Genomic DNA, 72,089 nt, shown 5'->3' on the forward strand with positions numbered 1-72,089 from the left:
AGTCATACGTGCACAAGTAGGGCCAAGATCATATAACGATTCATGAATCCTTCCAATTCGAATATCAAAATGAAGTTCAAGTAGACTTGCAAGAAGAACGCTCATGAAAGCCGGGAATCAAGGAATTGAGCATCGAACCCTCACTGGAAGTGTTTGCACTCTAGTCGCTCAAGTGTGTAGGGTCAATTCTCTCAATTCTCCCCTAATCATGCCTTCCAAGATTTGTTTTTCATCTAACAATCAACAATTATTCAATGCATGCATACATGTATCATGAGGTCTTTTCTTTAGGTTGTAATGGGGCTAGGGTCAAGGTAGGATCATATATGGCTAGTGGACTTAGGATTTGAATCTTTGATTAACTTAAACTTTCCCACCTAACCTATATAATGACCTATACAATTAAGTACTAATCTAACTACCCATTCCTCACTTTTTCACATACTCATGCATTTTCTTTTCATTTCACAACACTTATGCATTGATTCTTATTGAGCTTCACTTTGGGACATTTTGTTCCCTTTATTGCTCTTCTTTTTTTTTCTTTCTTTTTCTATATATATTTTTTTCTTTTCTTTTCTTTTTTTTTTCTTTTTCACTTTTATTTCTTTTTTTTCTTTTCATTTTCTTTCTTTTTTCTTTCAAGCTATACACAAGAACATCAATGCATAAGGTCTATACATTTAATCAATACATGAGTATGTACCAATTCCCCAATATAAAAATACAAAACACAAACACCCTTTTATCCCAACCAATGTCCCAAAGTTTTCCCACTCTTGGATGACACTCACACTCACTAGCCTAAGCTAATCAAAGATCCAAATAAAGGACATTCATTGTTTTCCGCTTTAAGGCTTGTAATGTGCTAAAATAAGAACAAGTGGGTTAAGCGTAGGCTCGAAATCGGCTAACAAAGGAGAGTAAAAGGTAAGGCTATTTGGATAAGTGAGCTAATGAAATGATGGCCTCAATCATATAAATGCATGAATACAAGGAATAATGGGACATATAGATTCAAACAAATCAAAGATTACAATCATAGAAAGAGAACAATTACACGCAAGAAGGAAAATAAGTGGTTATAAGATGTAACCACACCATTAGGCTCAAATCTCACAAGCTTGTGTTCTTAGCTCAAAACCATGTTCCAAAATAAATTCTTTCAAGCAAGTTCAACAAAAATTTTCAAATTGGTAGGTTGCCCTAAAATAGTTTCTTGGAAAGAAAATCATCACCCTAACCAAGTAGTCCTAATAACAAAGAAGTGGTAAAAATATGTACAAATTCTAACTAACATGCAACCTATCATGCAATGCAATAGCTAATCTAATTAAAGAAAATAAAAAATTTGGTGTTGAAAAGGAAATTTTTACCCATGGAGATCGGTCAGACGACCTCCCCACACTTGAAGATTGCACCGTCCTCGGTGCATGCAAAGAAGAGCAAGGTGGACGGGTTGCTACAATTGATGAGCTTCTTCACAAGGCTGCACGGAGGATTTGTTTGGTGCCCCATTTAAAAGCTTTTCCTTTCTCCCTTCTTGGTGGCCAACCTAAAAGGAAAGAAAAGGAAAGAAAATTAAGCCTATAACAAAGATATCAAGGCCATTAGAACATAGGCGGGGCTAATGCCAAATAAGAGTATGATTTCCTACTACATGTTAGCTAAGCATGTGAGTGAGAAAACAATGTAAGCTAAGGCATATCATTAAGCTCGATGCAAGAGTAAAGTTAAAGTATGAAGAGTGTGTTGAGCATCAAGTTCAAATGAGAAGAAGTGGGTCATGAAAGACAATATGAGGTCATATCAATGCACAAAGACACAAAAGTCATACAAGATGAAGCATTGATTTAAAAGTTTCATCACCCAACAATATCAAACAAGTCAAGACGCACCAAAATAATGTAAGAAAGTCTCAACAATTGAGTAGGAAAGTTCAACACCATTATTAAAATGGAAAACTTAGAAAATAAAATGAGAACAAGGTAAAAAAACAAAATGAAAATGCAATGAATGAAAATAAGCAAATGCAATAAAAGAAAATAGAGGAAAAGAGAAAAAAAATTTTTTGTTTTTTTTTGTAACGGCGCCATTTTGACGATTGGATTTTTGACGGTTTAGAATTTCACAAATGAATTCTCGTTGCAAGTATAGTTTCTAAACCAATCACTAATCCTTTCATACAAAAAGTTATTTGTCACTAAAACAAACCCCTAAAATTTATAAACCGAAGTATTCAAACCTCGGGTCGTTCTCCCTAGGAATTGTAATGGAGTGTCTTGTTATCGGTTGTGAGTTATATTTGGGGTTTTGATATGGAGCATGAAAGATAAATGGTAAGAAAGTAAACTAATGGCTAAAAAGGTCTTGGCAAGGGTTGGTGGTCAAAGATCTCTATCCTAATCACTAACCACAATATGAGAATTGGCAAGGATTAATCTCATTAAATCATCCTCTAACTAGTAGTAAAGGAAAGTCAAATGAGCTATATCAATCCTAGTCCATAAGTCCTAACTCTCCACTAATTCAATTAGTGAGAACTAGAGTCAATGAATCCCAGTCATCAATTACTTGGACATTAGTAACTCAAGAGTTCCTAAGTTACCTTTCCAAGCCAAGAACATAAAACTCTACTCTAAAATCCAACCAAGCATTTCATCAAACACTTAGAAGGCATAAAAGAAAAGCAAGGTAATTTGATAACAAAAATAGAATCTAACAACAATTATGGCAATGAATTAACAACAACAATCAAAAGGAACACAATTATTATGAATTACCTCTAATTGAATTGAAAGAAAATAGAAGGAATAAAAGTAGATCTACAACAAAACATAAGAACAACATAAAGGAGATTACAACAAAAGAATAGAAGAAGAATGAATGTAACAACAAGGAATTGAAGGGTAGAAGGAGATGAAAGCATGAATTAAAAATCTAGATCTAAGATTATTGAACTAAACCTAATCCTAATTCTAGAGAGAAGTGAGAGCTTCTCTCTCTAGAAACTAACTACAAGGCTAAACTAAACTAATTGGTAACTAACATCTAAAGTATGAAAAGTCCCCTGATTCCCCTTCAATCCTTGGCTTAAATAGCATCAGAAATGAGTTGGATTGGGCCCACAAGGCTTCTAAAATCGCTGGCCACATTTTGCATTAAGTGAGTCATGTGCCACCAACGGCGCGTCCGCGTACTGTGCGTGTGCGCGCCTCTATGCGCGATGCAACTATGGCAAATCTTATATCGTTTCGAAGCCCCGGATGTTAGCTTTCCAACCCAACTAGAACCGCATCATTTGGACCTCTGTAGCTCAAGTTATGGTCAATTAAGTGCGAAGAGGTCAGGCTTGACAGCTTTTTGGTTCCATCATTTCTTCATGAGTTCTCAAACTTTACATGCTTTTTCTTCATTCTCTTAATCCAATCTTTGCCTCCTAAATCTGAAATCACTTAACAAACATATCAAGGCATCTAATAGAATCAAGGTGAATTAAATTTAGCTATTTTAAGTCCTAAAAAGCATGTTTTCACTCTTAAGCACAATTAAGGGAGAAGTTATAAAACCATGCTATTTCATTGAATAAATGTGGGTAAAAGTTGATAAAATCCCCAAAAATCAATACAAGATAAACCCTACAAATGGGGTTTGTCAGAGGCCAAACACCTCGCCACCGCAAAACATGCTGGGGAAGAAGGACTCCTTCGCGTGCCTTATCATTAGCGGTGACTCCATCACAAAACGCCGCCAGGTGAGGATCTAATCTTAAATCAATTTTTGTTTTGCCCCCTTTTTTTTCTTATAACCCTGAGTTGATTCCCCCCAAATTTGCAGAAATCCCGCGAAGAGTACTTGGTAGCCCGCGAAGCACACCCATCGCTACTATTCCGCGCCACTACGGCCGATCCATCGCCCTCCCTCCTTCGTCGAGCGTTCCCCTCTCATCCACAGCTCCTGAAACCCATACTCCTTCTTCCAAGGTGTGCAACATCCATTACCTCTGCGTTACCCTACTCCTCCGTGTGGATTGTCGAGTCGTGCAGCTGCCATCCGTGCTACTCTCACCAGCGTCGAAGGTGAGCATCTCCTCAATCGCGCCTGAAACTGTCACACTGTCCTCCACCGTGCGCCAATCTGACCGATCGCGGCCTCTCCCCTTTCACTGGTTTGTTCTTCCCCACTGATCTTTCCTTCTTGTTGTCAATCTTGGTTCAGAATTTTGAGCAAGAAATTATCTATATCTTCTATTAATTGGGGTTAATTGTTGCTGTCTAGAGATAGGGATTTGATTCCTGTGACTTGATCCATTATGGGCAAGCTCAGCTGGCTAATCCTTATTCTGTTTTTGTCACTACTTTAACTATTTGGACTCGTGAGAATTGATGAGCTAGATAGCTGGTGCACAAAATTGTGATCATCAATGGCGCCAACAACTTGGTACGCACAATTGTAATCTCAACTCTTTGTCACAACTCCGCACAACTAACCAGCAAGTGCACTGGTCGGCCAAGTAATAAACCTTACGTGAGTAAGGGTCGATCCCACGGAGATTGTCGGCTTGAAGCAAGCTATGGTCATCTTGTAAATCTCAGTCAGGCGGATTCAAATGGTTATGGAGAATTGATAATTAAAAGATGAATAAAATATAACATAAAGATAGAGATACTTATGTAATTCATTGGTGAGAATTTCAAATAAGCGTATTAAGATGCTTTGTTCTTCCTGAACTTCTGCTTTCCTATTGTCTTTATCCAATCATTCATACTCCTTTCCATGGCAAGCTGTATGTTGGGTTTCACCGTTGTCAACGGCTACCTCCCATCCTCTCAGTGAAAATGGTCCAAATGTGCTGTCACCACACGGCTAATCACCTGTCGGTTCTTGATCAGGTTGGAATAGGATCCATTGATCCTTTTGCGTCTGTCACTACGCACAACACTCGCGAGTTTGAAGCTCGTCACAGTCATCCCTTTCCAGATCCTGCTCGGAATACCACAGACAAGATTTAGACTTTTCGGATCTCAGGAATGCCTGCCAATAATTCTAGCCTATACCACGAAGGTTCCAATCTTAGATTAGAAACCCAAGAGATATGCATTCAATCGAAGGTAGAACAGAGGTGGTTGTCAGGCACGCGTTCATAAGGGAGGATGATGATGAGTGTCACGGATCATCACATCCATCAGGTTGAAGTATGAATGAATATCTTAGAACAAGAATAAGCGTGAATTGAATAGAAAAACAATAGTACTTTGCATTGATTCATGAGGAACAGCAGAGCTCCACACCTTAATCTATAGTGTGTAGAAACTCCACCGTTGAAAATACATAAGTGAAAATAGTGTTCATTGGCTTCGGCCCCAGAGGGGGAACCAGAATAACCAAGACGAAAAGTACAATAGCAAAATGTCCTATTTATAGAGAACTAGTAGCCTAAGGTTTACAGAAAATAAGTAAATGATGCAGAAATCCACTTCCGGGCCCACTTGGTGTGTGCTTGGGCTGAGAATTGAAGCTTTCACATGTAGAGACTTTTCTTGGAGTTAAACGCCAGCTTTTGTACCAATTTGGGCGTTTAACTCCAGCTTTTATGCCAGTTCTGGCGTTTTGACGCCAGAATTTTTATGCTGACTTGGAACGCCGGTTTGGGCCATCAAATATTGGGCAAAGTATGGACTGTTATATATTACTGGAAAGCGCATGATGTCTACTTTTCCACGCATTTGAGAGCGTGCCAATTGGGCTTTTGTAGCTCCAGAAAATCCACTTCGAGTGCAGGGAGGTCAGAATCCAACAGCATCTGCAGTCCTTTTTTAGCCTCTGAATCAGATTTTTGCTCAGGTCCCTCAATTTCAGCCAGAAAATACCTGAAATTATAGAAAAACACACAAACTCATAGTAAAGTCCAGAAATGTGATTTTTATTTAAAAACTAATAAAAATATAATAAAAAGTGACTAAAACATATTAAAAACTACCTAAAAACAATGCCAAAAAGCGTATAAATTATCCACTCATCACAACACCAAACTTAAATTGTTGCTTGTCCCCAAGCAACTGAAAATCAAAGTAGGATAAAAAGAAGATAATATACAATGAATTCCGAAAACATCTATGAAGATCGGTCTTAATTAGATGAGCGGGGCTATTAGCTTTTTGCTTCTCAATAGTTTTGTCATCTTACTTTATCCCTTGAAGTTCAGAATAATTGGCATCTATAGGAACTCAAAATTTAGATAGTGTTATTGATTCTCCTAGTTCAGTATGTTGATTCTTGAACACAGTTACTTTCTGAGTCTTGGACGTGACCCTAAGCATTTTGTTTTCCAGTATTACCACCGGATACATAAATGCCACAGACACATAACTGGGTGAACCTTTTCAGATTGTGACTCAGCTTTGCTAGAGTCCCCAATTAGAGGTGTCCAGAGCTCTTAAGCACACTCTTTTGCTTTGAACCACGACTTTAACTGCTCAGTCTCAAGCCTTTCACTTGACAACTTCACGCCACAAGCACATGGTTAGGGAAAGCTTGGTTTAGCCGCTTAGGCCAGGATTTTATTCCTGTGGGCCCTCCTATCCACTAATGCTCAAAGCCTTGGATCCTTTTTATTTTACCCTTGTCTTTTGGTTCAAAGGGCTATTGGCTTTTTCTGTTTGCTTTTTCTTTTTCTTTTTTTTCGCCATTTTTTTTTTGCAAGCTTTTCACTGCTTTTTCTTGCTTCAAGAATCAATTTTATGATTTTTTAGATTATCAAATAATATTTCTCCTTTTTCATCATTCTTTCAAGAGCCAATAATTTTAACATTCATGATCAACAAATTCAAAAATATGCACTGTTCAATCATTCATTCAGAAAACAAAAAGTATTGCCACCACATCAGAATAATTAAACTAATTAAAATTTGAAATTCATGTACTTCTTTTTCTTTTGTAATTAAAAACATTTTTTTATTTAAGAAAGCTGATGAATTCATAGGACATTCATAGCTTTAAGGCATAGACACAAACATAGATAGAACATAAAGCATTAGGAACGAAAAACAGAAAAATAAGAACAGGAAAATTAAAGAACGGGTCCACCTTAGTGATGGCGGCTTGTTCTTCTTCTTGAAGGTCCAATGGAACGCTTGAGCTCCTCAATATCTCTTCCTTGCCTTTGTTGCTCCTCTCTCATGGATCTTTGGTCTTCTCTAATTTCATGGAGGAGGATGGAATGCTCTTGGTGCTCCACCCTTAGTTGTCCCATGTTGGAACCCAATTCTCCTAGGGAGGTGTTGATTTACTCCTAGTAGTTTTGTGGAGGAAAGTATATCCCTTGAGGCATCTCAGAGATTTCATGATGAGGAACTTCCTCATGCTCTTGTCCATAAGTAGGCTCTCTTGTTTGCTCCATCCTTTTCTTAGTGATGGGCTTGTCCTCATCAATGAGGATGTCTTCCTCTATGTCAATTCCAGCTGAATTGCAGAGGTGACAAATAAGATGAGGGAAGGCTAACCTTGCCAAAGTAGAGGATTTTTCCGCCACCTTGTAGAGTTCTAGGGATATAACCTCATGAGCTTCTACTTCCTCTCCAATCATGATGCTATGGATCATGATAGCCCGGTCTATAGTAACTTTAGACCGGTTGCTAGTGGGAATGGTTGAGCGTTGGATGAATTCCAACCATCCTCTAGCCACGGGCTTGAGGTCATGCCTTCTTAGTTGAACTGGCTTCCCTCTTGAATCTCTCTTCCATTGAGCGCCCTCTTCACAAATGTCTATGAGGACTTGGTCCAACTTTTGATCAAAGTTGACCCTTCTAGTGTAGGGGCGTGCATCTCCTTGCATCATGGGCAAGTTGAATGCCAACCTTACATTTTCTGGACTGAAATCTAAGCAATTCCCCCGGACCATTGTAAGCTAGTTCTTTGGGTCCAGGTTCACACTTTGATCATGGTTCTTGGTGATCCATGTATTGGCATAGAACTCTTGAACCATTAGGATTCCGACTTGTTGAATGGGGTTGGTGAGAATTTCCCAACCTCTTCTTCGAATCTCATGTCGGATCTCCGGATATTCACCCTTTTTGAGCTTGAAGGGGACCTCAGGGATCACCTTCTTCTTGGCCACAACTTCATAGAAGTGGTCTTGACGCACCCTTAAGATGAATCTCTCCATCTCCCATGACTCAGAAGTGGAAGCTTTTGCCTTTCCTTTCCTCTTTCTAGAGGTTTCTCCGGCCTTTGGTGCCATAAATGGTTATGGAAAAACAAAAAACAACGCTTTTACCATACCAAACTTAGAAGGTTTGCTCGTCCTCGAGCAAATGAAAAATGAAGGGAGTAGAAGAAGAAGAAAATGGAGGAGATGGAGAAGTGGGAGTGATTCGGCCAAGGGGGGAAAGAAGTGTTTGTGATGTGTGAAAATGAAGGAGGAATGAGGGGTTTATATAGGAGTGGAGAGAGGGGTAGGGTTCGGCCATGTATGGGTGGGTTTGGGAGGGAAAGTGGTTTGAATTTGAATGGTGAGGTAGGTAGGGTTTTAAGATGGATGGATGTGGATTGGTGAAGAGATTATGGAGAAGAGGGTAGGATTTGATAGGTGAGGGGTTTTTGGGAAAGAGGTATTGAGGTGATTGGTGAAGGGTATTTTGGGAAGGGTGTTATGGAAAGGTGTGAAGAAGAGAGAGAGAGATGAGGTAGGTGGGGATCCTGTGGGGGATCCACAGATCTTGAGGTGTCAAGGATTTCTCATCCCTGCACTATGTTGGCGTGTAAACGCCCCCTTGATTGCCAATCCTGGCGTTAAACGCCAGGTTGTTACCCATTTCTGGCGTTAAACACCAGCTCTATGCCCCTTTCTGGCATTAAACGCCAGTTCTGTGCCCCCTTTCTGGCATTAAACGCCCAGAATGGTGCTAGACTGGGTGTTTAACGCCCATTCTGCTACCCTTACTAGCGTTTAAACGCCAGTAAGCTTCTCCTTCAGGGTGTGCTATTTTTAATACTGTTTTTCATTTTGTTTTTGCTTTTTCAGTTGTTTTTGTGACTTCACATGATCATCAACCTACAGAAAACATAAAATAACAATAGAAAATAAATAGATATAATAAAATTGGGTTGCCTCCCAACAAGAGCTTCTTTAATGTCAATAGCTTGACAGTGGGCTCTCATGGAGCCTCACAGATACTTAGAGCATGATGATGGCCTCCCAACATCAAACTTAGAGTTTGAATGTGGGGGCTCTATTTGACTCTGCATTGAGAGAAGCTTTTCATGCTTCCTCTCCATAGTTACAGAGGGAAATCCTTGAGCTTTAAACACAAGGGAGTCCTCATTCACTTGAAGGACCAATTCTCTTCTGTCAATATCAATCACAGCTTTTGCTGTGGCTAGAAAGGGCCTGCCAAGGATGATGGATTCATCCATACACTTCCCAGTGTCTAGGATTATGAAATCAGCAGGGATGTAGTGGCCTTCAACCCTTAGCAAGACATCCTCTACAAGTCCATAAGCCTGTTTCCTTGAATTGTCAGCCATCTCTAGTGAGATTCTTGCAGCTTGTACCTCACGGATCCCTAGCTTCTCCATCACAGAGAGTGGCATGAGGTTTATACTTGACCCCAGGTCACACAGAGCCTTCTCAAAGGTCATGGTGCCTATGGTACAAGGTATTGAGAACTTTCCAGGATCCTGTCTCTTCTGAGGTAATCTCTGCCTAGTCAAGTCATCCAGTTCTTTGGTGAGCAAGGGGGGTTCATCCTCCCAAGTCTCATTACCAAATAACTTGGCATTTAGTTTTATGATTGCTCTAAGGTACTTAGCAACTTGCTCTTCAGTAACATCTTCATCTTCTTCAGAGGAAGAATACTCATCAGAGCTCATGAATGGTAGAAGTAAATTCAATGGAATCTCTATGGTCTCTGTATGAGCCTCAGATTCCCATGGTTCCTCATTAGGGAACTCCTTGGAGGCCAGTGGACGTCCATTGAGGTCTTCCTCAATGAAAATCACTGCCTCTTCCTCCTCTCCAGGTTCGGCCGTGTGGGTTATATTGATGGCCTTGCACTCTCTTTTTGGGTTCTCTTCTGTATTGCTTGGGAGAGTGCTAGGAGGGAGTTCAGTAATTTTCTTACTCGGCTGACCCACTTGTGCCTCCAAATTTCTAATAAAGGACCTTGTTTCAGTCATGAAACTTTGAGTGGCCTTAGATAGATCAGAGACTACAGTTGCTAAGTCAGAGTGGCTCTGCTTAGAATTCTCTGTCTGTTGCTGAGAAGATGATGGAAAAGGCTTGCTATTGCTAAACCTAATTCTTATTCACAGGATTTCTTTCAGAAGTGTACATGAATTGGTTATTTGCAACCATCTCAATGAGTTCCTGAGCTTCTGCAGGCGTCTTCTTCAGATGAAGAGATCCTCCAGCAGAGCTGTCCAATGACATCTTGGATAGTTCAGACAGACCATCATAGAAGATACCTATGATGCTCCATTCAGAAAGCATGTCAGAAGGACACCTTCTGATCAATTGCTTGTATCTTTCCTAAGCTTTATAGAGTGATTCACCTTCCTTCTGTCTGAAAGTTTGGACTTCCACTCTAAGCTTACTCAGCTTCTGAGGTGGAAAGAACTTTGCCAAGAAGGCATTGACTAGCTTTTCCCAAGAGTCCAGGCTTTCTTTAGGTTGTGAGTCCAACCATGTCCTAGCTCTGTCTCTTACAGCAAAAGGGAAGAGAATAAGTCTGTAGACCTCATGGTCAACCCCATTGGTCTTAACAGTATCACAGATTCGCAAGAATTCAGCTAAGAACTGATGAGGATCTTCCAATGGAAGTCCATGAAAATTGCAATTCTGTTGCATTAGAGAAACTAATTGAGGTTTAAGCTCAAAGTTGTTTGCTCCAATGGCAGGAATTGAGATGCTTCTCCCATAGAAGTCGGGAGTAGGTGCAGTAAAGTCACCAAGCACCTTCCTTGCATTGTTGGCATTGTTGTTATTTTCGGCTGCCATGGCTTCTTCTTGTTTGAAAAGTTCTGTTAGGTCCTCTACAGAGAGTTGTGCTTTAGCTTCTCTTAGCTTTCTCTTCAAGGTCCTTTCAGGTTCAGGATCAGTTTCAACAAGAATGCCTTTGTCTTTGTTCCTGCTCATATGAAAGAGAAGAGAACAAGAAGGTATGGAATCCTCTATGTCACAGTATAGAGATTCCTTGAGGTGTCAGAAGAAGAATAGAAGGAGAAGGTAGAGATGAGAATTCAAACTTATAGAGAGAGAGTCCGAATTGCTGATAGTGGAGGAGTGTTAGTCCTTAAATAAAAGGATGTGAGAAGAGGGGAAGAATTTTTGAAATTAAATTTAAAAAGATTTTGAAATAATTAAAAGAAATTTTAAAAAAATTGATTGATGATTTTCGAAAATTAAAATTGAGAAAGTAGTTAAGTGTTTTTGAAAAAGATTTTGAAATCAGAAATAAAAAAAGGATATGATTGAAAATGTTTTTGAAAAAGATGTGATTGAGAAGATACGATTGAGAAGATATGATTTTAAAAAGATATGATTGAAAGGATATGATTGAAAAACAATTTAAAAAAATTTGATTTTGAAATTAATGATTTGGCTAACAAGAATTTTAAAAGATATGATTCTAAAATTTAAATATTGAACCTTTCTTAACAAGAAAGAAATTTTTGAATCAAATCACTATTTTCGAAAATAGTAAGAGAAAAAATGGAAAGGATTTAATTTTGAAAAGATATGATTGAAAAGATATGATTTGAAAAAGATTTGATTTTGAAAAATTATGAAAATTTGAAAAAGATTTGAATTGAAAACAAAATCTTTTCTCTTGTGCCATCCTGGCGTTAAACGCCCAGAATGGTATCCATTTTGGCGTTTAACGCCCAAAATTCTACCCTTTTGGGCGTTTAACGCCCAACCAGGTACCCTGGCTGGCATTTAAACGCCAGTTTTCCTTCTTCACTGGGCGTTTTAAACGCCCAACTTTTTCTGTGTAATTCCTCTGCTGAATGTTCTGAATCTTCAATTCTCTGTATTATTGACTTGAAAAGACATAGTTTTGAAAAAAAAAAATTTTGAATTTTTAGAGAATAATAACAAAATGAAACTAAATCATGAAGAACTTAAGATCAAATAAACAATGCATGCAAGACACCAAACTTAGAAATTTTTATATTAGAGACACTAACAAATTGAGAATGCATATGAGAAACAACAAAACACACAAAACAAGAGAATTTAAAAATCAGAGCAAGGAAATCATCAAGAACAACTTGAAGATTAATGAAGAACATAATGCATATATTCAAAAAATGCAAGAAGAATAAAGACATGCAATTGACACCAAACTTAAAAATTGACACTAGACTCAAACAAGAAACATAAATTATTTTTGGTTTTTATGATTTTATAAATTTTTTTGTAATTTTTTTTCGAAAATTATTCAGAAAAAGAAAAATAAGGATTTCAAAATTTTTAATAAGAATTTCAGGAATCATGCAGTGTTAGTCTAAAACTTCAGTCTAAAAAGATTAGACATGGCTAGCCAAGCTTCAGCAGAACCTTACATACAACAGCCAAATTGATGAGAATCAATCAGCTTTTGTGATGATAAAAACATCATCTGAAATTCTAGAATTCATTCTTAAAAATTCTGAAGAATAAAAATAAAATAAAGTTACCTAATCTAAGCAACAAGATGAACCGTCAGTTGTCCAAACTCGAACAATCCCCGGCAACGGCGCCATAAACTTGGTGCACAAAATTATGATCATCAATGGCGCCAACAACTTGGTACGCACAATTGTAATCTCAACTCTTTGTCACAACTCCGCACAACTAACCAGCAAGTGCACTGGGTCGTCCAAGTAATAAACCTTACGTGAGTAAGGGTCGATCCCATGGAGATTGTTGACTTGAAGCAAGCTATGGTCATCTTGTAAATCTCAGTCAGGCAGATTCAAATGGTTATGGAGAATTGATAATTAAAAGATGAATAGAATATAACATAAAGATAGAGATACTTATGTAATTCATTGGTGAGAATTTCAGATAAGCGTATGAAGATGCTTTGTTCCTCCTGAACTTCTGCTTTCCTATTGTCTTCATCCAATCATTCATACTCCTTTCCATGGCAAGCTGTATGTTGGGTTTCACCGTTGTCAATGGCTACCTCCCGTCCTCTCAATGAAAATGGTCCAAATGCGCTGTCACCACACGGCTAATCATCTGTCGGTTCTCGATCATGTTGGAATAGGATCCATTGATCCTTTTGCGTCTGTCACTATGCCCAACACTCGCGAGTTTGAAGCTCGTCACAGTCATCCCTTCTTAGATCCTACTCGGAATACCACAGACAAGGTTTAGACTTTCCGAATCTCAGGAATGGCCGCCAATAATTCTAGCCTATACCACGAAGGTTCCAATCTTAGATTAGAAACCCAAGAGATATGCATTCAATCGAAGGTAGAACGGAGGTGGTTGTCAGGCACGCGTTCATAAGGGAGGATGATGATGAGTGTCACGGATCATCACATCCATCAGGTTGAAGTACGAATGAATATCTTAGAACAAGAATAAGCGTGAATTGAATAGAAAAACAATAGTACTTTGCATTGATTCATGAGGAACAGTAGAGCTCCACACCTTAATCTATAGTGTGTAGAAACTCCACTGTTGAAAATACATAAGTGAAAATAGTGTTCATTGGCTTCGGCCCCAGAGGAGGAACCAGAATAACCAAGACGAAAAGTACAATAGCAAAAGGTCCTATTTATAGAGAACTAGTAGCCTAGGGTTTACAGAAATAAGTAAATGATGCAGAAATCCACTTCCGGGCCCACTTGGTGTGTGCTTGGGCTGATCATTGAAGTTTTCACATGTAGAGACTTTTCTTGGAGTTAAATGCCAGCTTTTGTGCCAGTTTAGGCGTTTAACTCCAGCTTTTATGCCAGTTCTGGCGTTTTGACGCCAGAATTTTTATGCTGACTTAGAACGCCGGTTTGGGCCATCAAATCTCAGGAAAAGTATAGACTATTATATATTGATGGAAAGCTCAGGATGTCTACTTTCCAACGCAATTGAGAGCACGCCAATTGAGCTTCTGTAGCTCCAGAAAATCTACTTCGAGTTCAGGGAGGTCAGAATCCAACAGCATCTGCAGTCCTTTTTCAACCTCTGAATCAGATTTTTGCTCAGGTCCCTCAATTTCAGCCAGAAAATACCTGAAATCATAGAAAAACACACAAACTCATAGTAAAGTCCAGAAATGTGATTTTTATTTAAAAACTAATAAAAATATAATAAAAAGTGACTAAAACATATTAAAAACTACATAAAAACAATGACAAAAAGCATATAAATTATCTGCTCATCAATAGCTAATTAAGTTAGATTAACTAATAGATTGTAAATTTTTCTGTTAAAGTATAATTTTAATTAGAGTAATCATACATCTGTCTATGACATTACGTCTAAACCCCTCACCAGAACTGCAAAAAAGATTGCCGCAAGTGGTTGAGTTCATAAAAAAGGATCTCATGGTTGTGTTATATATGATTTGGGATACATATATGTCTGAGTTGTTTTCATACATCCATTGACTTACATACTTTTTATACGAGAACCTTCTCCTGACATTCTGGATCCCATGATAATTTGATTATCAACAAGCTGCAGTGGATCCACCTGAAGATTGTTTTCATATAAGGTTGATCATTACTCTTCTTGAAACCTGTAGACATTACTTTGATCGTGACTCTTCAAAGAGAAAACTTGATCGATTTCTTATACACTTCTAGAGGTATATTTTAAGCAAAGGTGCACTGCCTCTCGACATTAAATTTGACTTGCAGGTCAGTCAGGCAATCTACTGCTATATGCATTCTACGTTTTTTTTGAAAATACAAATTTATTATATTAAAATTGAGGAACTAATTTATGATTTTTGCTATTAGTTTAATAGTTTGATCCATATATCTGTCTTCTTTTTAAATTTATGGCATTTAATATTCATCTGATTCTTTGCTCTAATCATAGTCTTGTGATCTTGTGATCTTTGTGTGACATATATACTGGGGTTTCCCCTGTCATAATTCCGTGATGGCAACAAGGTCTCGTGAGTCCTGTTGCCATATACGCATCGGTTTTTGACATGTCAAATTCTTTGTAGCAAGTTTCATGGATTGTGAATAAAGATTTAGGTAAAGAAACTCAGTCAATATCTGGTTGAGTATAATCAGAAATTTTCATTTGTTCTCTCTAATTAATTGTAAATATCATTAACTTAAACCTACCTTAAATACATTGTGATCATGATGCCTGGGAATTGATAGTCAAACTAAGCACAATTGTGGTACCTATAAACCAATTTGGTGAATGTTTCAGTGTAGCATGTGAAAAATACATTGCCAATGTGTTTAAGGAGGATAGGAAAAGAACGCACCCTAATACTTCCCTGTTACTAATGCTATGACTTTTCCCTTTCAATCTTCTCTATTCTTTTAAGATTATTTTAGTTTTAATATGGTATAGTCGTGGAAATAAAAGTCAACTTAAATCGCACCTGGGGATTACCCTGCTTGCTGCAGTAATAAGAAATTGTTCAAGAATATAAACACATTTTACCTCATTTAATTGCTTTAATTTTGACCTATCGCAAGAGTACATGTTAAGCTAATAATAACACCATATCTAGTTATAACTTACAATTAATGCAAACTTTTCCTTCTAAATTGTGTATTATACATGTAGATCACTCTGAATGCTTGAACTAGCAAGCACCAAGTGGTTTTCCATTTAACTAGATCAAAATGCTTGCAAGGTAACAACTAATAAGCAGAAGCATAAATGACAAAGTTTCTTAACACAATCATTTACACTATAGGATGCTACACTGATTCATTATATATGAATTCGAAGGTAGCCATTTTTTCTATTATTTCTCAGAATACAGATTTTAAAGTTTAAATTTTCTTGTTCGTCTCTTTTTTTTTTCCAGGTAAAGAAAATATTGCACTCATAGGCCTACCTTTTTTAATCCTATTTTTTATACTCTTTTTCACTGGACCAATTATTTGCACTTACACAGTAGATGACAGGATATGAAAACTATAATACGACTTTTTTAGAAGCATATCTAAAACAAAATATCTACAATTTCAAGATTCTATTCCCTATATGTTATAATTGTTTAGTTACGTATTCTGATTTAATTGTTTTCTTAATCTAACTTTTGATCCTGTTTTCTTTTTTGTTTTTTAAGATATTTTGAAGATTCTATTCTATTCTATGCTATTTTGATTGTTTAGTTATATTTCTTGTTATAACTATTTTTTAATTCTAACATTTATTCATGCTTTCTTTCTCATTTTTTAAGGAAGCTTTTCTTTATCTTTTTATTTTTTTGGACTTGGAACCAGCAATTCTTTCTACCAGTATTTTTTTAGAAAGTACAGAATTTTGCAATGAGTAAGCCTCCTCCCCAATACCTTTCGTGTGCTATTTGTTATCCTGGATGCAAGAATAAAATATTTTTGTTTGCGATTTAAGTTATTCTGTCGCTCCCTACATGGTTTTGCTTGTTTTAAAGTGTCTAGTTTAACTCATATATTAGTCTCCCATTTCATACTTGTGATAAACCGTGATTGGTTCTTCTGACACAGCCCATTTTGGCTCAACTTTTTTTTATATCCATGTCCTTATTTACTGTTTATTCATTTGTGGGTGCTATTTCATTAAAGCAGATATTGATAAGAGCTGGATTAAAAAACCACGAGGTAGTGCAGAATATAGGATGGTCTGAATAAATTCCTTGACTTCGCATTTGCCAATGCATCATCCGATGGGATGATACATTGCCCATGTCCTTTGTGTGGGTTCCGGTTTTTCCAAACTAGAGAGGATGCGTATGATCATCTTCTGATGAAACCCTTTCCCCCTAACTATACTTTTTTGTTACATCACGGTGAGAGGATCGTAGATGAGAGCTCTAGCGGCAGAGAAGAATTTGAACCCACTCATAACTCAGGTGATCAAATGCGTGACATGGTCCACGAGGCATTCAACTTCCCGGGAATGCAGGGCGATGATGAAGACTCGATGGATGAACATGTTGGAAACGGTGTGGAGGGGTTGTCGTACTTGTCCAACGAACCTAGCCACGAGGCTCGTGCTTACATGACTTGCTTGAGGATGACGAGCAGGAACTATATCCTGGTTGCTTAGGATTCTCGAAGCTGTCTTTCTTGGTGAGACTGTACCATATAAAGTGCATGTGCGGAGTGAGCGACAAGACTTTCGGTTTGATTCTAGAGCTATTAGGGGACGCCTTTCAGCATGCAAAGATTCCGAAGACCTTGCACGATACCAAGATGATCATACAGAAGTTTGGTATTCAGTACAAGAAGATAGATGCATGTCCAAATGACTGCATGCTATACCAGGGCTCCGACCAAGACCTGTCTAGGTGCAAACGGTGTGGAGCATCTAGGTGGAAGCAAAAGATCTGGAAGAATTCTTTAGTAAGGATCAACGTAGTTGTCAAGAAGAATGGGAAACCTCAGGTGGCGAAGAGTCTCCGCTAATTTCCTCTGATTCCACGGTTGCAGCGATTATTCATGTCTAGCAAGACAGCCGTGGACATATTGTGGCACAAGAGCGGAACCAATTCTGACGGTTCTTTGAGGCATCCAAGGGACGGCGAGGCCTGGAAAGCATTTGACAGGAGAGATACTGACTTTCTGCCAATCTGCGCAGTGTTCGCTTAGCCCTGGCCAGTGATGGCTTCAATCCTTATGGAAACCTCAGTTCAAAGTACTCAATAAGGCCAGTGATTCTTATTCTGTACAACTTACCCCCATGGATTTGCATGAAACAAACCAACTTTATTATCTCCATGATTATTCCCAGTCCTAAAATGCCTGGCAATGACATAGATGTCTACCTACAGCCCCTGATCGATGAGTTGAAGCAGTTGTGGGCCGGTGTTGATACGTACGACGCCAGTGAGAAGAAAACATTCAAGATGTGTGCTGCGTTGATGTGGACCATCAACAATTTTCCTGGATTGGGCAATTTATCTAGCTGGAATATGTACGGAGGGAGAGCTTGCCCCACGTGCAATATGGACGGTGAGACTAGGCGACTCACCGTCAGTCAGAAATGGTGTTTCATGGGTCATCGTCGCTTCTTGAATCACGATCACAGATATAGACAAGACTGGAGTAGATTTGATGGAAAGGTAGAGGATAGATCCCCATCTGTCAAATTGACTGGCAGGGATATCTTGAGACAGTTGGAGGGTGTGCCAGTCTCACACGGCAAGGTGCAGGCGGTGGGCGGTAAAAGAAGGCACGGACATCAGACCGTGGTTCAAGACGAGTCTCCCTGGAAAAAGAGGAGTATATTCTTTGATCTCCCATACTAGGAGACCAACGAATTATGCCACAACCTTGACGTGATGCACATAAAGAAGAATGTGTGCGACAACATTGTCTTCACCATGTTGAACGAGAGTGGTAAATCCAAAGACCACCTAAAAGCTCGAAAAGATCTCCAGTTGATGGGAATCAGGCATGATATGTGGCTACTTGAAGGTGGAAAGTATCCCTTTGCAGTCTTTACCCTGTCAAATCCACAGAAGGATGTCTTTCTTAGGACTATCAAGAATGTGGTCTTTCTAGACGAGTACTTTAGCAACATCTCCCGTTGTGTTGATTTAAAACACCTCAAGTTATCGGGCTTGAAGAGTCATGATTGACACATTCTAATGGAACATCTCTTGCCAATTGCGTCAAGACACGTATTGCCCACACAAGTTTCCGCCGTCTTGGCTCAGTTATCAACCTTTTTTCGACTAATATGCAGCAAATCCATAGATCCTCATCAACTCCCTCTCCTTCAGGATCGTGTGGTCCATACTCTATGCCACATGGAGATGATATTTTCACCTTCCTTTTTCACAGTCATGGTTCATCTAACGGTGCATTTGGTCGAGGAAGCACGCCTCGGTGGTCCAGTGCATTACCGATGGATATACCTAATTGAGAGGTAAAAATCTACTTAACGTTTCTCGACCTGTTTTATGAGGATAGCTGTCATCTATAATTTTATGTGTTATGTTCTCGAAGGTATCTATGTCGTCTCAAGCAGTACGTGCGTAATAGGGCACAACTAGAGGGATCTATTGCAGAGGGCTACTTGTCAGAAGAAATTCTCACATTCTGCTCAAGATATCTAGATAATTTCGAGACTAGGATCAATTGACCGACGCGGGTTGACGATTGACCAAGCGATGCCCTGTCGATCGAGATTTCCAGGATGTTCCCAGAAGTTGGAAAGGCGGTCGAAGCTGCTTTATTTTTTACTTTGACTACCACTGAAATCCTTCAAGCACATCGTCATGTACTGGTCAATTGCATTGCTGTAGAGAAATTTTTGGAGTAAGTATCAAGACTGAGTTCTAAAATTATCCAGTGAGCCAATATGGTATTCATAGTATTGAATATGAACACATTTTTCTGTATGCATAGTGAGTACAGAGCCATCACAAAGAGAAAACTGCGATGTAAAATGAGATCTCAGTCTCACATAGATAGTGTGGTGCACAGAGAATTCCCCAACTGGTTCAGGCATGAGGTAATCCTTAATATCACATAATCCCACTACCCTTTGATGCTTTCTTTCTTCTAACGGTTCAATTCTAGGTCCCATTTGGAAGCACCAGTCATTCGAACAAGTTGCAATGGCTTGTCTGTGGGCCCCTTGTAAAGTTGGGAAAGGAGGAATGGGAGTTAGGGGTTGGTGTATCAGAGGGGGATACAGGAGTAGATTTGGTAGTTTAAAATGCGCTACTCTTTTAGAAGTAAACTTGACTTGGTATTAAACATGGGTTTAATTCAAGAACTTATGAAAGGCTTGAAATCATGCTAATTATGAGCTTCATTTGATGAGTGTTTCTTCTTATATGATTTTGTATATTTTCTTTTTTGTTGAACAATTATATCAAATAAAGAGAGAAAACTTAACAAGGAGAACATGATTTTATAGAGAGTTAAAATCAAAGTAGTTCAAACATAGGTCAAAGCTAAGGTTCCGACACCTGTTTTTTTAAATTATTATATTATTCATTGGTACGTGAAAAGCTTAGAAAAGCTCAAAATCAGATGAATTAATTAATTGTTTAAAATTTCAAGGTTTTTTTTTTAAAGCAAGGAGTGTATATATAATTTTTAAAACAAGTTTAATTATTTATTTATTATAGATTTAGTTATTTTATTATGGTAGATTTGATTATTTTAGTAGTTAATTATTTAATTAAAAAAAATAACATATGATTATTGATTTAATTATTAATTTTTTTGTGTATATTATTTTTTGAGTGTATAATAGTATAGTTAGGATTAATTTGAGACGTAAGAAACTGCATAAGTAACCATAAAAGTCATAACTTGGTTTCTACATAATCATCATGTGTGCCTGCTAATAAAGGTGAAAAATAAAACTCAAGGTCAGCTAGATCTTTTGTATTCTTTATATATATATATTATTAACACCACATATCAAAAGAGTAAAATTGAGAAATTTAGCAAATAAAGGGTACTCCTTAGTACTCTGATTAGTAGGTGTTATATAAAGAATGTTTTTTATTGCTAAGCCATTTTTTCATTATAATAGAAAACAGAGTACCCAGTAGAACCAACAAAAAAATAGAAAATTTGTATGTGAAGTGAAGTGCACTTTTTAAAAAAAAACAATTAATTATTCGATGGTTAAGCAAGATAAGGCAATAATGCTAGACAGACAATTAGAGTTGTCCTTTGCATTTGATACACTCTTGAATGTATGTGGTGCTTTTTCATGTTGAAATGGTTGGAAGTATTTTAGATTCCTGGGCAGAAATTATAGTTTCACATGTGTATAATCTTATATCTATATTTAAACTTGTTTTTTCTATATGAATTAGTCAATGAATTATAATTCAATTTTGGTTGTAACAAATTTACCAAAAAAGCATGAATGTGCTTTGACTCTTCTTGATTCTAATTTGTTTTTTTCGTTGAAAAAGGCGCCCTTTTATCTTCTAAGATGGCGTCGTTTCACGAAAAAACCGAAATTAGGACCAGGATGTCAGCAACCACAAACGGCTCCACCTCTGGTCTCGGCTTCCCAGTACGATGATTCTGGAATTTTTCCGGACAGTGGTGATAGTGTCCCTCCAACTTCACGCCCGTTCCTTCCGCCGCGCAGTGTACCAAGGCCTGCTCCACAAACAAGCACAAATAACATTCAGAACTCGGAGCCAAGCCATGTAAACTCCGCAGATAATGCCAATAATGTAGATTCGTTGATCAATAAGTTGATGACTCCTTTGTTGATTCTAGAGCTCAGAATCGCAAAGGACGCAAGACTACAGAGTTTTGGGAAGTCAGGATAATCAGTAATTTATTTAATAGTTTTTATATGTTCAACATGATTTAGATTCTTATTATGTATTCTTATTCTCGCATGTTGTCCACTACGGATACACATAAGGTATTATGTTTGGCTTATAGATTCCGATGGCACAATTAAACCGGCAAGACTAAGAGCTTGTTTGGGTAAGCTTTTAAAAAAAGATCTTTTTTTGAGTTATCTTTTTTTAAAAGATCTTATAGAGAAGTAAAAGTAATTTTATGTTTGGATATCTCATGTAAAAAGGTCTTTTTATCTATCAATTATGTTTGGGTATAACAATATAAAAGTACTTTTTTGTTCATTTATTACATGAAAAACATCTTTTTTTTAAGGAAAAAAGATCTTTTAAAAAAAGATGTAAATTACAGCTTCTCAAAAAAGATCTTTTTTTGATTTTACTAGTGCTTTTACTTTTACTACTAGAAATTTGCCAAATACGTTAAAAAATAAAAAAAGATCTTTTTTCATTGAAAAAAGATATTTTTTTAACAAAATAATGGCGCCCAAACATGCACTAAGCGTGAGGGAGGCTATGGAACGACCTAACGGTAGAAAGATCGTGCTCAGGTTCAACAATGCAAAGCAAGCAATTGGAAACGAAGTTGGACTGTTGAGTAGTGTGCTTGGTCTGCTAGGATCTGACTTTGGAAATTTTCCTATCTGTGAGGAAAGTTGGCGTAAGATTACCACTAAGGACAAAGTTTATAACAAATATGTCAAGGTAAAAGTTTATATCCCCTTTGAAATAAATCTGTTTATTTTTACAATTTTTGACAAATTGTTATTATCTGTATAGCAAATTTTCCACTTTGATGAAGATAGCGAATGAACTATCAAGAAAAATATTTTGAAAATTATGGGGAAGTCTTGGAAGAAAACAAGGCTGAGGTTGTATAATGCTTATTTCGAGCCAACGTTCACGACTGAACAAAATATTGAGAACCGTCTGCCAGGAATCGATCGAGAGCATTGGAGATGGTTCCTTGACTATCGCGCCAAAGTTGAGACGAAGGTAATCTAGTAGATTATTGGTATACAACAATAGTTTTTATGTTGCATTGAGTCTTTTTAAATCAGTTTTTAATCGCCCTTTGTCTTTACTGGACCAATAGGAGAAGTGCAGGAAAAATGCAAAGAATCAATCAAAGCAACTATATACTCATACTGGCGGTTCGAAAAGCTTTGCATGGCGGATGGATGAAGAGGTACTTTATTTTTCTTATTCATTCTTTGGACTATTTCTGTGACTTAAGGTTGCCTTGATTGTGTTAAATACGGTAATGGCATAAAATTTGTTGATATAGTCGGAACAACAAGGGAGAAGAGTCTACTACTACTTATAATTGATCGATAAAGTTAAGATTTTTAATAGGGTAATAGTCTACTTTTCTATGTTATTTTGTTTTTTTACCTCTTTGGTGAATGGTTTACTCCCTATGTCATAATGGACTAAGAGACCTTTACAATTTCTAATTCAGCTTACTTTAATTATCATTGCAAATTTACCTGTTATGTTTTTAGACATTTTGAACTTCGATATAATTTGGAAACAGCTGGGGTAGAATTTGAATAATTGAGTTTTATTTATCCCTTACTTCTTTTTATAGTGGTTGGCATCCTATGTTGTTATCTTTTGGTGTGTTCTTGACATGAGATGGACCCATCAACATATTTATTGCATTTGCTAATTTGTGTCTGTAGAAAAGAATTGAGGAGATTGAGCAACAGGATGAGTCATCTAGGGTGTTGTCTCAAAATGATTCCATTGCTCAGGTTTTCGGAAAAGAGAAACCAGGTAGAGTACGTGGTGTGGGTTTTGAACCGACTCCTAGTCAACTCTTCGGTCCAAATTCACATGCGCCTGGCAACGGAGTCCAACTAAAGGAGACTAAGAGGAAGCTGCTTGAACTGCAGGCAGAGCTGGAAGGCGAGAAGTTGAAGAGGAAGGCGATGGAGGATGAGGCAGCAGCAGAGAAGAAAAAGATGAAGGCGATGGAGAGTTCTCTGATTTAGTTGTTTCAATGGCAGGGTGAGGAGCTGCCACCAGACATCGCTGCAGGGATGAATTTCGTGGAATGATTGAGTGAAAAATAGAATATTAGGATTGGAGATATTTTGCATTGAAGCAAATATTTTATTAAATTAGACTGAGCAACTCTTTGAAAGAGATTTATTTTTGTTCGTATTTTGATGGATATATTATTTGGTTTTGCTTATATTTCAATCTTGTTTTTACTACAAGTTTAGATTCTAAGGTTGAAAATATTCACTCTTAAAATAATAAAAAATATAAAAAAATTTAAAAAATAATTGAATAAAATTTTAAACCAATTATACGTGTTTTTTTAAAAACCCAAATTTTCTTTTTTTTTTTTAAATTTCTCTCAAATTAGCGGCGGTTTTAAACCGCCTCTGTTTGGCTTCAAAGATTATACAAAGTGTTACATCTGGTGGCGGAAACCGCCAGTAAATTTGAATGAACCTATAGAACCATTTAGCGGCGGTTTAAAACCGCCACTAAACGTGCGAAAAATTGGACATATCGAACTTAATTGCGGCGGTTTGTAAACCGCCAGTAATTATGAAGCAAATCGTGACATGTTCATTCGGCGGTGGTTTTCTATGGTGTGCCGCAAAATTTTGATTTAGCAACGGTTATACCAGCGGTTACTGGAAACCGCCACCAAACCCAATCCCGGCGCCCATATCCATGGCGGTCCAGTAAACCACCAGTATTTGATTTTGCAGCGGTTTAAAATCGCCGCTAATCAAGCAAAAAATCGCCGCCAATTTCTGCCTCCCTTGTAGTGTTAACAGTAAATTATAGCAACTAATTCATATATATTATTAAAATAGAATAAAATTATGCCACTTTTAGCTGATGCCATGATTGACACAACTTTACTTGAAATGTTTAGACGTATTACAAAAATTTGGTGTCATTAATCTAAATTAAACACATAAAAATTTATACGTGTGGATAAATTTTTAGATCTACATAGTAGGTTTTTTTTTTTTTAAAAATGCATATATTATATTAAGTAAGTTGAAGAAAAGAAAAGAGAAAAGAATGAAAATGGTGAGAGAAAAAAGAGTGTGTGTTGAAATGTGGGAGACATTAAGAGAAAGTGAATGAAAAAAATTAAGAAGAAGTAATTAGATTATAAAAATATTTTAAGTTTTAAGTAAAATTCTAATAAAATAAAATTCCAAAACGGGCCTAATTAATTTTGAGAGAAAACAATAAAATTGAATTGAATTTTATTTAAATTAATTTAAATATTTTTGTTTCAAATACAGGAATTAAATAGAAATTGAATTTCAAGAGTTTCTAAATATCCTGTTAGGGACTATTATAAGTTTCACAGTATAACTTTAAAGATAAATTAGGATAACTATTAATTTTAGAGAGTATTTTAAATGAATATAACTTCAAAATCATTTTAAGACTTAACTCAATTATTTTCTTTCTATAATAATAAATTCATTTAATTGTTTATTTTTTTTATTTTCTCTTTTACTATAAATAGTAAGTGTTCTAGTATGTGATATTAACTATATAGTCTTCGTCATTCTCATAATTATTTAATTTGGGGTAAAGTATAGTTTTTGTCCCTTAAGTTTGGCAAAAATTTCAAAAATATCCCTAAGTTTTATTTTATTTCAATTTTGTCCCAAAAGTTTTCGATTTGCATCAAATATAGCTTGTTGCAAATCGAAAACTTTTGGGACAAAATTGAAACAAGATAAAACTTAGGGATATTTTTAAAACTTTTATCAAACTTTAGGGACAAAAAATATACTTTATTCTTTAATTTAATTTAATTTTTAAATTTATTAAATTATTGATTGTGACTATTTTTTTATAATAATATATAAAAAAGTGTTATTCATATACTAAAAATAACCATCAAAATTAATTATTAATATATTTATTTATTTTTAATATATTTATATTTTAACATATATTTTATATTGATGACTAATTCTAGTCGCTGAATTTAATATATAGAAAGAATATATTTAGATAGAAAGAATAAATGTCATTTTTTTAAAGTATTTTCAAATTAATGACTAATTTATTACCAATCAAAATTTTATTTGAAATTTTGTAATAAATTATTACCTGCAAAAAAAATTTTAAATTTTTTATACTTATTAAAATACAAACAAATAAATTAATTATACAACCAACTTAAATTGATTGAATACATGCCAATTATAATGCATGTCCCACAACTACATGCATATATACAAGTTGGGCATGTTGTATGTCCAGGGAAAGATTCAAAAGAGATAGGCTAGAGACCTATTTTCAGAGAGAAACCAAAGTCTAGTTGATAATAATAATTATTGGCCCTTACTAATAAAGAAGTTAAGTGGAAATTAAGATTTTTACTTAGTTTATGTTGAAAAAATTTATCCGATTAATTCATACATTATTTTATTGGTCCAATATATATCCAGTATTTCATTAGGTGGAACTTCTTTATCAGTGTGTTATCCAATAAGATCATATATATCACCCAGAATTATAATCTATACATGATACATAAACCCATAAGATTAATATTTAACGAGTTGAAACTCCTTCAATAATTAATATTCTTTTTTTCATGCTAATAATCGTGTATGTACTCCGAGACAAAAACTAAAGGAAAAAAAAAATACCTGGTGATAATTGCTTCATCATAGTAGTTATTTGTAGACCTTTTAATTGGTTATTTTTAATTAAGTATTTTTTAAAGAGAGTTCTGTGCCTTTTAACTTCTCTTTTCTGAAGATCAAGGTTTGTTTAATTATTCTCTTTATTGTTAATTAATTATTTATTCATATATTTTGGTATATATATTCAAAAGGAAAATAATGTACCTTGACATTTTATGTCCTATTTAATTAAGTTCAGTAAATGTTTACAATTTGTAGATGACTTGCCCAAAAAGATATTAGAAAATCAAATTCGTAAGAGTGGATTCTCACATGAAATAGAAAGTAATTAATATTATTGTTTCATGATAAACTATTATGATTTGGTTAATAAGATACTGATATTTTGGTTTTTGTCAAATTCAAAAACAATATTCCCCATGAAATATTTTCATTGATTAAATATCATATTTCATCATAAATTATAAAAATATTATTAGTAATTATGGTAGCAAATATCATTAGTAATTCATGAAGATGACTATATATATGCATAATAAAACAAAAACGTTATTTATACACTAAAATCAGTCATTATATATTTATATATAAATATATTTTTAATTTATTTTTATAATATGTTTTATATTTTAATAACTAATTTTATATTAATAACTAATTTTAATGTAATAAATATCAACAAAGGTAAGATAAAATATCACTCTCTCTCTAATCTTTTAAGTTAAGTATGATGAAGGAGATTGATGAGATCTTGGTAGGTGATGAACTAAGAGATAAGAGATATATACGTGGAATAAATAAACCTATAGCCATAAATTTTTATTCGATTGGTAAACGATTAGACTACTGCAGCATGTATTATTTTATATTATATATTTAATTTAATCACGGTTTATATTAAAATTGAAATATATTGTAATAGTTTTATGCATGTTGATTGTTGCGTGATGAGCTGCGTCGTTGTGTATACATTTGTGTATATATAAGAGATCAATTCAGAGGCCAAAAATACAGCAAATAATTATAATCCTTGTATCATTGTTTTAGTCGTTGAATTTGTATAATAATGGCAATGTCTTCGTTCTCATGCGCTGCTACTGTTCTTCTACTGCTTCTACTCACAATTGACCTTCGCATGGCAGGTTCGTCTCTCGTTAATGTTATAGAATCATTGATTGGTTTTATTTGTACAGGAGTGCTATAGCCAATAACTTTTGTCATTTGTAGCCATCAAATAATTATTAATAATATTTTTAATGGTGTGAAATTTCATCTAATACATACTAGAGCCAGAATTTAATAAAATTGTTGGTTCCTAGACTTTTTCTTATTGTTATTGGTAACCAACAACCTTAGTCGTATACAAAAGAATTAATGGCTTGTTTATAGTAGTTAAAATTTTTTTAATTTAATTCTTAAAATGTTTTAATATTATAATTTTAAATAAATTAATTAATTTTTGAAAAATTTTTACTAGATCAAATAATTTTATAATTTAAATTTTATTGTACTCTTATATTTTATGTATTTAATTTACTTAACTAATTAAAATTTTTATTTTCTCTAATTTGCTCTAGCTTAGTTAGATCACTTATATATCATAGAAGATTAGCTCCTTTTGTTTTTTTTAAGTCTTTTAATTTAGTTGAAGTTAATTATCATCTTGTGAACTGCTTGTGTAATATTGTGGAATATCTAAGCATACACATTTGTTTTTTCGTTGAAATTTCATAAGCGCGAGTGATTAAAATTTGGTCTCGGTTAAAAATAGAATAAGTGATTGTAAAAAAGAATAGTAGATGAGGAGCAAAATTTATTGTTTTTTGTCAAATAGTTAATTAATAATGTTAAAAAAATTTAATTAAAAATATGTTATTAGATTCAAAAATTTAGATTAATGACTAAAAATATTAAATAAAAAATAATAAATTTTATTTGTTTTTATTTTGTTTTCAATTGGAAATTTACAAATATATATTGCTTGAATGTTTTCGGTCAAGATAAGGTATTTAATTTAACTCGATTGTAGTTTTCATCCTGAATCCATTAGTTTAAATTTAAAGTCTCTCTTGGTATTATTAGGCTCTTCGCTTCCAACATTCAGTTAGTTTAATTTTATATATATGTATTTTATAACTTAACATATAAAAAAATTAAAATTTTATTACTTCTCTTATTTTAATCATATCATTTTATACATAGTCTCTTCTCATTGAATTTCTACATAATAATATATTATAAATAAAAATGAAATTAAAATATGAATAATAATATGCATTCCATTATTTTACACATGTCACGCTCTAATTTTAATATATTATTTTTTGGAAGCCACTTACATAAAAAAAAAACTAAAACATTTTTTTAAATATTTTTTAGTAATTAAAAATATAATTGATTACACCATATTATTTTTGTCAAATTAGACCAAACAAATTTCGGTAAAGTAAATTTTAAATCAATTTAAATTAATATTTTTTATAAAAATAACTACATAATATCCTTATTATAAAAAATGATTCAAAATACTTTATTATTATTATTATTATTATTATTATTATTATATATTTATTGAAAAATTCTAAATCCTAACCCTTTTTTTCTTTGTATACCATTATAGAATTAGGATTTAGGATTTAAGATTTAAAATTTTTAAAATTAATATATATAATAAAAATATTTTAGTCATTTTTTATAATAAAAATATTGTAGTTATTTTCTATAAAAAAAATATTAATTTAGATCAATTCAAGATTTAGTTTATCGACTTTTCGGTCAAACTAATTTGTCTGATCTAATTTTGATAAAATTAACACAGTTTAATCGATTATATAGATTGAATTTTAGTTATTAAAAAAGTTATCTAAGTGATTCTCTTATTTTTTTCGTAATATAATATCATCAACAATAATATTATATAATTAATAAATATTATAATTTTAAATTAATATCTAATTAGTAATAATTTACACTTATATTTATATAAATTTACACACATAAAATATATATTTATATTTATATTTTTACTACATTTATACACATAAATTAATACATCTTATACTTATATTTATTAAAATTTATACATATAAATTAATAAAATTTATTTATTAAAAATAATTTAGTCTTAAACTAACTAATTACGGATCAAAATGGTTAAAATCTGTTGGCTCCAAAATAGTTGATTGACGCATTGAAAACTACTAAATTATTTTCAAAACTAACTAAATTAAATTATCCACATCATAAAAGATTTATGATTATCTCTTGAATGAAATCAATGAATAGCTTAACAAAAATGCTGATAATATGACAATCCTTGATTGATGTGTCAGTGTCACTAACACAGGCCGGAACACGTCATGTTACATAATTTCAGTGTTTAAAAATATAGTTAAAATATTAGAAAAAGGCAACTACTCCCATGAAGATGCCAAAAACATCTTCTCATGATGATCTTTGTTTAAAAAGTGTAACTTATTTATTTAGCAACACTTTAAATAAAGGTAACACTTTTATTTCAAATAAAATCAAGCCCTACAATCTATCATCCAATGGTCAAAATGATGTATTTTTACATGATGATAATCATTAAATCTTCATTGGAGTAACTACCTTAAAAAAAATCATTCAAACTAACTAAATAATTTTAAAATTTTTAGAATATTTCAATTTAGTCATAGTTTTAATTTAATATGTGAAATTTTTAGAGTTATCAATTTTTAGTATTTTAGTCATTATTTGACTAATATAAATATTAAATTATTTTTAATAAATAAATTTTATTAATTTATATATATAAATTTTAAAAAATATAAATATAAATTATAATAATTTATATCTTCAAATTTTAATAAATATAAATATAAATTATTTTTGACTAAATATTAATAAAAAATAATAATATTTACTGATAAGGTAGTATTTTTCGTTTAAAATTAACAAGGTCATTTATTTGATCTATATAGATGCTCAAATTGGTGTTTGCTATGGTATGCTGGGGAACAATCTACCAGCAGCGAACGAAGTGATAGATGTTTACAGATCAAACAACATCAAACGAATGAGACTCTATGATCCCAATCAAGCTGCTCTACAAGCACTTAGAAACTCCGGGATTGAACTCATTCTTGGAGTTCCAAACTCTGATCTTCAAGGCCTTGCCACAAACTCTGAAAGCGCACGCCAATGGGTGCAAAGAAATGTGCTAAGCTTTTGGCCAAGTGTCAAAATCAAGTACATTGCAGTTGGTAATGAAGTGAGACCTGTTGGAGACTCCACTTCATGGATGGCTCAGTATGTTCTCCCAGCAATTCAGAATGTATACCAAGCTATTAGAGCACAAGGCCTCCATGATCAAATCAAGGTTTCAACTGCCATTGACATGTCCCTCTTAGGAAACTCTTTTCCTCCTTCACAAGGCTCATTTAGGGGTGACGTCAGGTCATACCTAGACCCAATTATTGGGTATTTGGTATATGCAGGTCGGTAATGTTAGCATGACAATTATTTAAAATTATTTTATGGGTAAAATATATTTTTTGTTTTTGAAATTTATTAAAAATTTTAAAAATATTTTTAAATTATTAATTTATTTTAATTTTATGTCAAAAATTGTTGATTTGTATCGAATGTATTCCTAATAATTAATATTTTAAAAAACAATTTTTAACATTAGCAAGTCAAACACAAAACTTTGTTACTGACTCCTAGTTATCAAATATTCTTGCTCAATTAATTCTAAATTTTTTAAATATTTAACTAGCAAAAAATATATTTGATGTAAATAAAAAATCTTTTAAGATAATATTAAAACAAAACAAAATTTAAAAATATTTTTAAAATTTTTAACAAATTTTAAAAAAATATATTTTACCCTTATTTTATTTAACTTAATATCCATAATTTTATATATATAATATCTAATTATACTTTTATTACATCTAATATTATTTAATTTAATTATTTCAGTGATAATTAATGAAAAAAAAAACTTTGAATTACTTTGAACTTATTTCTATTTTTTTTTCACACATTTTTGTTTGTAGGTGCACCATTACTAACCAACGTTTATCCTTACTTTAGCTATAAAGATAACCCACGTGACATATCACTATCCTATGCTATTTTCACATCACCAAATGTTGTGGTACAAGATGGTCAATATGGGTACCAGAATCTTTTTGATGCTATGTTAGATGCAGTGCATGCTGCCATTGATAACACTGGAATTGGTTTTGTTGAGGTTGTTGTGTCTGAGAGCGGGTGGCCCTCAAGTGGAGATTTTGGTGCAACTTATGATAGTGCCCAGATTTATTTGGATAATTTGATTCGTCATGTTAATAGGGGTACTCCAAGAAGGTCTTGGAAGCCTACGGAAACTTATTTATTTGCCATGTTTGATGAGAACCAGAAGAATCCAGAGCTAGAAAAACATTTTGGACTTTTCTTTCCTAACAAACAGAAGAAGTATTCATTTGGATTTGGTGCAGAAAGGGGATTGGAATTCTTTAATGCAACAATTCCATTGAAGAGTGACATCTGAGGTTGGCATCCATGTTGGTGTGGTTTTTGTTTTCGCTTCCTTTTTTATAGTTACTATGAAAAAGTTTGGCTTGGGTTAAATTAGTGCATGCAAATGTATTTAGATATATGAGAAACCATGTTGCGCAATTTTTAGTATTTTTATTATCATATTTGACAATATAAATATTAAATTGCTTTTAATAAATAAATTTTACTAATTTATGTGTATAAATTTTAAAAAATATAAGTACAAATTGTTGCTGGTTAAGTGCTGATAAAAAATGATAATATTTGTTGATAATATAGTATTATTCTAGATATATTGATTTAAGAGTATATTTAAATAGAAAAAGTATAGATAACTAAGCTAATTTGAGCCAACTTTTTAAATTGCAAAAAAAATTTAAATTTTAAAAAATAAGCCCTATTATTTTCACTACGCACATTCGTCTTCTTCTTCATCACCAAATCCACGTGTAGCGCCATGCCGGCCGTCGCGCGTTGTGCCGCCTATTCCCCGTGCACAGCGCTCTGCTCCCCAGTCCGTTGTGCAGTGTCGCTACTGTTATAGCGTCGCATATAAGTAGTTAAGTACATTGCACATGGCATCTGCCGTGCCGGCCATCACCCGAGCACCATTCCGCTGTGCATTGTTATCGCCGTGCTGCCCATCACCCGTGCTTCTTTTTCTAGGTTTTGGATCATTCTTTTTAACTAGTTTTGAATGTTTTTTTCCTAAATTTTGGATGTATTTTTTTATATATTTTAGATGTTTCTTTTAATTATGTTTAGGATTTTTTTTTAGATTTTAGATGTTTTTTTAATAGTTTTGCATTTTTTTTCTTAGTTTTTTGGAGGTTCTTTTTCCAATATTTTTGGATGTGTCATTTTGTTAGGTTTTGAATTTTTAAAAATGATTTTGAATATCTCTTTTTTTGTTAGGGTTTAAATGTTTTTTTTTTTGTTATATTTCGGATATTTTTTGTTAAATTTTAGATATTTGTTTTACAATTATTTTAAATGTTTATTTTTATTTGGTTGTAGATGTTTTTTATAGATTTTGAATATTTTTTTTTAGTTGATTTGGATGTAATTTAAATTTATATTCCATCTAAAGATCGAGAAAATTAAAAAAAATGTCTAATTTTTTTTTGTTTCTTCTCTAATGAGCTTTTTTTTATTAGTTGGCCATATTTACAGTTGATTACCTAACAAAATTAAAATAAATATATAAATATATATACAATAAATTTGTACTGTCATAAATGAAAGAAATAAAATGAATTATGCATTTTTTTTAGTGTTCAATCATTTGGATTTCTAATTTACCAAGATTGACTAATTTTTTTTTTTGTTTAGCCATGGTAAATTAATTTGTCGCAGATCAAAACTCTATTTAAGAGTAAATTCTCGACATTATTTAAACAGATTAATGAGCTAACTACTAGATCAACTTAAATTAGTTATAAATGGCTAAATTTTTTCGGTTATTATAAATGGCTAAATTTAACTTGCATTAGAAATTTAGAATAATATATTTTGTTTTTTGGTTTTACAAAGGGGCCAGTGGCCCATTAGAATAATCATAATACTATGCCAAAGCTAAACATAATTTTTATCCCTAAACATTTCCCAAAGATATATGGGCTGAGCCCGTTAGGATATAGATTTCAAAAACCCAGAAAGCTAGACAATAAAGTATGCTATATTATTACTTTTTGACTAGGTTACATTATACCCAAAAACATATGTTACATTATTACTTTTTGACTAGCCCATTTAGAATTTAAAAAAGTAGAGAAAAAACCTAAATGCCTATTATTTTTAAAACTAAAAAATATAGGAGATCAATTACAACTAGAAACTAACAATGAATGCAGACTAAATTTTTATAATGGTTCTCCAGATTCAACCCGTGCACCGATTTAGCCCCTGAGATTCCAATTGCACTATTTATGTCCTCCAGATTGTGATCCGGGGAACATAATGGTCCTTCGGTGAATTTTCGGCGTGACTCAGCGACGGCCTTACTTATGTGTCACAGCCACTGCCACGTTGGACGTCAGAGTGTACAGATGACGTGGATTGTATTGTAAAATTCCTCAATGTAGTCCATGTCTTCATTTTTAAACCCTAAAACTTCGTTGGCCTCCCCTCAATCTGGTTCTCTCCATCAACGTCTCCTTCTGCATCTGTTGTGTACACCAATAGCTGTCCCCCATGAGAGAAACTGGGAGCCATGGTGCAGGAAGCTCCAATCGGTCATCGTCGACGGAGAACTGGAGAAGAAGCACAACGCGAAGCAGGCAGGGGCGGGTTCCGGACTGGTGCGGCTGTGGTTGTCGCCCGGTGTTAAGGTGGTCAGGGACGGAAACGCATCCTAACAAGCCCTTCTTTAGTTGCCCCAACTATAATGTGAGTAAAGGTAATTGATTTGTAGTTGGTTGATTTTTTTTGTTGATTTTTTTGGTTGTTTGCAAACAAGTGGAAAAACATGGCGTGGGTTATTCGTCTGGGCAGATTGTGTACAAGAGGAGCTGCCTGAAAGAGCTGTTTCAGGAGATGATGATGGTGATAGGAAGATGAACTTTGCATGGCGGATAGGGAAGATGGAAGCAAACATTAGGAATCTTAAATTCATTAGTCATGTTCTTGGGTTTGGGTTCTTAGTAGTTGTTTTTTGTAGGAATGGTGCTATTGAAGGGTTGAGAACATGTCAATGTAATGTAGTTCCCAAAGTAATGAATGAAAGTGTTATGGGGTAACATCACAAGGTTTCTGTAACTGATCTTAGTTTACTGTAATATAATATCCTGTTAGATGAATAAAAGGTATATGTAAATAAGTAATAGAAAGGTTGATTCAAACCATGGATAGTATTAATTGATCTATACCAAAATATGGCAAACCATTCATAGTTTTAACACATTACAGGCATAAGTAATTGAGCAAGTAATATGACATATTTGGTTAATAATCAACAAAATGAACCGTTGTTTAGAGTGAGCACAAGTCACAGTTTCTTTTAACAAAAAACAAACACTTGTCAAGTGTAATGTCCTAATATTAAGTTTCACTTCTTCCGCGGGTGCTTAAATTCAGGGGTCGGCACAAACTTCAGAAAATTTGTGAATCGTGAGGCAGTGGCTAAACTCGCACCCTTCATTGGGTCCAGTGCTGTAGAAGGGGTTGTTGGTGGTGACCTTCTTCTAGCAGGCAGTTTGGCAGGTCTTGTGGCTGGTTCCCCTTTTACTGCAGTGAACTATACAAAGCACAAACCACAAATGAAAACCAAAGTTCGTCACCTACTAAACTTTTTTCAGAGTTATTAGTCCATGAATTAAAAAGGTGTATTATAGAATTACTGTTGTACCTCTTGAGAATGTTCTAGTTTAGAACAAATTGGCTGTGACAGATCAATCTCTGAAGCTTGACCAATAGGAGCAGAATTGATTGCCGACCGGATGTTGTTTGTAATATTAGCAGTAACCGTAGATGTACTAGTAGCAGTTGCAGTATCAGGGGCAGTGGTCTGGGTAGTTGCAGTTGCTTGGGCAGTAGCATTTTTTGGGTCTTTAGCAGCCTCCGCAGCCTTTGCAGCTGCCGCAGCATCAGCTGCAGCTTGAGTAGTGTCAGCTGCTCTTTTCTTTTCACACCCTCTCTTGGTGTGACCTTTTTGCAAGTAGTACCTACAGGTGAAAGGCCGAAGCTGTCTTTTCATGGCTGTACCTGGCTTAGATTTCTTGCTAGAACTTGTGCCTTCATCGGAGTCCTTCCTCCTCTTTGTTTGAAGGTTCCCTGGCTTCCTCTTGATTGGTGGTGCCAATGGCCTGTTATACTGACTTTGTTCCCAGAAGCCTTGGCTAGGTATAGGATTGATGTGGTACTTATATGTTTCCTTGTAAGACTCCATGGTTATCAACTTGTGGCAGAAATCCTCTGGGTGCTTGTTCACTCTGGCCAGTGCAGCACAAGCATGAACGCATGGAATCCATACAAGTCCAATTTACAGCTAGCTTAGGTTAAAAGAAACTCATTTCTAAGACAAGTGTAAAAGTCCATGAACAAAGGTAGAATATGGGAAAAAAACAATCTGTTAATGATGAGCGGATAATTTATACGCTTTTTGGCATTGTATTTAGTATGTTTTTAGTATATTTTAGTTAGTTTTTATTATATTTTTAGTAGTTTTTATTTAAAATTCACTTTTCTGGACTTTACTATTAGTTTGTGTATTTTTCTATGATTTCAGGTATTTTTTGGCTGAAAATGAGAGACTTGAGCAAAAATCTTATTCAGATGCTGAAAAAGGACTGCAGATGCTGTTGGATTCTGACCTCCCTGCACTCGAAGTGGATTTTCTGGAGTTACAGAAGCCCAATTAGCGCGCTCTTAATTGCGTTGGAAAGTAGACATCCTGGGTTTTCCAGCAATATATAATAGTTCATACTTTACCCAAGATTTGATGGCCCAAACCGGCGTTCCAAGACAGCATAGAAATTCTGGCGTCAAAACGCCAGAACTGGCATAAAAGCTGGAGTTAAACGCCCAAACTAGCACAAAAGCTGGCGTTTAACTCCAAGAAAAGTCTCTACACATGGAAGCTTCAATGCTCAGCCCAAGCACACACCAAGTGGGTCCGGAAGAAGATTTCTGCATTAATTACTTATTTCTGTAACCCTAGGCTACTAGTTCTCTATAAATAGGACCTTTTGCTATTGTATTTTCATCTTTTGAATCATGTTTTGATGATTGAACCCTCTTTTGGAGGCTGGCCATTTGGCCATGCCTAGACCTTGTTCTTATGTATTTTCAACGGTGGAGTTTCTGCACACCATAGATTAAGGTGTGGAGCTCTGCTGTTCTTCATGAATTAATACAAGTACTATTGTTTTTCTATTCAACTCAAGTCTATTTCTTCTCCAAGATATTCATTCGCACCCAAGAACATGATGAATGTGATGATTATGTGACACTCATCACCATTCTCACCTATGAACGCGTGCCTGACAACCACTTCCGTTCTACATGCAAACAAGCTTGAATGCGTATCTCTTGGGTTTCTAATCTGAGATTGGAACCTTCGTGGTATAGGCTAGAATTATTGGCAGCCGTTCCTGAGATCCAGAATGTCTAAACCTTGTCTGTGGTATTCTAAGTAGGATCTGGGAAGGGATGACTATGACGAGCTTCAAACTCGCGAGTGTTGGGCGTGTGACAGACGTAAAAGGATCAATGGATCCTATTCCAACATGATCGAGAACCGACAGATGATTAGCCGTGCGGTGACAGCGTGCGTAGAACATTTTCACTGAGAGGACGGGAAGTAGCCATTGACAACGGTGATGCCCAACATAAAGCTTTCCATGGAAAGGAGTATGAATAATTGGAAGAAGGCAATAGGAAAGCAGAGGTTCAAGAGGAACAAAGCATCTTCATACGCTTATCTGAAATTCCTATCAATGAATTACATAAGTATCTCTATCTTATCTTATTTTATGTTTTATTCATATTTTAATTACCCATTCTCCATAACCATTTGAATCCGCCTGACTGAGATTTACAAGATGACCATAGCTTGCTTCAAGCCGACAATCTCCGTGGGATCGACCCTTACTCACGTAAGGTATTACTTGGACGACCCAGTGCACTTGCTAGTTAGTTGTGTGGAATTGTGATAAAGTGTGATTCACGTTTGAGAGCTCCAAGTCTTTGGCGCCATTGTTAATGATCACAATTTCGTGCACCAAGTTTTTGGCACCGTTGCCGGGGATTGTTCGAGTTTGGACAACTGACGGTTCATCTTGTTGCTTAGATTAGGTACTTTTCTTTTTATTTTTCAGAATTTTTAAGAATGAATTCTAGAGTTTTAAGTTGATGTTCTTATCATCACAAAAGCTGATTGATTCTCATTAATTTAGCTGCTGAATGTAATGTCCTGCTGAAGCTTGGCTAGCCATGTCTAATCTTTTTAAACTGAAGCTTTAGACTAACATTGCATGATTCCTGGAATTCTCATTAAGAATTTTGAAGTCCTTATTTTCTTTTTCCACCTAATTTTCGAAAAAATTACAAAAAAATTTATAAAATCTTAAAATCAAAAATATTTTATATTTCTTGTTTGAGTCTAGTGTCTAATCTTAAGTTTGGTGTCAATTGCATATCTTTATTCTTCTAATTTTCGAAAATTACATGCACTATGTTCTTCATTGATCTTCAAGTTGTTCTTGATGATTTTATTTGCTCTGATCTTTAAATTCTCTTGTTTTGAGTGTTTTTGTTGTTTCTCATATGCATTCTCAATTTGTTAGTGTCTCTTATATGAAAATTTTTAAGTTTGGTGTCTTGCATGCATTGTTTATTTGATCTTAGTTTCATTTTTTTATTGTTTCTCATCATTAAAAAAAATTTCAAAAAAATTTTCAAAACTATGTCTTTTCAAGTCAATAATACAGAAAATTGAAGATTCAGAACATTCAGCAGAGGAATTAAACAGAAAAAGCTGGGCGTTCAAAACGCCCAGTGAAGAAGGAAAACTGGCGTTTAAACGCCAGCCAGGTACCCCCTGGCTGGGCGTTAAATGCCCAAAAAGGTAGGATTTTAGGCGTTAAACGCCCAGAATCCAGAAGGACACTAGAGGGAAGATTTTGTTTTTAATTTTTATGATTTTTCAAAATCAAATCTTTTTCAAATCATATCTTTTCAATCATATTCTTTCAAAATCAATTTCTTTCCATTTTTTTATTTTATTACTATTTTCGAAAATCCTTACTACAATTAGTGATTTAATTCAAAATTTTCAAGTTGTTACTTGCCTATTAAGAAAGGATCAAAAATTTTAATTCTAGAATCATATCTTCTAATTTCTTTTTAGTCAAGTAATCAACTTTAATTTTAAAACTTTTCTTTTTTTTCATTTGATTTTCAATCATATATTCTCAATCATATCTTTTCAATCACATCTTTTTCAAAATTAAGTTTCAATCATATGATTTCTAATTTCAAAATCGTTTTCAAAAATCACTTAATTCCTTTCCTAATCTTAGTTTTCGAAAATCATCAATCAAATTTTCAAAATTTCTTTTAATTATTTCAAAATCTTTTACTTTAATTTCGAAAATTCTTCCCCTCTTCTCACATCCTTCTATTTAAGGACTAACACTCCTCCACTATCAACAATTCGAACTCTATCCCTCTTGATAAGTTCAAATTCTTTCTTCTCTACCTCCTCTTTCTATTGTTCTTTTCCTCTGACACCTCAAGGAATATCTATACTGTGACATAGAGGATTCCATACTTTCTTGTTCTCTTCTCTTTCATATGAGCAGGAGCAAAGACAAAGGCATTCTTGTTGAAGCTGATCCTGAACCTAAAAGGACCTTGAAGAGAAAGCTAAGAGAAGCTAAAGTAAAAATCTCTGTAGAGGGCCTAACAGAGCTTTTCAAAGAAGAAGAAGCCATGGCAGCCGAAAACAACAATGCCAACAATACAAGGAAGGTGCTTGGTGACTTTACTGCACCTACTCCCGACTTCTATGGGAGAAGCATCTCAATCCCTGCCATTGGAGCAAACAACTTTGAGCTTAAGCCTCAATTAGTTTCTCTAATGCAACAGAATTGCAAGTTTTATGGACTTTCATTGGAAGATCCTCATCAGTTCTTAGCTGAATTCTTACAAATCTGTGACACTGTCAAGACCAGTGGGGTTGACCCTGAGGTCTACAGACTTATGCTCTTCCCTTTTGCTGTAAGAGACAGAGCTAGGACATGGTTGGACTCACAACCTAAAGAAAGTCTTAACTCTTGGGAAAAGCTAGTCAATGCCTTCTTGGCAAAGTTCTTTCCACCTCAAAAATTGAGTAAGCTTAGAGTGGAAGTCCAACCCTTCAGACAGAAGGAAGGTGAATCCCTCTATGAAGCTTGGAAAAGATACAAGCAATTGATGAGAAGGTATCCTTCTGACATGCTTTCAGAATGGAGCATCATAGGTATCTTCTATGGTGGTCTATCTGAACTGTCCAAGATGTCATTGGACAGCTTTGCTGGAAGATCTCTTCATCTGAAGAAGACGCCTGCAGAAGCTCAGGAACTTATTGAAATGGTTGCAAATAACCAATTCATGTACACTTCTGAAAGGAATCCTGTGAATAATGGGACAAATCAGAAGAAAGGAGTTCTTAAGATTGATACTCTGAATGCCATATTGGCTCAGAATAAGATATTAACTCAACAAGTTAATATGATCTCTCAGAGTCTGTCTGGAATACAAGCAGCAACAGGTAGTACTAAAGAAGCTTCCTCTGAAGAAGAAGCTTATGACCCTGAGAACCCTGCAATGGAAGAGGTGAATTACATGGGAGAATCCTATGAAAATACCTATAATCCTTCATGGAGAAATCATCCAAATCTCTCATGGAAGGATCAACAGAGACATCAACAAGGTTTCAACAACAATGATGGTGGAAGAAACAGGTTTAGCAATAGCAAGCCTTTTCCATCATCTTCTCAGCAACAGACAGATAATTCTAAGTAGAGCCACTCTGACTTAGCAACCATTGTCTCTGATCTAATTAAAACCACTCAAAGTTTCATGACTGAAACAAGGTCCTCCATTAGAAATTTGGAGGCACAAGTGGGTCAGCTAAGTAAGAAAATTACTGAACTCCCTCCTAGTACTCTCCCAAGCAATATAGAAGAGAATCCAAAGAGAGAGTGCAAGGCCATAAACACGTCTCACATGGCCAAACCTGGAGAGGAAGAAGAGGCAGTGATCTCCACTGAGGAAGACCTCAATGGACGTCCACTGGCCTCCATGGAGTTCCCTGATGAGGAACCATGGGAATCTGAGGCTCACATAGAGACCATAGAGATTCCATTAAATTTCCTCCTGCCATTCATGAGCTCTGATGAGTATTCTTCCTCTGAAGAGGATGAAGATGCTATTGAAGAGCAAGTTGCTAAGTATCTTGGAGCAATCATGAGGCTAAATGCCAAGTTATTTGGTAATGAGACTTGGGAGGATGAACCCCCGTTGCTCATCAAAGAACTAGATGACTTGACTAGGCAGAGATTACCTCAAAAGAGACAAGATCCTGGAAAATTTTCAATACCTTGTACCATAGGCACCATGACCTTTGAAAAGGCTCTGTATGACCTAGGATCAAGCATAAACCTCATGCCTTTCTCTGTAATGGAGAAGCTGGGGATCATTGAGGTACAAGCTGCTAGAATCTCACTAGAGATGGCAGACAATTCAAAGAAACAGGCTTATGGACTTGTAGAGGATGTCTTGGTAAAGGTTGAAGGCCACTACATCCCTGCGGATTTCATAAATCCTAGAGACTGGGAAGTGTATGGATGAATCCATCATCCTTGGCAGACCCTTCCTAGCCACAGCAAAATCTGTGATTGATGTTGACAGTGGAGAATTGATCATTCAAGTGAATGAAGACTCCCTTGTGTTTAAAGCTCAAGAATATCCCTCTGTAACTATGGAGATGAAGCATGAAGAGCTTCTCTCAATACAGAGTCAGACAGAGCCGCCACAGTCAAACAACCAAACTTAAGTTTGGTGTTGAACCCCCACATTCAAACTCTAAGTTTGGTGTTGGGAGGTTCCAACATTGCTCTAAACATCTGTGAGGCTCCATGAGAGCCCACTGTCAAGCTATAGACATTAAAGAAGCGCTTGTTGGGAGGCAACCCAATCTTTAATTATCTATGTTAAATTTCTATTTTCTTTTGTTATTTTATGTTTTCTGTAGGTTGATAATCATGTGAAGTCACAAAAACAATTGAAAAAGCAAAAACAGACTGAAAAACAGAATAAAAAACAGAACACCCTGGAGGAGAAACTTACTGGCGTTTAAACGCCAGTAAGGGTAGCGGAATGGGTGTTAAACGCCTAGTCTGGCACCATTCTGGGCGTTTAACGCCCGAAATGGGCACCAGACTGGCGTTTAACGCCAGGAATGGGCAAGAAGCTGGCGTTAAATGCCAGAAATGGGCAGCAGCCTGGCGTTTAATGCCAGGATTGGCAGAAAGGGGCATTTTTGCACGCCACTTGGTACAGGGATGAGACATCCTTGACACCTCAGGATTTATGGACCCCACAGGATCCCCACCTACCCCACCTCTCTCTCTCTTCTTCACCCATTCACCAATCACCTCAATACCTCTTCCCCAAAACCCCTCACCTATCAGATCCCACCATTCTCTTCACCACTCACCTCCATCCTTCAAAAAATCCCACCTACCCCACCATTCAAATTCAAACCACTTTTTCTCCCAAACCCACCCATAATGGCCGAACCATACCCCCCTCTCCACTCCTATATAAACCCATCTTCACTCCTTCATTTTCACTCAACATACACACTACTTCTCCTCCTTAGCCGAAACACTAAGCCCCCTCCATCTCCTCTATTTCTTCTTCTTCTACTCTCTTCTTTCTTCTTTTGCTCGAGGACGAGCAAACCTTCTAAATTTGGTGTAGTAAAAGCTAAAGCTTTTTGTTTTTCCATAACCATTAATGGCACCAAAGGCCGGAGAAACCTCTAGAAAGAGGAAAGGGAAGGCAAAAGCTTCCACCTCCGAGTCATGGGAGATGGAGTCAAGGGTGCATCAAGACCACTTCTATGAAGTTGTGGCCAAGAAGAAGGTGACCCCCGAGGTCCCTTTCAAGCTCAAAAAGAATGAGTATCCAGAGATCCGACATGAGATCCGAAGAAGAGGTTGGGAAGTTCTCACCAACCCCATTCAACAAGTCGGAATCCTAATGGTTCAAGAGTTCTATGCCAATGCATGGATCACCAAGAACCATGATCAAAGTATGAACCCGGACCCTAAGAATTGGCTTACAATGGTCCGAGGGAAATACTTAGATTTCAGTCCGGAAAATGTAAGGTTGGCATTCAACTTGCCCATGATGCAAGGAGATGCACACCCCTACACTAGAAGGGTCAACTTTGATCAAAGGTTGGACCAAGTCCTCATAGACATCTATGAAGAGGGCGCTCAATGGAAGAGAGATTCAAGAGGGAAGCCGGTTCAACTAAGAAGGCATGACCTCAAGCCCGTGGCTAGGGGATGGTTGGAGTTCATCCAACGCTCAATAATTCCCACTAGCAACCGGTCTGAAGTTACTATAGACCGGGCTATCATGATCCATAGCATCATGATTGGAGAGGAAGTAGAAGTTCATGAGGTTATATCCCAAGAACTCTACAAGGTGGTGGATAAGTCTTCTACTTTGGCAAGGTTAGCCTTCCCTCACCTCATTTGTCACCTCTACAATTCAGTTGGAATTGACATAGAGGGAGACATTCTCATTGATGAGGACAAGCCCATCACTAAGAAAAGGATGGAGCAAACAAGAGATCCCACTCATGGACAAGAGCATGAGGAAACTCCTCATCATGAAATCCCTGAGATGCCGCAAGGGATGCATTTTCCTCCACAAAACTATTAGGAGCAAATCAATACCTCCCTAGGAGAATTAAGTTCCAATATGGGACAACTAAAGGTGGAGCACCAAGAGCATTCCATCATCCTCCATAAAATTAGAGAAGACCAAAGAACCATGAGAGAGGAGCAACAAAGGCAAGGAAGAGACATTGAGGAGCTCAAGCACTCCATAAGATCTTCAAGAGGAAGAACAAGCCGCCATCACTAAGGTGGACCCGTTCTTTAATTTCCTTGTTCTTTATTTTCTATTTTTCGAATTTTTATGCTTATGTTTATCTATGTTTGTGTCTTATTACATGATCATTAGTGTCTAAGTGTCTATGCCTTAAAGCTATGAAAATGAATCCACCACCTTTCTTAAATAAAGAGTCTTTTAATTGAAAAGGAAAAGAAGTGCATGAATTTCAAATTTTAAAGTTTAATTATTTTGATGTGGTGGCAATACTTTTGTCTTTCTGAATGAATGCTTGAACAGTGCATATTTTTTATATTGTTGATTCATGAATGTTAAAATTGTTGGCTCTTGAAAGAATGATGGAAAAGGAGAAATGTTATTTGATAATCTGAAAAATCATAAAATTGATTCTTGAAGCAAGAAAAAGCAGTGAAAAGCTTGCAAAAAAAAAAAGAGTATATGCGAAAAAAAAGAGAAAGAAAAAGAAAAAGCAAGCAGAAAAAGCCAATAGCCCTTTAAACCAAAAGGCAAGGGTGAAATAAAAAAAAGGGGGGATCCAAGGCTTTGAGCATCAGTGGATAGGAGGGCCCACAGGAATAAAATCCTGGCCTAAGCGGCTAAACTAAGCTGTCCCTAACCATGTGCTTGTGGCGTGAAGGTGTCAAGTGAAAACTTGAGACTGAGCAGTTGAAGTCATGGTTCAAAAGCAAAAAGAGTGTGCTTAAAAGCTCTGGACACCTCTAATTGGGGACTCTAGCAAAGCTGAGTCACAATCTGAAAAGGTTCATCCAGTTATGTGTCTGTGGCATTTATGTATCCGGTGGTAATACTGGAAAACAAAATGCTTTGGGTCATGGCCAAGACTCATAAAGTAGCTGTGTTCAAGAATCAACATACTTAACTAGGAGAATCAATAACACTATCTGAATTCTGAGTTCCTATAGATGCCAATCATTCTGAACTTCAAGGGATAAAGTGAGATGCCAAAACCGTTCAGAAGCAAAAAGCTAAAAGCCCCGCTCATCTAATTAATACTGATCTTCATAGATGTTTTTGGAATTCATTGTACATTCTATTCTTTTTATCCTATTTGACTTATAGTTGCTTGGGGACAAGCAACAATTTAAGTTTGGTGTTGTGATGAGCGGATAATTTATACGCTTTTTGGCATTGTTTTTAGTATGTTTTTAGTATATTTTAGTTAGTTTTTATTATATTTTTATTAGTTTTTATTTAAAATTTACTTTTCTGGACTTTACTATGAGTTTGTGTGTTTTTCTATGATTTCAGGTATTTTCTGGCTAAAATTGAGGGACTTGAGCAAAAATCTGATTAAGAGGCTGAAAAAGGACTACAGATGCTATTGGATTCTGACCTCCCTGCACTCGAAGTGGATTTTCTGGAGCTACAGAAGCCCAATTGGCGCGCTCTCAATTGCGTTGGAAAGTAGACATCCTGGGTTTTCCAGCAATATATAATAGTTCATACTTTACCCAAGATTTGATGGCCCAAACCGGCGTTCCAAGACAGCATAGAAATTCTGGCGTCAAAACGCCAGAACTGGCATAAAAGCTGGAGATAAACGCCCAAACTGGCACAAAAGCTGGCGTTTAACTCCAAGAAAAGTCTCTACACATAGAAGTTTCAATGCTCAGTCCAAGCACACATCAAGTGGGCCCGGAAGACGATTTCTGCATTAATTACTTATTTCTGTAACCCTAGACTACTAGTTCTCTATAAATAGGACCTTTTGCTATTGTATTTTCATCTTTTGAATCATGTTTTGATGATTGAACCCTCTTTGGGAGGTTGGCCATTCGGCCATGCCTAGACCTTGTTCTTATGTATTTTCAACGGTAGAGTTTCTACACACCATAGATTAAGGTGTGGAGCTCTGCTGTTCTTCATAAATTAATACAAGTACTACTGTTTTTCTATTCAACTCAAGTCTATTTCTTCTCCAAGATATTCATTCGCACCCAAGAACATGATGAATGTGATGATTATGTGACACTCATCACCATTCTCACCTATGAACGCATGCCTGACAACCACTTCCGTTCTACATGCAAACAAGCTTGAATGCGTATCTCTTGGGTTTCTAATCTGAGATTGGAACCTTCGTGGTATAGGCTAGAATTATTGGCGGCCATTCCTGAGATCCGAAACATCTAAACCTTGTCTGTGGTATTCTGAGTAGGATCTGGGAAGGGATGACTGTGACGAGCTTCAAACTCGCGAGTGTTGGGCGTGTGACAGACGCAAAAGGATCAATGGATCCTATTCCAACATGATCGAGAACCAACAGATGATTAGCCGTGCGGTGACAGCGTGCGTAGAATATTTTCACTGAGAGGACGGGAAGTAGCTGACGTTAGGATTTTTGCCAGTAAAGAATTTCATAAAAACAGTCGCGTTGTAGATATAGTCTCTAAACCGACAGAAATCCCTTCGTACAAACATTTTGGTTGTCACAAATAACAAACCCCTTTAAAATTGATAACCGGGTATTTGAACCTCGGGTCGTCTTCTCAAGGAATTGCAGGGAGGTATGTTTTTATTATTGGTTATGGAAAAAAATATGTTTTGGGGTTTTATTAATGTATAAGATAAGAAGCAACAATAGTAAATGGCGGAGGAAATAAAATAATAACAATAAAAATGAACTCTTGGCAAGGTATTAGAAATTGGAAGTCCGGACTTAGTTATCCTGAGTTACTAATTTCTTAACCAAAGCCAAGAATGTAGAAAGCTAAATTAAAATCACAAATATCTGGAATACCTCAGATAAAATACATTCAAAGTAGTAAAATCTAACATGGAAAATTTCATAAGCCAATTGGGCAACATAAGTCAAATACAAATAAAAGCATTAGAGTATCTGAAAGTAAAAGAGAAATATGAAGAAAAAGGAATATTGAACCTGGATCGAGAGTCAATCTTAAAAACTAAGAGAAATTCTAAATCCTAATCCTAAGAGACTCTAAAACTACATCTAAAACATGAAAAGTGAATTGTGAGAGCTTGATTATGAATGGATGTATTCCCCCACTTTATAGTCTCTAATCTGTGTTTTCTGGGCCACAAACTGGGTCAAAAACAGTCCAGAATTTGCTGGTTTCGAATTTTGCATGGATCACGCGGTCGCGTCACCTAGCGTCAGGGGAACTATAGCATATTATATATCAAATCGAAGCCCCAGACGTTAGCTTTCCAACTCAACTGAAACCGCATCGTTTGGACCTCTGTAGCTAAAGTTATAGCCATTTGAGTGCGAAGAGGTCAGGCTGGACGGCTTGGCAATTTCTCTAACTTCTTGTATTCCTTCCACTTTTGCATGCTTCCTTTTCATCCTCTGAGCCATTCCTGCCCTGTAATCTCTGAAATCACTTAACACACATATCAAGACATCTAATGGTAATAAGAGAGGATTTAATATTAGCAAATATAAGATCAAAGAAGCATGTTTTCCATCAAAGCACATAATTAGGAAGGAAATATAAAACCATGCAAATATTATGAATAAGTGGGTAAAGAGTTGATAAAATCCACTCAATTGAGCACAAGATAAACCATGAAATAGTGGTTTATCAACCTCCCCACACTTAAACACTAGCATGTCCTCATGCTAAGCTCAAGAGAAGCTATAAAGATGAAGAGGAATGGTAGAAAGTATGAAATGCAATCCTATCTATATGAATGCAGCTAAATGTGAAATGCTTCTACCTACTTGCTTTAAAAGTAAACAAATCTTTTAAGAACAAATATGAATTGGATTTCACTAATTCAAATCATGAAAATGAAGTACAAATAGACTTGTAGAAGAAAATAGCTCATGAAAGCCGGGAACAAGGAATTGAGCATCGAACCCTCACTGGTAGTGTATACACTCTAATCACTCAAGTGTTTAAGGTTCGATTCTCTCAATTCTCTACTATCCTTGCTTTCTAAGGCTTGCTCTTCATCTAACAATCAACATAAATTTAATGCATAAATACACATATCAAGAGGTCTTTTAAGGGTTGTAATGGGGTTAGGGTGAAGGTAGGATTGTATTTGGTCAAGTGGACTAAAATCTGAATCCTTAATTAACTTAAACTTTCCACCTAACTTAAACAATCCATGTAATCACAATACAAATTATAACTATCCATCAACCATGTTTTCCATATTATTCATGCATTCTAATTCTAAGTACCGTACATATGCATTGCTTTCACCACTTACTTTGGGGCATTTTGTCCCCTTTCTCTTATTTGCACTTTTTCTTTTCTCTTTTTTTTTTTATATATATATATTTTTTCTTTTTCTTTTTCTTTTGTTTTTCTCAATGCATATGATTAATTTATTGAATGCATGAACATGTCCTAAATATTTCTTTCACATTTTTAGAAAATTCTAACATACTCAATTCTCAAACCAAATATTTCCAAACCCAATTTCCCACACTTAAATCATAAGCACTCTCACTAGTCTAAGCTAACCAAGGATTCAAATCAAGGACATTATTGTTTTCCGCTTAGAGTTAATGATGTGCTAAAGTAAAGAACAAAGGGGTATAATAGGCTCAAATTGGTTTGCAAGGGATAATGAAGGGTTAAGGCCATATGGGTATGTAAGCTCAGTGAAACAAAGGCCTCAATCATATAAGTGCATGCATACATCAAACCATGGAAATATAGAATTAAGCAAGACAAAGATCACAATTTTATAGAGAAAAATACACACTAAAAATAAAATATTGGTTGATAAAATGCAACCAATTAAATAGGCTCAAAAAAATCTCACTGGTTTTGTGTGTTCGAGCTCTAAACCATGTTCCAGTATAATATTTCTTCAAACAAGTGTAACAAAAAATTTTATTCAAATTAGTGAAATGTTATAAAAAGTTTCTTGCAAAAGAAAATATTACTTTAACCAAGTGGTAAAATATGCACAAAATTAAACAAATATGCAATCAAACATGCAAATGCAACAATGAACAAACAAATAAAATAAAAATTTTGGTGTTGAGTCAGGAAATAACTAACCCATGGAGATCGGTATCGACCTCCCCACACTTAAAGATTGCACCGTCCTCGGTGCATGCTGAGATGTGCAGGTGGATGGGTTGTTTCAATTGTTGCTTTTCTCTAAGGATTGTGCAGATGGACTTGTCTGTCTCCCCATGTAAAATGTCTTCCGCTTCCCTTCCGGGTGGCCATCCTGAAAGAAAAAGGGAAGAAGAGTAACCCAGAAATAGAGATAAGAAAATAAAAGAAGTATGGGTGGGTTAATGCCAAATGATAAGGGTCTCATTTACATGGAAGCTTCAACATGTAAGTGAGAAAACAATAGAAGCCATGGCATGCCAGTGGTGCAAAATTTGCAACAATGGGAAAGAGACTGGGTAATGAAAGACAATGTGAGTTCATGTCAATACAAAAGGAATATCAGTATTATAAAAATTAGCATTGATTTAAATAATATTACCCAATCAGAATTAAACAAGTCACTAAGCACCAAGAAAATACCAAAAAAGATGTAACAGTTGAATAAGAATATTTGAACACCAATAATAACTTTAAAAAAAATAAAATATGCAATGAATGAAAGTATGCAAATAAATTAAATAAAATAAAATGAAAGTGAAAAAGAATGAGAAGTAGAAAAAGAAAGTGAGAAAGGAGAGAGAAGGAAGAAATTAGGATTAGAAGAGAAAAGATAAAAAAAATTGGCACTAATCTGGATAGGTTGTGCGATGCTGGCGACGCGGTCGCGTGGTGCGCAATAAGGTCAGATGACGCGAACGCGTGGGGCACGCGATCGCGTGACTTGATTTGTGCTAGTGGCGCGAGTGCAGCCTCGCGGTCGCACAACTCTCTGTTCGAAACTCTTTTTGCCAAAATTCTGGGTGACGCGATCGCGTGAGTAGCCTTTCTTTTAAAAATGACGCGGACGCGTGGGGCACGCGTTCGCGTGGTAGGGCTTGGGCTTCTAGCACAAGTTCGGCCCAACTCCAGCTCAACTTTCTGCCATACACCCTTTTTACGCCGATTTCAGGTCACGCGGTCGCGTAGGTGACGCGGTCGCATGGGAGGTCATTATTCCCATATGACGCGGTCGCGTGGGGTGATTTGTGCCATTGGCACGCCTCCAGCGCTGCTCCTGCGAAACTCTCTGTTCATATTAATATTGTCTCCCATCTCCTTGCGACGCGGACGCGTCGCTGATGCGGTCGCGTCGCGTGCTCGCTTTTTTTTTTTTTAAGTCTGAAAAGAAAATGCAGAATGCAGTGTTAATATGAATGTGATGCAAAACTCCAGGTTCAATAAAATAAAATAAAACTCAAAAACAAATAAAACTAAATAAAAATGAAAAAGGAACGATCATACCATGGTGGGTTGTCTCCCACCTAGCACTTTTAGTTATTGTCCTTAAGTTGGACATTTGGGGAATCCTTTGTTATGGTGGCTTGTGCTTGAACTCATCCAGGAATCTCCACCAATGTTTATGATTCCAATGTCCTCCGGGGTCCCAAACTAGGCGTAGAAAGCCTTCAAGTAAGTTAAAGCAAGTGACCAGGCCCCAAGAGTGCTGATTTCTAGATTGAATTCCGGGGTCCCAGACCTTGCCTTTGCACCCGTCTTTCTGTTGATCATCATGATTCCATCCGGGTGGCAAGCAATCTGAATTCTCACTAAAGCGGCCAAACAACTTCCTAGACCCATTCAGTTGAGCTTTACACCAACCTTTAAACTTTGAGCACACAACCATGTTGAACCTTGCTTGACAGTTCCAACCATTAACCATCTTCCTCTTACTCTTAATGCCACAAAGAGCTCTAAGTTGACCATCCGTCTCCAGTAGCCCATATGCAAGTGGAATTAGAAAGCTAAGGGATATGAATTTTACCCACTTGAATATTGTGAAGGATGATGGCAACTTAGGGGGAGGGGTTTCCAACAACTTTGGCAAGGTAATTTCAAGCTCCACTCCCTTGTGCTCTTTTCTGATAACTACCACCTCCTTGCAAACTTCTTCAATTTCAACCTCTTCCTCTTGGTAGCTCTCTTTCAATTCAATCTCCTCTTCATTGCTTTCCAAGGGCATGGGAGGTTGTGCTTCTTCTTCTTGAATCTCCATCTCTTGATCAACCTCTTCCAAGTCTTCAACTATGATATGCTTTGGAGGTTGTACACCCTCCTCAGCATCAATTTCAACCGTCTTGGAAGGAGGCTCTATGACTGGACTTTCCCATGGAGGTTCTGCATCTCCTAAGTCTTCAACCAACTCTTCTTCTTGAACAATGACAGCTTCTTCTACTTGTTCTAGTACGAATTCATTCTCTGTCTTGTCCACTGGAGCCTCTAGTATCTCCTTCATGCTACGCCCTTCATGAAATTGTCCACATGGGGCTGTGGTTGACCCTTGTATATTTGAGCGTCTAGAAGCCCATTGAATTAATACTTGCTCCAGTTGTTGAATGGTTGTTTAAAATTTATTTACTGTTTCCCTTAGGCGAACCTCTGCTTCTCGGGTTGCCGGACTTGGACATGATACAAAAGAAAGTAGTGGTGGTTGGGAGTGATTAGATTGGAATTGAGGTGGTTCTATATATGGTTCATATGGCTAATAAGGTGGTTGGTATGGTGGTTGAGGGTTAGGGTCATATGGAGGTGAATGGCGGAAAGGGGCTTGTGAGTTTGGTAGTTCAAAGTTGTGTTGAGGAAAGGGTTCATAGGCATATGGTGGTGGTTGTTGATAGTCCATTGGAGGTGGTTGTTGCCATGAGGGTTGTTCAAATCCTTGTGGCTCCTCCCATCTTTGATTGTTCCAACCTTGATGCCTGTTCTCATTGTAATTTCTTCTTCCTGCAACATAATTGTAACCAGACTCATAGCCAAAGGGGTGAGAGTTCATGGTAGTATGAGAAAATAAAAACTGATAAAGAAAAAAAAATTTTGAAAAGGATATAATTTTTGAAAAAAGGATAAGAAAAGATTTTGAAAAAGATATGATTTTTTTTATAAAATATTTGATTAAAAAAAATAAGAATGGTAAGATAAATTTTTTTTTTGAAAAATATTTACAATAACCAATAATAAGGCACACGTTTGCAATTCCCCGGCAACGGCGCCATTTTGACGTTAGGATTTTTGCCAGTAAAGAATTTCATAAAAACAGTCGCGTTGTAGATATAGTCTCTAAACCGACAGAAATCCCTTCGTACAAACGTTTTGGTTGTCACAAATAACAAACCCCTTTAAAATTGATAACCGAGTATTTGAACCTCGGGTCGTCTTCTCAAGGAATTGCAGGGAGGTATGTTCTTATTATTGGTTATGGAAAAAAATATGTTTTGGGGTTTTATTAATGTATAAGATAAGAAGCAACAATAGTAAATGGCAGAGGAAATAAAATAATAACAATAAAAATGAACTCTTGGCAAGGTATTAGAAATTGGAAGTCCGGACTTAGTTATCCTGAGTTACTAATTTCTTAACCAAAGCCAAGAATGTAGAAAGCTAAATTAAAATCACAAATATCTGGAATACCTCAGATAAAATACATTCAAAGTAGTAAAATCTAACATGGAAAATTTCATAAGCCAATTGGGCAACATAAGTCAAATACAAATAAAAGCATTAGAGTATCTGAAAGTAAAAGAGAAATATGAAGAAAAAGGAATATTGAACCTGGATCGAGAGTCAATCTTAAAAACTAAGAGAAATCCTAAATCCTAATCCTAAGAGAGAGAGAGAACCTCTCTCTCTAAAACTACATCTAAAACATGAAAAGTGAATTGTGAGAGCTTGATTATGAATGGATGTATTTCTCCACTTTATAGCCTCTAATCTGTGTTTTCTGGGCCGCAAACTGGGTCAAAAACAGTCTAGAATTTGCTGGTTTCGAATTTTGCCACGCTGGATTTCCGTCACTGCGATGCGGCCGCATGGATCACGCAGTCGCGTCGCCTAGCGTCAGGGGAACCATAGCATATTATATATCAAATCGAAGCCCCAGACGTTAGCTTTCCAACGCAATTGAAACCGCGTCGTTTGGACCTCTGTAGCTAAAGTTATAGCCATTTGAGTGCGAAGAGGTCAGGCTGGACAGCTTAGCAATTTCTCTAACTTCTTGTATTCCTTCCACTTTTGCATGCTTCCTTTTCATCCTCTGAGCCATTCCTGCCCTGTAATCTCTGAAATCACTTAACACACATATCAAGGCATCTAATGGTAATAAGAGAGGATTTAATATTAGCAAATATAAGATCAAAGAAGCATGTTTTCCATCAAAGCACATAATTAGGAAGGAAATATAAAATCATGCAAATATTATGAATAAGTGGGTAAAGAGTTGATAAAATCCACTCAATTGAGCACAAGATAAACCATGAAATAGTGGTTTATCAACCTTCCCACACTTAAACACTAGCATTGTTGAAAAGACAAACATCCTCGCCTCTTCTAAAAGAGTAAGTATTGGATTTCCCCTTGCTTCCTTGATCTTTGAATTGAAAAACGCACAAGCATTGTTGCAAATCGAGTCCAATTTGGGGTTGTGTCTGAACTGTGACCTCGTCCATGCCTCTCTGGGCCACTTGTCAAGATACTTCCATGCGTCCTCGTTCATCCTCTTTATCCTATCCATGTTTTCCTGAATTGCAAGAATTGAGAAAAGTGAAAACAGTCCATGTAAACTAACTCCAAAACAAAACTATTGTCCTTACATACCTTAAACTCTTGAAATGTAGTTGCTCTAGCACACTCCCATGACAGTCCCCTCAGCTCCAAGTCCTTTCACTACTTGTTGAAATTTCGTCACAGATGCCACACACAGAAATGGTGGCCCACATCAGGCATCACCGCTTTCATGGCAGGCAGTAATCCCTGAATGCAACAAATATTATGTTACCATAATAGTCCCTACGAGTAATAATAGTTCACCATAATAGACCCTATCATTCAAGTGCGTTCATCATTATAGTTCCTGAATTGCACCATTCAGTCTCTATCTAAGTTATAACAAACAGCATACCCACAGAAGTATAGTAACTAATCAAACAATAGTAACAGAGGTATCATCAATCATAGAATTTTACTGCACTTATGTACTAAACCAAGTTAACACAGTTTTATACAATGCAATTTAAGTGAGATTAAGGTTATACTAGGAGATTACCTTTTGCATGTCAGAGATGAAGTTCCACCCATGAGTCTTGTAGTCTCTAAGGTCTTCATGTAGCAACTCTAGAAACCACTTCCAATTCTCAAAGTTCTCCACTTCCACAACTGCCCATGCAATAACGTATATATGATGATTATCATCTTGTCTAATAGATGAAAGTATTTACCCCTGAATACAGTTTTCAAAAAATCCCCATCAAGTCCAATTAACGGACGACAAGCAGCACTGAAACCTGACTTGCACTCACTCAAGCAGACATACATCCTCTCAAATATGACCTCACCACTAGGCTGTGGCTTTGTGCAAATCTAAGCAGTGGATCCTGAGTTGGTCTTCAACAGTGTTTCACCATAGTCCCTAAGCATGGCATATTGATGCTTCGCATCCCAATAAACTATATTCCTAGCATCACACAGTACCCATGATATAGAGTTCCATTTGAGAGACAAGTCGTATTTCGTCTTGAAATAAGTTGTAGCCTCACAGGTATTCTATTTGAGATCTCATTTTGTGTGGATCATATAAGTATCTTGCATCTTCATAGCCAACTAGTTGTGACTTGGATTCATAGGGATAAAACAATCCCATATCAACCTGTTACGGCCTGGCCCAAACCAGTAGCGGGCCGGCCCGACCCGGACACGCGCCCCTGACAGCTACGCTACAGCTGTGAGAAGGAAGCATCAAGGAAGGTGGGCCTGTCCTTGATGGGCCCACCTCTGACATGGTATATATGGGGAAGGTCCTACCCTTCCCCCAAGGTACGTTACATGCCATTTACCCCTTTTTCGCCTACACACATCACTGACTAAAGCGTCAGAGTGTCTTTGAAGGTGACACCCCCCTTTTTTCCATACGAAGAGCTCGGGACGTCGGCTACACTCCCTTCAACCCAGCAACACGGAACCAGGCGATCCCCCTCTCATCAATCGAAGTACCAACCCGAACCGTCCGGTACCCGACCTACCGAACATTGGCGCCATCTGTGGGGACAATCGCCTGAATGGAAGTTGTACTAGGCCCAGGAGGAGCAGGCCGTAAGACCGAACGCAGAGGGGAAGCCTCTCCCCAGCCACGCACGAATTCCCCTCCACGACGAACCACTTGATCTCCCGAAAGGCGACCCTTCGAGGGAACTAGCGACAACAGTGCCAGAATAATGCAGGAATTACGCCACAGGATGCAAGACCTAGAGCGCCGGTTGGCAGATCGGAAACTTCGTCAACAGACTCTCGAATCGAGCCACTCCCACTCCGTCTCAAGAAGCCGCTCCCGATGAACAACTAGCCCACAATCTGAGGCTGAGAACGACAGGGAAGGAGGACGCGTGAGAAGACACCACGACCCCCTCATATACGCCAGGAACGGTAGGCGCACAATAGAGTAAAACCGTGAGGACGCCCGTCGGGAGGACGACGAGGGAAGAACAACCAGAACACGAGGACCAGTGATAATGGGTGCAACCCCATTCCATCGTTCCATCCTCGAGGTCTGGCTGCCAAAACACTTTGACAAGCCAACGGACATGAGGTACGACGGAACCCAAGACCCACAGGAACACCTTACGGCTTTCGAAGCCAGAATGAACCTGGAAGGAGTGGGAGACGAGGTAAGGTGTCGTGCTTTCCCGGTCACCTTAGCGGGACCTGTAATACGGTGGTTCAATAACCTCCCGCAGGGCTCGGTGACCAGGTTCTCAGAAATCAACCGCGCCTTCCTAGCCCAATTCACAACCAGAATCGCGAAGGCAAAGCACCTAATCAACCTACTCGGAGTGACCCAGAGATCCGGCGAACCGACCAGAAATACCTAGACTGATTCAATGATGAATGTCTGGAGATTGATGGGCTGACTGACTCGGTTGCAAGCTTGTGCCTGACGAACGGACTCCTAAACGAGGACTTCAAAAAGCACCTCACCACGAAGCCGGTATGGACAATGCAGGAGATCCAGTGTGTAGCGAGGGAGTACATTAACGATGAAGAAGTCAGCCAGGTCGTGGCTGCCAACAAACGGCAGCCCTCTTACAATCAAACCCGGCATCACGGGAGTGAAGAAAGACAAAAGGAACACGCCAGGGACGGCGGTTCAAATAAGATTCCCAGACCGTTTCCTCGTGTCGGGAAGTTCACTAATTACACTCCCCTCACCGCGCCGATTATGAAAGTTTACCAACAAATAGCCGAGAAGGGGATCTTATCAAAGCCTCGACCTCTGAAGGAACAAACAGGGAGGAACCGGAGCCTCTACTGCGATTACGACAAGGGCTACAGACACAAGACGCAGGATTGCTTTGATCTGAAGGACGCGCTGGAACAAGCGATCAGGGATGGAAAGTTAGCCGAGTTCTCCCACCTCATTAGGGAGCCGAGGAGACGAAACCGCGACCACGAAGGCGAAGACAAGACCCGGGCAGCAAAGCGACGCCAAGAGCCGGAGGACAACGACCATGGCCTGACCATAGTGAACGTGGTAACGGCGAGAAACGTGGCGCTCAAGTCCAAGTCGGCACATAAAAAAGACGGCAAAATCCTGGCGGTTTCCACACCCTCTGCGCGAAGCCCCAAGAAACTTCCATCCATCTCATTCGGCCCGGAGGACCAATGGTTTGACGAGGTCGCGGAAAGCCCTTCCATGGTCATTACGGCCAGAGTGGGAACCGGCCTCATCAAGCGGATCCTTGTCGATAGGGGGCAGATTTGAATATCATGTTCCGCAATGTGTTCGACGCCTTGGGTCTAAAGGACGCCGACTTAAAGACTCACCAGCACAGCGTTGTAGGGCTCGGCGACCACTTCATCAAGCCGGACGGGACAATCTCCCTGCCGACCTCCGTGGGACAAGGCCAAGAGAGAAGAACGGTAATGGCAAAGTTCGTGATCCTACGAGACTCTACGACCTACAACATCATCCTAGGGAGGAAAACCATCAACGACCTAGGGGCGGTCATCAGCACGAGGATGCTGTTAATGAAATTCATAACTGAAGGAGGATCAGTAGGGTCTGTAAGGGGAGACCTAGAGACGACAGTCGCTTGCGATAACTCCAGCCTCTCATTAAGAAAGAAATCCAAAGAAGCATAAGGAGTGTTCCTCGCCGACTTGGATGCCAGAGTCAGCGACAAGCCGAGACCCGAACCAGAAGGGAACCTAGAAAAGTTTAGAGTCGGCAACACGGAGGAGAAGTTTACCTTCGTGAACAGAAACCTCCTTCACGAGCTGAAAGAACCTTTAATCGAACTGATCAGAGCCAATGGTGACCTATTTACCTGGACACCAGCCGACATGCCGGGAATAGATCCCCAACTCATGTCGCACCATTTGGCCGTCAAGCCAGAAGCCAGACCGGTGGCCCAGAGAAGGAGGAAGATGTCACAGGAAAGAGCAAAAGAGGTGGCCAAGCAGACGGCCAGCCTCCTTGAAGCAGGATTCATCTGGGAACTTGACTACTCGACCTGGCTGTCGAACGTAGTCCTAGTAAGAAAGCATAATGGGAAATGGAGGATGTGCGTGGACTATTCTGATCTCAACAAAGTATGTCCCAAGGATTGCTACCCCCTACCCAACATTGACACGCTCGTCGACATGGTAGCGGGATACCGGTATCTGAGCTTTATGGACGCTTATTCCGGCTATAATCAGATACCGATGCACCGGCCAGACGAAGAAAAAATGACATTCATAATGCCAGGAGGAATTTATTGCTACAAGGTAATGCCCTTCGACCTGAAGAACGCATGGGCTACATACCAAAGATTGATGAACAAGATATTCGGCGACATCATTGGCAAAACGGTGGAAGTCTACGTGGACGACATCCTCGCCAAGACCACCCGACTTGAAGACCTTCTGAGCGACCTGGAAAGCGTATTCGCGACCCTCCGACGACACGGCATGAGGCTCAACCCTCTCAAGTGTGCCTTTGCCATGCAGGCCGAGAAGTTCCTAGGATTTATGATAACCCAAAGGGGGGGTGGAAGCCAATCCTGAAAAATGCCAAGCAATACTCCAAATGAAGAGCCCGGGCTGCGTCAAGGACGTCCAGAGACTGGCGGGAAGGCTCACCGCGCTATCTCGTTTCCTCGGGGCGTCGGCTGCCAAAGCCCTACCTTTCTTCAACCTAATGAGAAAGGGAATAGCTTTTGAATGGACCCCGACATGCGAGGAAGCGTTCAACCATTTCAAAAAGATACTTGCAACACCGCCTGTGCTCGGCAAACCTGTGGACGAAGAACCGCTCTACCTGTACCTGGCTGTAACGGAGGAAGCACTGGCGGCGGTCTTGGTGCGGGAAGAAGCGAAAGCCCAACAACCAATTTACTTTGTGAGTAAAGCGCTGTAAGGAGCAGAACTCAGGTACAGCAAGTTGGAGAAACTGGCACTAGCGCTCCTAACCTCTTCCCGCAAGCTACAGCAATACTTCCAAGGTCACCAAGTGGTCGTAAGAACGGATCAGGGAATTCGCCAAGTGCTCCAAAAACCCGACCTAGCGGGAAGAATGATGACCTGGGTCATTGAGCTGTCCCAATATGACCTAAGGTACGTGCCTCGACATGCAATCAAGGCACAAGCAATGGCAGACTTCCTGGTAGAAGTAACCAGAGACCCAACCGAGGACACGGGCACACGGTGGAAGCTCCATGTAGACGGAGCCTCCAACCAGATGTCCGGGGGCACCGGGATCATCTTAGAAAGCCCAACCGGGGTCATTTACGAACAATCGGTCAAGTTCGAGTTTCCAGTGTCGAACAATCAAGCAGAATACGAAGCCCTCCTAGGTGGTTTGATTTTAGCCCGGGAAGTCGGGGCTACGAGGCTAAAAGTATGCAGCGACTCACAGATCATCACGTCGCAAGTGAATGGAAGCTACCAAGCTAGAGATTCGCTACTACAGAAGTACTTAGAGAGGGTTAAAGAACTGAGCAAACAGTTTGAGGAGGTCACGGTTCAACACGTTCCAAGGGAGAGAAACACACGGGCAGACCTCCTATCCAAGCTAGCGAGCACAAAATCTGGAACCGGCAAACGCTTCCTCATTCAAGGCATCACGAGAGAACCAGCGGTTGCCCTCCACCTGACCGAGATAAGCCCCTCCTGGATGGACTCCATCACCGATTTCTTGCAAAACGGCAAACTCCCTGGAGGCGAGAAGGAAGCCAAAGTGTTAAGAAGGGAGGCTGCCAAATACACGGTCATACAGGGCCAACTATTCAAAAAGAGACTTAGTCAACCTCTGCTAAAGTGCCTACACCCCGACCAGATGGACTACGTGCTCAGAGAAGTCCACGAGGGGTGCTGTGGTCACCACATCGGGGGCAAAGCCCTAGCAAGGAAGCTCATCTGAGCTGGATACTACTGGCCGTCAATGATGGAAGACTCCAAGGAGTTCGTGAAAAAATGCATTAAGTGCCAAGAGAACGCTGACTTCCAAAGAGCACCGGCCACCGAACTAAAGCCCAGTTTGGCTAAATAACTTAAATAAGTTCTTTTGGAAAAAGAACTTAAAGCATAAGGACTTTTATTAATAGCAACTTATAAATAAGTTATTTTGTGTTTGGATTTTTAGTTATAAAAGTACTTAATTTGAAGTTGTAGCGTTTGGATAAATAACTCAAAAATTACTTTTTTTTATAGAAGAGAATGAATATTAAAATAACGATGATAACAAATACTTTCTAATATTAAATATTAATTTTACATAACCTAATCACTAATATTATGTATGATATGGTAGGTGAAAATAAAAAATAAATATAAAATGTGTATCAATGTATATTTTGTTGTTATTTTTTATTTTACTCCTATTAGAACACCCTTCTCCTTAATTGAGGTCAAGAATTTGCTATAATTAACTATGAAAATAATAGCAAGCTATAAAATCACATGTGAAAAAAATAAAATTAAAACTGAAATTTCATACCATAGTTAAATACAAATTTAATAATAAAAAATAGAGTGATAAAATGATAACAAAAATACTTAGAATGAATATATGCAGTAGGTTGTTCAGATGCAATATTGTTTGAAAATGAAAATGGTGGTGGAGGATCAATACTTCCATCAGATGAATCATTACGTGAAAATGATGAGGTTTGTAATATTGTGTGAGAATGATGGTGGAATGCTGATGGAATGCCAGTGCTTCTAGCAGACCTTGCGTGAAAATGGTGGTGAAGGGTCAGTATTTTTCACAGAGTCAAGAAGGAAAGTAGATTTTTTTTTGTTTTGAAATTAATTTTTTTTTAAGGAAGTGGTAGAATCCAGAAGCAGAGAAGTCATATATTTCTACTTCTTCAAAAAGCTATAAATTAACTTTTCGGGAAGTTAAAAGCTTTTTTTAAAATGGTGCCAAACACGCATATTATGACTTTTCATAATCCAAAAGTCAAAAAAAGTAGCTTATGCTACTTCCCAAACGGGCTCTAAGCCTGATGACATCTTCCCGACCCTTCGCACAGTGGGGAGTCGACCTCTTGGGACCTTTCTCGGTTGGCCCAGGGCAAGTCAAATATCTCATAGTCGCCGTCGACTATTACACCAAATGGATAGAGGCCGAGCCACTGGCCACTATCTCCTCATCCAATTGTAGAAAATTCATGTGGAGGCAGGTGATAACTCGGTTCGGCATCCCGGAAGTTGTCATCTCAGACAACGGGACGCAATTCACCGATAAGAAGTTTGTAGAGTTCCTCGCCGGCTTGGGCATCAAACAGAAATTCTCCTCAGTAGAGCATCCCCAGACAAACGGACAAGTCGAGTCCGCAAATAAGGTCATCTTGCTGGGCCTCAAGAAACGGCTAGACAACAAGAAAGGAGCATGGGCTGATGAGCTCGCCTCTGTCCTCTGGTCCTACTATACAACCGAGCAGTCCGCCATGGGAGAAACCCCCCTTCCGCCTGACATACGGGGTAGACGCAATGATACCTGTAGAGATCGACGAGCCAAGTCCACGGTTACTTCTCAAGGGGGTGGAAGAAGCTGTAGAAAAAGACCTAGTAGATGAGACCAGGGAGAAGGCCCACCTGTCAGAGGTAGTACTAAAGCAAAGAATGGCCATGCGCTACAACACCAAAGTGCTCAAGAGGGAATTTGAAGAGAACGACCTCGTCCTACGGCGCAATGACATCGGCCTACCGACCCAGGAAGAAGGCAAACTGGCGGCGAACTGGGAAGGCCCCTACAGGGTCAAAAAAGTGATTGGCAAGGGCGCCTACAAATTGGAGAAGCTCGATGGAAGGGAGGTCCCAAGAACTTGGAATATGGGCAACCTGAGAAAGTTTTACTCCTAGATCAAGCATGCCGACCAGGCGATCTAACGAGCTTAATCGCTTACCTTTGTATCTACCATGGTAACAGACTTGCTTAATTAACGATTAATTTTTACTTGTCATTTCTACCAATTTCATTTCTATTATTCTTTTTCCTACTTAAACATCACACGACAACAAGTTCCACGACGCATTAAACGGAATCACAATACGGCACCCCGGGACTGATCACCCCCGGGGCCACCTAAACCAAAGCCATTACAAACGGCTACAACGATAACAAAAGGCCACGACCTGGCTCCGACAAACTACCAACACAACGGTAAACAAACATGAGCGCAAAGCTCACACCAACAAAACGGTAACACGACGAAGTAAAAACACTACCAGAGGCAAAGACGACGGTAACAATAAGCCGACCAAGCGACTTTTAAAATATAACAATATAAACAAGTTCTACAACAAAAACCATAAATCCATACAAAAACACGAGGCACAAGAGCTCATTTCTTCGGCATGTCAATAATCTTACCATCCTTGATCGTCTTGAAAACTCCAATCGCTGATGTATCAAAGTCGGGAGCCACGATCTTCACCTAGGCCTTAAGAGCCTCCTCAGTCATGAAGATCGCGTTCTTTCCCTGCTCTCTAGTCGCCTTGTGTTTCTTCTTAAGCTCTTCAACCTCGACTTGAACAGCCTTAGCCAACGAGACGGCCTCGTCACGTTCTTTCTCCAAGGCCACCACCCGACCTTGTGCAGCATTCAGTTGGCTCTCTAGAGTCATCTCCCGCTCGGTTAAATGGGACACGGTCTCATCGGAGGCTTTCATCTTCTCCTCGGCATACATAACTTTCTCCTCAGCTGCCTTGAGTTTTTCCCCCGCCTCGGACAGCTGCTCTTGAAGCAATTCAACTTGAACTTTGAATTCATTGTTGGCCGTGGCAGCAGATTCAAGCTTTCTTCGTAGCGACTATATCCCCGATAACTCGAACTCAGCCTTCCGAGCTATTACAGCCCCACGGAGCAGCGTGCGATACATCCACCTCGCCTGCCCCGCCAATTCGGTACCAAGGAAGTGATCCTCTGTGCCGGGGATCAGTTGGGAGTCGATGAAAGCCCCAGCATCAAAGTTTCTCTCCATCACAGTAAGAGTTTCCTCAGGGCTAGAAGACGCCCTCTGCCTCTTGGGAGTGGGGATAAGTTTCAATTCGGGATCCTCTTGTCGGGAGGAGGACGAATGCCCGACGCCGGCCGTCTCCTCGAGAATAGGGGAAGCATGCGTCCCGGCAAAGTTTTTGTCAGACATCTCGGTGTCACGAGGAGAAGGCACTGATTGATCCTTTTTCTCCTCAGGAGGGTTCTCCGGTTTCTTGTCGACCTTCTCGTCGGCCTTCTCCTCATCACTCTCCTCCAGGAAGGTCTTATACAAACCCTCAAGCCCCGTAACCGAAGCCAACATCTCCACTGCAACGGACAAACAAACGTGTTAGTCGTGAAGCCGGCAAAACCAAATAAAAGCGATAACAATGCAAAAAACACAAAGCAAAGCAGCTCACAAATATAATTCCTGGCGACCTCCCGCTCACCCATGAGGAGGTGGGAGTTCACATGGTTCTTCCCGAAAATAGCCCACAACACGTCGGCAATTATCTTGTCTGTGGCAGACATTCCCTTATAAGTCACCTTAATGAAGGTATTAGACCCAGCCCCAAAACTCCAGTACGTCAGGATAAGCCGTTCCATCTCTAACGACAACCAAAAGGGGTGACGACCTTTGACTGGACGCACCTTAAAATACTTATCTTTGAATCCATGATATGAGTCCTCGAACAAGCCAAAGATCTTCCGACCATGGGCAGACTGGAAGGACATGAACCCCTTCCTCGCTTTCCCCTCCTTGGAAGGATTTGTAAGGTTAAAGAAAAAGAGAAAAACATCAACAGACACCGGCAGCTCCAAATATTCGCATACTATCTCGAAACAACGGATGGAAGCCCAGCTGTTCGGGTGCAGCTGTGACAATACAACAGATATCTGGTTGAGGAGCGCCATTTCAAAAGAGGAAAACGGGATGCGAACTCCCACCTGGGTGAACATGGCCTTATAAAACTAGATCCAGTCAGCAACCCGGGGGAAGTGGAAATTAATTTCGTATAACCGCTCGCTGGGGGCAGGGTCGAAGACGTCATAATTAGCCTCCTCGTCCGTCCCTCCGCACAGGTACTCGCCTTGTCGAAACTCCGTTAGCTCCTCCTCGGCCATCTGGTTTGGAGAGTCCTTTAAGTCGGAAATAACCCAAGCATATGGGTCATAGCCTGCGGCGGAGGTGGAAGCTCGTGAGACGACGCGAGGCATACCTACAGTGGGATTACCACTCGGTTAGTCTAACAGGCCGGGAGCTCGGAAAAACCCAGAAACTATACTCAACCCACCCAAAACCAAAAACAAGTATGGCTAAGGCACAATCTAAGTCAAGAAAGTGGGCATCCTGGAATGGTAACCCCCTAACGCACCTATTTAACACTAAAACTATCTAACATATGAATCAAACAAGCAGCAAGGACAAGAAGCAAGCACAAACAGCAAACATACAGAAAAGCCAACAGTAAAGACAAGAGAACCTTGAAGCAGAAAAGAGAAGGGATCAATGTTTACCTGAATTGGTTGTGAAAACTTGGAGAAGAAAGAGATGCACAAGGATGCTAGAATGAGGCTTTGGGATATTTGGGAGTGAAGAAGCAGAAAACAGGAGAAGCAAGAGTGGGAAAGGAAAACAAATGCAAAACTGTTTAAAACTGCCACTCAGGAAGCGCGAAAGGCCTAGGGGCAAAATGGTCTTTACGCACAGGGTTTTCCAACCCATTATGAGTATTTGATGCTCCGCGCGAGGAACGAGGCGACAAACGGTCACCTCAACAACAAGCAGACACGTGCGCAAGAGGCACGTCCCCTCCACGGGCGGCCGACCTGGCGACAACACACGGAATAAGAGATAACGCGCCACCAACCACCTTCACAATCATTGCTGATGCGTTGGGGCACTGTTATGGCCTGGCCCAAACTAGTAGCGGGCCAGCCCGACCCGAGCACCACCCGACTCGGACGGTCGGGAGCGAGACGCTCAGTCGCCGACCCGGACACGCGCCCCTGACAGCTACGCTACAGCTGTGAGAAGGAAGCATCAAGGAAGGTGGGCCTGTCTTTGATGGGCCCACCTCTGACATGGTATATATGGGGAAGGTCCTGCCCTTCCCCCAAGGTACGTTACATGCCATTTACCCCTTTTTCGCCTGCGCACATCACTGACTAGAGCGTCGGAGTGTCTTTGCAGGTGACACCCCCCCTTTTTTCCATATGAAGAGCTCGGGACGTCAGCTACACTCCCTTCAACCCAGCAACACGGAACCAGGCGATCCCCCTCTCATCAATCGAAGTACCAACCCGAACCGTCCGGTACCCGACCTACCGAACACAACCGTTCCATGAAGATATCGAAAGATTTGTTTGATTTTATTCCAATGTCTTCTGGTTGGAGAGGAACTATACCTTACTAGTAAATTTACAGCAAATGATATGTCAGGTCGTGTATTATTAGCAAGATACATTAGCACTCCAATGGCACTAAGATATGGTACTTTAGGACCAAGAATATCTTCATTTTCTTCTTTATGACGGAATTGATCATTTTCCACATCCAAAGATCTTATGATCATTGGGGTGGGATACTTAATGGATGTGACTTATTCATATAAAATCACTTCAAAAAAATTTTCTGTGTATGTTGTTTGATGAATAAAGATCCCATTTTTTGTATGCTCGATCTGCAGACCGAGACAAAATTTAGTCTTTTCAAGATCTGTTTTATTTCAAACTCTTCTTTTAAAGTTTTTATAATTGTTTGATTCTCTTCAGGACTTCTAATGATATTTAAATTATCAACATACACAGCAATTATAATAAATCCAGATGCAGATTTCTTTATGAAAACACATGAGCAGATATCATCATTCTTAAATCCGTTTTTGGTCAGATACTCAGTCAGATGATTATACCACATTCGTCCAGATTATTTTAGACCATATAAAGATCTTTGTAATTTGACTGAGTATAACCCTTGCAAATATTCATTATATGGTTTAGATATCTTTAATCTTTTAAGGACTTTCATATAGATATCACGATCTAATGAGCCGTATAAGTAGGCTGTTACCACATCTATTAAATGCATATGTAATTTATGATATGCGAATAAACTAACTAAATAACTCAATGTTATTGCATTCACTACAGGAGAATATGTTTCTTCATAATCTATACCGGGCCTTTGTGAAAAACCTTGTGACACAATGCAAGTCGAGTTTTGTAGCATACAACTTCATTTTTCTCATTTCATTTTCTCACAAATACCCATCTTTATCCAACAGATTTTACATCTTCTGGTGTACAGAGTACTGGTCTAAAGACTTCACGTTTTGCAAGTGAGTCTAACTCAGCCTTCATAGTTTTTTTTTCATTTTGGCTAATTATTTCTTTGTCGACATTCTTCGACTGATCTTGGCTCAAGATCCTTACTTTCATGCATGATATTTAATGCCACATTATATGCAAATATTTCATTGACAATTATCTTATTTCGGTCCCATTTCTCTCCTGAACGTCTTCTGGCGTTAAAATTATATCAGAATTTTGGACAACTACAGGTATCTTTACTATGTCTTTTTTCAACAGGAATAGTATTTACCTATTTTATTTTTTGAGGATTTTTATCTTTGGAATCGACAGGCCTGCCACGCTTCTGGCGTAAATTTGTTTCAATGGCTATTTGTCCGATTGGGACATCAATTCGAATTGGGACATTTTTCGCTGGTATATAAGATTTGGTTATCCTCTTTGTATCAAAAAATGCATCAGGCAATTCATTTGCTATTCTTTGCAAATGTATAATCTTTTGAACTTCTAGTTCACATTGCTTTGATCGAGGATCTAAATGCATCAAGAATGAGGCATTCCAATTAAGTTCCTTTTCAGGAAGTTTATTCTCTCCCCCTAATGTTGGAAATTTTGATTCATCAAAATGACAATCTGCAAACCAAGTTTTAAATATATTTTCAGTTTGTATCTCAAAATACCTCATTATAGAGGAAGAATCATATCCAACATGTATCCCCAATTTTCTTTGGGTTCCTATTTTGGTGCGAGAAGGTGGTGCAATGAGAACATATATCGCACACCCGAATATTCTTAAATGGAAAACATTTGGCTGCTGGCCAAAAGCTAATTGCATAGGAGAGAACTGGTGGTAACTTGTTGGCCTCAAACGAATAAGTGCTGCGTCATATAAAATAGCATGCCCCAAGCCAAAGTTGGGAGATTCGTTCTCATAAGTAAGGGTCTACTAATTAATTGGAGGTATTTAATAAGTGTTTATCCTAACCTATTTTGTGTGTGAACATGAGCTATTGGATATTCAATGCTTGTTCCATTAGCCATACAATGAGCATCAAAAGCTTGGGAAGTAAATTCACCAGCATTATCAGGATGAATTGCTTTGATTGATTTTATGAAAACTATGCTTTTAATTGAATAATTTGAGCAAGTAATCTCGCAAACAGCAGGTTGCGAGAAGACAATAAGTACATATATGACCATATCGAAGATGCATTTATTAGGACTATAAAATATCTAAAAGATCTACATAGTGAATGAATAGGTCCACATATATCACCTTGAATCCTTTCTAGAAATTCAGGGGACTCAAATCCAATATTTACTGGTGATGGCATTAAAATTAGCTTTCCCTAAGAACATGCAGCATAACAAAATTCACTAGATTTAAGAATCTTCTGATTTTTTAGTGAATGTCCATAGGAGTTTTCAATAATTCTCAGCATCATGGTTGTTTCCGGATGACCCAATCGATCATGCCAAGTTATGAATTCATTTGGACTAGTAAACTTCTGGTTTATAATGGCATATGATTCAATTGCACTAATTTTGGTATAATATAACCTAGATGAAAGTGAGGGTAACTTTTCTAATATAACCTTTTTATTTAAATCATGAGTTGTGATACATAAGTACTCGTGATTTCCCTCATTCATTGTTTCAATATGATATCCATTTCGACAAATATCTTTGAAACTCAATAAGTTTCTTAGAGACTTAGTAGATAATAGTACATTATTTATTATGAATTTTGTTCCTCCGAGAAACAAAATTATAGCTTTTTCGGAGTCTTCTATCATATTGCCTGAGCCAATAATAGTATTAACATATTCTTCTTTTGGCACAAGATGGGTAAAATATATATCACTTTTTAGAATGGTGTGCAAACTTGCACTATCCGCAAGGCATACATCTTCATTATATATCCTTGCCTTTTTCTTCAAAGACAAATATTAATAAAATGAGTAGAAATATTTGCACAGTAAAATTATTTTCTTGATTGAAAATATTTTTCTAAAAAGTATAGTATATACTAAAAATTTTATTGTTATTATCTTGACACTTTCAGTAATTTTGAAATTCATGAATATTTTATCAAACATTATTTATATATATTATACTTGAAATTCAGATGCATAGAAAATAAAACTTAACAAGAAGTTTCTTATATTATTTATTTACATGAATACTTAACAATCCTACATATTAAACTATTCCGTCATTGATGAAATGACCAATATTTTCTTCAGGATCCTCAAAGAAATCAGATACATCATAATGAGTGGTGTAATTTTTAATATCATTTGAAACAAAATTTGTTTCCTTTCCTAGGCCATCTTTTATCAAAGATGCTTGATAAAGATCGACTAGGTGCCTTGGCGTACGACAGGTACGCGACCAATGGCCCTTTCCACCACAACGGAAATATTTATCCTCTGTTGATTTATTTTACCCATTATTTCTTTTTTTATCCCACTTCTGGTGAGATCCTTTCTTGTGAACATAATTCTTCTTCCTTCCATAATTTTTCTTGCTACTAAAACCTTGTCATTTACCTCTTCTAGGGTAATGATTTGTCGCACTTGCTTCAGGAAATGGGGCGGCGCCAGTTGGGCGCGCTTCATGATTTTTTTAAAAGCAACTCATTGTTGCGTTCAGCAACAAGAAGGCAAGAAATTAACTCAAAATATTTTTTAAATCCCTTTTTCTGATACTGCTGTTGAATGAGCACATTCGAGAAAGTTTTCTCTAATATATCATTATCAGTTATCTTTTCTCCACATAATTTCATTCGTGAGTTGATTCGAAACATTGCTGAATTATATTCATTTATGGATTTAAAATCCTATAGACGCAAATGCGTCAATTCATATCGGGTTTGAGGAAGTATCACCGTCTTTTAATGATTATACCTTTTTTCAAGGTCTTTCCACAGATCTGCAGGATCTTTTAATGTGAGATATTCATTTTTCAATCATTCGTCAAGATGACGATGAAGAAAGATCATGGCTTTAGCTTTATTCATATGGGATGTATTATTTTCAGCCTTAATGGTATCTCCAAAATTCATTGAATCAAGATGGATTTCAGCATCTAGTATCCATAATAAATAGTTATTTCCAGATATATCAAGAGCCTTAAATGTAAGATGAGAGAGCTTCAACATAATGAAAATTTGTTACCTGAGTCTTATTAAAAATTGATCAGAGTCTCGTGCTGATAACGTGTTGTAAAATAAATAAAAATAAATAAATAAGAAAGAGGTAATAGATTGAGAAATATAATTAGATAATGATATTCACCACAATTACTATTTCATATAATAAAGATGATTAATATATTTACTAATATTATATATAAAGAGTGAAAGAGAGGAGTATTTAGAATAGTTATAACATAACGAGAGAGAGAATTATTTTATTGTTGTGTGTTGTTTCAAGGGTGATTTCTCCTATTTATACAGGTGACAAGCCTTTGTTTTCAACTTTTCATTAATTTTAAATTTGTTTTAAAAAGTAATTCCTTTGATAGGAAAAAGATTAGCTGCCCAAATTATAAATGGAGATTCATTCCATTCTTATCACAGCATAAACGTACATTTTCTTAATTTTTAGATTTTTTTCCTAATTTTTTTTGTTAGATTTTGAATTTTTCTTTATATATGTTTTAGATTTTTTTTATTATAAAATTTTAAAATAATTTTGGATATTCTTTTTGGATATTCTTAATTTTAGGGTTCACCAAAGATCGAACTATTGACCTTTCGAATCTAGAACTCTAATACCATGTCATGATACCACTCATCCCAAAAGCTTACACTGATAAAAAAAGGTAACACTAGTAGTTATATCTCTAATACTCCTTAAACCTCCATTGTACACATTGTACAAATATTCTATTGGCTCTCTATACTTTCCCATTAAATATTTCTTTTTATTAGGTTTTTAGATATTTCTCATGCTAATTTGAATTTATGTTCTCTCCAAAGAGAAAATAAAAAAAAAGTTCAAATGTTCTTTTTTTAATTTTTTGGATATCCTATTTTTATTAGTTTTTAGATATTTTTTATTACGTTTTGAATATTTTTCTTAATTATAAATTTTAAAATAGTTTTTTAAATAGTTTTTGATATTTTTTTATAATAATTTTAGATATTTATTATCATTTGAATTTAGATTTTTTTTAAATTTTAAATATTTTTTATTAAATTTTTAAATATTTCTCGTGATAATTTAAATTTATATTTTCTTAAAGAGAAAATTAAAATAAAATACTAATCGATTGCAGTTGGCTGCATCCCTTATTTACCTAACAAAATTATTCTAAAAAAATATGTTATATTCTCAGACATATTATGCCTAGCTAGCAATATCATATTCAGGTATTATAACAAAATTTGTTTATTTAGTGCCATTAATGTTTAAGAATTATTTTTAATAGTTTCGATAATAAATTAGGATAAACTTGTTTTATCATATATATTTTTTTAGGATAAAGTACTTAGATAAATCAAATGCAGTCAAATATTACTTGTATCATCTAAATCAAAAGATGATGTGCATCTTCTAAAAAGATTTTTTTATATAAATCGAATCAGAGTAATTTAAATTACAAATTCTGATAGTAATTTGAATTAAGCTGCTTAGATTTACTAGGGGAGATTTTGATTTTAATAAATCGAATTAGTCAATTTTGAGTTATACTGCTCCATATAATTTACTTTATTAGAGACCAACTTGCATAAATAGGTTAGACAGATTTACTAGAGCTTTAGTAACATATATAAATGGAGGCTGACTAATTTGATTTAGTTGGGAGCAAATGTGACGGGCTCCAAATTAGTTAATTATTAAAAAAATATAATATTAAATTATAATGTGATTTTTTAAGTATATTTAATCTTTTTTATTATTTTTTAGTATATTTTTTAGATAGTATTTTTATAGTATTTAATTATAATATGTTATAATTTTTTATTATTATAATAAAATTAAAATTTGTTTATTAAATTAAAAATAATATATAAAAATTGATAACTTTTAAGTACTTTTATAATAAAAATTAATATTTATTTATTAAATTAAAAATAACATATTTTAGTATTTTTTAAGTACTCTCAATAAAATTATTACTGTTTTGGATTCTAACTTTTTACTAGTTATGCTTTTATTATTATTTATGGTTAATTTTTTATTTAATTTATTATTTTTAACAAAAACATTAATACATATTATAAAAAATTAAAATAATAAACAGTGCACAAAAATTACCATGATAAATATTTTATAATATCAAATATAAAATATTTTATAATTTTTCGAGTACTCTCAGTATTCTTTTATTTAGTATTATTTTGGATCGTAAAATTAGTTAATTACTTATGATTTTATTGTTATGTATATGATCAGTTTTTTATTTATTTTGTACTTTTTAATAAGATTAATAATTTATATTATAATAAAATTATAATAAAAAATTTAATAAAAAAAGTACTAAGAATGATAAAAAAAATAGCCAATGAGTTATAGCTCAAATGGCATAGACTCCCCATACTCAATTAAGAGGTCGCCATACTCAATTAAGAGGTTGCGGGTTCGAGTCTCATATCTTTGGTAAAAAAAAAAAAGAATGATAAAAAAATAAATATTTGAAATAACTTGAAATAAATATGAATTTTTATGGAATCAACCAACATAAACGCATTGCCTAATCTAATTCGATTTATGCATGTTGGTCTTCACCAGGTAAATCGAATTAAGCTCCATCGATTTATTAGAAAACACACACCAAAAATGCATAAATATGCTCAGCTGAATTACTCTAATTCGATTTATATAAAGAATTTCTCTAGAAGATACACGTATTATTTTTTAAATTGGGTGATATAGATAATATTTGACTGTATTTGATTTATTTAAGTACTTTACCTTATTTTTTAGAATATTTAAAATTTAAAATTAGTCCCAATATTTGACAAAAAAAAAAAAACAATTAAAAAAATATACTAGTAATTTCATCTTTAAATTTTTATTCCCTTGAGATGAAAATATCAAATATATACCTTTTGAATGGGAAGAAATTATTCTACTTATTCCTAAGAATTATATTTTAAAACTTTAAATAAATAGTAACATATTATATTTCTATAAATATTTATATATATTTCTTGAAACGATAGTCAAACCCGGAAAGAAACTTACAATAGTGTAAATTCTACACACTCACAAAAATAAAATATATATATATAAGTTTTACATATAATATGACTTTAATAATGTTATTCTATCACGCGAGCATTTTAACGATTTCTTCTCCTTCACTTTTGGAGGTTGGAATACTTTTTTGAGTTAGTTATTAACTGAATTTGTAAAGATAGTCCAAAACGCAAGTCAATCTTCATTATTACGTTTTACCTAATTTTCTCAAATCTCACAAAAAAAATCATGGACCATATATTTTCTCTTTGCTGAATTAGGAAACGAAAATTTGTACTTGCATACCGGTGTGAGTGCAGGAGACTATACATGCCAGTGATAACACTGTCTCTTCAAAGGGAGGAAAGTGATTAAATTAAAAAAACAAAAAACAAAAAATTATTTGTAAAATAGTGGAAAACTTTGAATATATTATTTTTTTATTTAAGAAAAGATATATATTTTTCTTCTTTTTATTCCTTCAAAGAATAAATTATTCAAATAATATCCAAAAATTTTATATTATTGACCAAAATAATCTTAAAAAGTATTAATAACAAATAAATTTTCGAAAAATTTAAAAATATGATAAAAAGACTAGATATTAAATATATAATATAAAAATTTTTTAAAGATTATATTTTGATGTAACTTTTTGTAAATATTATTAAAAAAATAAAATTTTTTTATTGTAATTTTCCATCAAGTAAATTTTTTTAAAT

The 72,089-nt window shown here is 36.7% G+C and overlaps 5 protein-coding genes across 5 annotated transcripts; 4 read left to right on the forward strand and 1 right to left on the reverse strand.

Annotated features, from left to right (window-relative positions):
- Positions 1–22,255: 22,255 nt before the first annotated feature.
- On the forward strand, positions 22,256–23,505 carry LOC110270938 (uncharacterized). Its single transcript, XM_088483141.1, has 3 exons — positions 22,256–22,466; positions 22,567–22,659; positions 23,156–23,505. Exons 1-3 carry the CDS (start codon positions 22,311–22,313, stop codon positions 23,465–23,467), a joined length of 561 nt encoding a protein of 186 aa, XP_088339267.1. The 5' UTR covers positions 22,256–22,310; the 3' UTR covers positions 23,468–23,505.
- Positions 23,506–27,106: 3,601 nt separating this feature from the next.
- LOC148566762 (glucan endo-1,3-beta-glucosidase, basic isoform-like) lies at positions 27,107–31,863 on the forward strand. The gene is made up of 3 exons (XM_088484109.1): positions 27,107–27,264; positions 30,088–30,603; positions 31,168–31,863. The coding sequence occupies exons 1-3, from the start codon at positions 27,189–27,191 to the stop codon at positions 31,662–31,664; spliced, it is 1,089 nt and encodes a 362-aa protein (XP_088340235.1). The 5' UTR covers positions 27,107–27,188; the 3' UTR covers positions 31,665–31,863.
- Positions 31,864–34,807: 2,944 nt separating this feature from the next.
- On the reverse strand, positions 34,808–35,558 carry LOC148566763 (uncharacterized). Its single transcript, XM_088483725.1, has 2 exons — positions 35,019–35,558; positions 34,808–34,891 (listed from the first exon to the last, which is right to left on the reverse strand). Exons 1-2 carry the CDS (start codon positions 35,556–35,558, stop codon positions 34,808–34,810), a joined length of 624 nt encoding a protein of 207 aa, XP_088339851.1.
- A 19,425-nt stretch (positions 35,559–54,983) lies between these two features.
- LOC107636126 (uncharacterized) lies at positions 54,984–56,161 on the forward strand. The gene is made up of 2 exons (XM_016339658.1): positions 54,984–55,205; positions 55,298–56,161. Exons 1-2 carry the CDS (start codon positions 54,984–54,986, stop codon positions 56,159–56,161), a joined length of 1,086 nt encoding a protein of 361 aa, XP_016195144.1.
- A 1,797-nt stretch (positions 56,162–57,958) lies between these two features.
- On the forward strand, positions 57,959–60,461 carry LOC107636127 (uncharacterized). Its single transcript, XM_088484420.1, has 3 exons — positions 57,959–58,757; positions 59,459–59,547; positions 59,916–60,461. The coding sequence occupies exons 1-3, from the start codon at positions 57,959–57,961 to the stop codon at positions 60,459–60,461; spliced, it is 1,434 nt and encodes a 477-aa protein (XP_088340546.1).
- Positions 60,462–72,089: the final 11,628 nt, after the last annotated feature.

Source organism: Arachis ipaensis, chromosome B4, assembly GCF_059453495.1.
Source record: "Arachis ipaensis isolate K30076 ecotype BB chromosome B4, ASM5945349v1, whole genome shotgun sequence".
NCBI lineage: Eukaryota > Viridiplantae > Streptophyta > Magnoliopsida > Fabales > Fabaceae > Arachis > Arachis ipaensis.

Bases quoted from the DNA above. Each gene is read 5' to 3' on its own strand.
- LOC110270938 (XM_088483141.1), top strand. From the start codon at position 22,311: ATGGGGAAGTCTTGGAAGAAAACAAGGCTGAGGTTGTATAATGCTTAT. The intron at 22,467-22,566 runs GTAATCTAGTAG...CTGGACCAATAG, and splicing joins GCGCCAAAGTTGAGACGAAG to GAGAAGTGCAGGAAAAATGC. The intron at 22,660-23,155 runs GTACTTTATTTT...TTGTGTCTGTAG, and splicing joins CATGGCGGATGGATGAAGAG to AAAAGAATTGAGGAGATTGA.
- LOC148566762 (XM_088484109.1), top strand. From the start codon at position 27,189: ATGGCAATGTCTTCGTTCTCATGCGCTGCTACTGTTCTTCTACTGCTT. The intron at 27,265-30,087 runs GTTCGTCTCTCG...TGATCTATATAG, and splicing joins AATTGACCTTCGCATGGCAG to ATGCTCAAATTGGTGTTTGC. The intron at 30,604-31,167 runs GTCGGTAATGTT...TTTTGTTTGTAG, and splicing joins TGGGTATTTGGTATATGCAG to GTGCACCATTACTAACCAAC.
- LOC148566763 (XM_088483725.1), bottom strand. From the start codon at position 35,558: ATGGAGTCTTACAAGGAAACATATAAGTACCACATCAATCCTATACCT. The intron at 34,892-35,018 runs GTACAACAGTAA...CTGCAGTAAAAG, and splicing joins AACTAGAACATTCTCAAGAG to GGGAACCAGCCACAAGACCT.
- LOC107636126 (XM_016339658.1), top strand. From the start codon at position 54,984: ATGAGGTACGACGGAACCCAAGACCCACAGGAACACCTTACGGCTTTC. The intron at 55,206-55,297 runs GCAAAGCACCTA...GAATGTCTGGAG, and splicing joins TCACAACCAGAATCGCGAAG to ATTGATGGGCTGACTGACTC.
- LOC107636127 (XM_088484420.1), top strand. From the start codon at position 57,959: ATGACCTGGGTCATTGAGCTGTCCCAATATGACCTAAGGTACGTGCCT. The intron at 58,758-59,458 runs GTCACCACATCG...TATATGCAGTAG, and splicing joins AGTCCACGAGGGGTGCTGTG to GTTGTTCAGATGCAATATTG. The intron at 59,548-59,915 runs GTTTGTAATATT...CCCTTCGCACAG, and splicing joins CATTACGTGAAAATGATGAG to TGGGGAGTCGACCTCTTGGG.